This window comes from Chrysochloris asiatica, unplaced genomic scaffold, assembly GCF_000296735.1.
Source record: "Chrysochloris asiatica unplaced genomic scaffold, ChrAsi1.0 scaffold00001, whole genome shotgun sequence".
In the NCBI taxonomy this organism is placed as follows: domain Eukaryota; kingdom Metazoa; phylum Chordata; class Mammalia; order Afrosoricida; family Chrysochloridae; genus Chrysochloris; species Chrysochloris asiatica.
This window is the reverse complement of record NW_006408519.1, coordinates 27,698,344-27,754,149: the sequence shown is the minus strand read 5'-3', so window position 1 is coordinate 27,754,149 and position 55,806 is coordinate 27,698,344. Positions and strand designations below refer to the sequence as shown.

Genomic DNA, 55,806 nt, shown 5'->3' with positions numbered 1-55,806 from the left:
GGTTATTGAAAATACCATGGCTTGGGTCCGGCGCACCTTAGTCCTCAAGGTGACATCTTTGCTCTACAACACTTTAAAAATGTCCTATAGTTGGATTATATTAAAAATATACCAAGCTTATCAAGTGTCTAAATACCTGGATAATAATAAAAATTCCATAGGTGGGCAATGTGAATTCCTCAGTTAAAATCATTGGCTTGATGATGCAAGATTTAAAGAAAAATAAAGTTGTAACAAAGAGTTGCAATAATAAATTATATAATATTACACACTTGTTTAATATTGTTACTGGTGTTGTTGTGAAGTGCCGTTGAGTCAGTTCCAACACTTTGTTGTTGTTGTTGTTGTTGTGATGTGCCATGGAGCCGGTTCTGACTCACAGCGACCCTGTACAGGGTTTCCAAGGCTGCAAATCCTTACGGGAGCAGAAAGCCTCATCTTTCTCCCGTGGAACTGCTGGTAGTTTCAGATTGCTGACCCTGAGGTTAGCAGCCCGATTCGTAACCACTACACTACCAGAAGACACGTAGTGACCCTGCATAGGGCTTCTAAGGAACAACTGGTGAGCTTGAACTGACAACTTTGCTATTCAAACCAACTTTGCAGTCCAGCGCATTAATCCACAGCGCCACACCAGGACTCTGTTTAATATTACGTAATCATAATTGACATGTAAATTTTAGCCCAAAGAAAAATTGGCAATTCTCCTGATTAGACAACATTGTTTCATAAAGTCCATCATGTAATATTTTCTGTATTTTTCTCCTTATAAAACACAAACAGTTCTTTTGTGATTTTCTTCAAAGTTTTAAATTTGTCATGATTTTATTATAATTCACCAAGAATCAATATTTAAGCTATTTAAATAAAAGATCTTAAAAATAAAATCTTTCATTTTTTCAAAACCATGTGGCTTGGTTTTTGACTCAGGAATCTTATTCTAATAAGAGATCAAATCTGTCTGTTGCTTTTTATTTTTCTTAATTTTGAAAAGTAGTTACTTACATAAATATATATTAGTAAGTTGCCATGCAATGGCTTTATTATTGTCATTTTCAATTAATTAAAACATTTCAAAACGTTTTCAGTCAGCTTTAACTTCTAATAGTTAATATGAGTGTTGTTGTTGTCAATGAGGTGCCAATGAGTCAATTTGGAACCATAGCAACTGTATACACAACAAAATGAAACACCGCCCAGTCTTGCCTCATCCTCATGTTGTTATGTTTGAACCCATTGCTTTTGTCACTGGGTGAATCCATTGGATTGAGGGTCTTCTTCTTTGCTGATGCTCCATTTTACCAAACATGATGTTCTTCTCCAAGGACTGGTCCTTCCTGAAAACATTTCCAAAGTATGAGAGATGAAGTCTCGCCTGGCTGGCTTCTAAGGAACCTTTTGACTGTACTTCTTTCAAGGCTGACTTGCTTGTTCTTCTGGCAGTCCAGCATACTTTTAATATTCTTCTTCAACACTGTAATTCAAAGGCATTGATTCTTGCATGGTCTTCCTTATTTACTGTTCAACTTTCACATGCATATGAGGCGACTGAAAATAACCATGACTTAGGTTAAGCACACCTTAGTCCTCAAACTGGTATCTATGAACTTTAATACTTTAAAGAGGTCATGTGCAGCAGATTTACCTAATGCAATAGGTCACTTGATTTCTTGACTGCTGCTTCCATGAGGGTTGAACATCGAATCTTATGAAACACTAAATCCAAGCTCTGAGTACTTTGACTCTAAGATTTATGAACACTTGATTTGTGCAGTGGGAGGGATTTTAGCAACAATTCATCCAAGTAAAAATTCTATGACTGAGGTTCATTGCTCTGCGTTTTAGTGATGAGGGGTACATAGTGAGTCTACCACTTCTATCTCTTATGATTATTAGGGAATGTTGTCTTGTTGAGATGAAAACATAATAGAGAATGGGTTGAATTAGGTATGTATTATGATGTGCAAGGTTGGTGGTTCAAGCTCACCAACAGCTCCTCGGGAACCCTATACGGGGTCGCTATGGGTCGGAACCGACTTGACAGCACTTAACAACAACAACAACATGATGTTGAAGCTTGCAAAAGCATTTGCCATCTTCTAAACCAAACAGCTCATGTATGAAATAAGAAATAAGAAAGCTAACATTTAATTCGATGTAACCGTCCTATGTTATTCAGTTGGGTGGTGGTCTAAGTTTTTTGTGTGTGAAATAATGTCTCATTATCTCTTAAGCTGGTACATTTTTATAGATGGCTGTTGTTGGATACTTACAAGCAGATTTTGACTCATTATGACCCCATATGACAGAATAGAACTGCCCCATAGAGTGTTCGAAGTTCTAGTCTTTATAGGAACAGATCTTCTGGTCTTTTCTCCCAGGAAACCCCTGTGTGAATTTGAATTTCTATCCTTTCTGTTAGCAGCTGAGCACTTCATCATTTTAACACTATGACTCAGAAGAAAAAAAAATGTGAATATTGTGTATATATCCATGGGCACACAGACCAATTCCTTCTATGAGACTCAGTGAGGGGAAGCTGAAGTAGGTTGAGTAAGAGAGCATAGGATGAAGTTGGTATGCTTGGTAAAGCAGAAGGTCAGTGAAAAAGAGGAAGACCCTCAAAAAGATGGATTGACCCAGGGGCTGCAATGATGGGCTCAAGTATAGCAACACTTTTGAGGATGGTGGGGGACTTGGCAGTGTCTCATTCGGTTGTAAACAAGGTCTCTATAAACTGGAACAGACTGGATAGCACCTAACAAAACAAACAACAGGATGATGTGGTGATTAATGCTTAACAAGAATAATACATTAGAGAGCTGTGTACTGATCCTTTTTGGACATCCACAATGGAACAGACAATTTGTTAGGCTCTTACCATAATTTGCCATGTTCAGTCATCACAACAATGGTAGAATAGGCATTTCCCCCCATTTAGTAACTAGGAAATGAAAGTTCAGAGAAGTGAAACCAGCTTCCAGGATCACACAGGATTTGAAATTAAGATGAATGGATGCAATTCTCTGCCTTCCAGAAGCTTTTATCTCTGGCTTTAAATTAAGCTAACTTCTTCTCTGTTCTCCTGAGGGAAAGACTGATAATTGTGCATAGATGTCCATTATATTCATCCATTTTCAGGGAACATTTTGCATTTGCTTTATGGGTTATGAATTGTAAGTACAAAGAGAGAAACAACAAATGCTTTTGTTTTAAATAAAGAAGCCCAATTTCATTAAATGTTCCCCCTTTTTTTTTTTTTTTTGAATTATTAGCATAGTTAAATGCTACCAAGCATAATTGTTGTTGCGTTGTGAAGTGTCCTCCAGTTTTGAATCATAGCAGTCCTGCATAGGGTATCCAAAGAGTGGCTGGTGGGTTTGAACTGCTGACTAGTCCAGTCCAGTGCTTAACATTGGCTCCTGCCAATTGATAGGAGGGGTCTCATATTCATGGAAGGTTAAATGTCCTCCTGAGGGGATAACCCACAATTTCCACCCAATCTCTGTTGTTGCTGTCGTTGTTAAGTACTAGCAAGTCAAATTGCTTCAGATTCATAGTGACCTTATACAGTGTTTCCAAGGAGTAGCTGGTGGGTTTGAACCACTGACCTTATGGGTTAGCAGTTCAGTGCTTATCCTACAGTGCCACACCAGGACTCCACATCAGTTTGTTTTTTCTTGTTGTTAAGTACAGTCGAGTAGGTTCCAACTCATAGCAACTATGTATAGGGGCAGCTAGTGAGTTTGAACCACTGACTTTGTGGTTCAAACCAACCTTGAGGTTGAGTGCTTGTCCTATGGTGTCACATATTAATTTAATCCACTTTAAATATAATGTTGTTGTTGGGTGCCATAGAGTTAATTTTGCTTCCTAGTGACCCCATATGAAAGAGCAGAAATGCCCTATATGCCCTATTCTGAACTGTTAACCACAAGATTGGCAGTTCAAGCTCATCAGCTGCTCTGTGTGAGAAAGATGAAGTTTTCTGCTCCTTAGAAAAGTTACAGCCTTGGAACCCCTAAACATTTAAGGTAGCTATGAGCCAAGAACACCTAACAACAGTCTATACAGAAGTGGATTGAGGGTCTTACTCTCACAAAGTTTCTGGATGGGTTAGAACCACCAGTCTTTCACTTAGGAGCATAGTACTTAACCATTGCTCCACCAGAGAAACAAATGGTAAATACTATATTTTAAGTTACCATTTGCATAAAAATCTACCTTAAAAATAAAATAAAAAACAAAAAATGGATAGCAATGATGTTTGTGCAACATAGGAAGTTGTATGTTAAAATGGCAAATGTTTTTTTGTAAATAGTACTACAATTTCAAAAAAAGATAAAGAGAAAATGGAAAACCGAAGAAAAATGGAATCAACAGATAAATAAAGCTAAAATAAAAATCATGAATTTGTGTTTGATTAAGTGGGACAAAATCGAGCTCTGACGTGTAAGGCTGTCCCACCAGAGCTAGCTAAAACAGAACTAGTGAAAGCTTGTTGGGGAAAAGGAGTAAGAGGGTCTTCCAGCAGTGAGGGACAGAACCTGGCCAGGGTAGCTTCCCAGAGGTGTAAAAGCTGTCTGTCTGTCAGTCTCAGTCTCTCTGTCTCTGTCTCCTGGGGGCTGGAGGAGAGTTGTCAGGATGAGGTGTGGGTGGAAGGTAGAAGGAGTAGAAATGTATGAATGTAGATACTTACCAGGTCAGCCCCTGGGGCTGGAGTACCACCTGGTATTGCAATAAAATACTTGGCACTGAAGAATCAGCACTGAACTGCAACCCACAAGGTCGGCAGTTCAATCCCACCGGCCGCTCCTCTGAAACCCTATACAGGGTCCCTGTGAGTCGGAACTGACTCCTCCTTGGCACTTAACAACAACAGTGAAGTCTTGGTGTGGTGCTGTAGGATAAGCCCCAGACCACAAGGTTGGAGGTTCAAACTCATTAGCTGCTCCTCGGAAACCCTATATGTGGTCGCTATGAATTGGGTTGCTATGAGTCAGAAAGACTAGACTACACTTAACAACAACAACAAATCACATCCCTGGAGTCGTGGTGTGGTGCTCTATACACCCTGTAAGACTTGCTCAGTGTTCTCACATTTATTGCTTAATTTATGTTATAGGGGCAAGACCCCGTTTTCAAGGCCTGGTGAATCCAAAAGTAGTCATCACCTCAGAGGAACCTTGGAAGGGAAAGAGAGGGAAAAAAGTAAAAAGATCCATTTTACCCTCTAAGAATTTCAGCGGAACCTCCAAAAACCAAGCCAGCGAAAGTGTAAACTCACTCTCATTTTTTCCTAAACAGTGCCACCTACTGACTATTTTAAGTCATCAGGAGGTTGGAAAGCAAGCACCAAAAAGAAAGAAAAAAATAAAAATAAATCAATGGAGAACATTAACTCTTTCCAGCTTTGGGTCATTGGAAGATGAGAAAAGACCATCGAAGCAAAGCTAAGTATTTGGAGTCATCTTCATAGAAGACTTGCAAAAGGCAAAAACCATTTCCTTAGAAATGGATGTATCTCTTTTTTGAAACGTGCTATTTCAAGTTCTCCATACCTTGAGCCTTATTTTATTTTCAAGGCATGGTATTCACGTATTTTCAGTTTAGGAGACCAATTTGAACACAAAAAAATGCAATTACTTTTCTACCTTTTCAGCCCACCCAAAATGGAGATTTCAGTGTAAAGGATTTCAGTGTAAAGTGGTGCTTGACTTCAGCTCAGAATCTTCTGATTTGAAAGGAAGAAAGGGTTAACAAGAGGTAAACTAGTCACAGTCTTTAAGTTGTTGTTGTTATGTGCCATGGAGTCAGTTTCTGACTCATAGTGACCCTGTACAGGGTTTCCCAGGCTGTAAATCTTTACGGGGGCAGAAAGCCTCATCCCTGGTAATTTGGGGGAAACCTTCACTGATGGATTACCCAATAAGCAAAGTAAGCATGGATCTACTTGTGTTTACTAATCTGAAGTGAACAATTTCTTATGTATTCAGAAGATAAAAGATTCTGTTTGTAGGTAGGGTTGGCATCTCTCTCTACCAACCCCTTAGGACCTTCCTATGCAATCAAAGCCTTTTTCAAATTTACAGTCCCTGACAAGGACTGAGTACCCAAGGAAGCCAGGTAAACTTGTTTACGTATCTACAGCGAATAGTTTCACAGGGGAGGTAGTGACAAGCGAGAAACCTTTCATTACAGATTAGTAAGTAAGCACAAGCAAACCTGTGCTTACTTTTTTATTGGTTCATCCGTCCGTTTTCAGGCACACAAAAGCACACACAAACAGACACACACACCCCTCCCCTCTATTCCTTCCCCCGAGCCATCATTTGGCCCGAATAGCACCATGTGGCTATAAAACAAGTTATTAAGCACGACAGAGAGTTTATCGCGATGATGTGGTTCCTGTAATTTAGGAGTACAGGGATTTCTAGAATGCGTGGTTTCCAGATTCACTGCTGGAAAACAGGGAACCAATTGGTGGCCAGCCTGTATGCACAGCCTTTTTCTGCACATTAGCCATCAAGTTAATTGAATTCATTGGAGTTTCGAACCGGTCGCTAGTTTAGGAAGGACTTTGAATGGAATATCTCTTTCCCCTCCCCGCCTCCTCCTCGCCCCGCTCCTAAAGCCCTCCCCTCCCAACTTCCCAGTCCGCACCTCCCTTCTCCACTCCCCTCACTCCCACTCCCTCCTCCGCCCTATTAAAACACCCACCAGCCCCTTAAGTTGGAGGAGGCAGAAAGGCAACAACAGCGGGGAAGGAGAAGTCAAAAAGTCTGGAAAAAATTACCCAGTCCTGGCGGCGAGCAGCCCATTGAACCAGGGACTTGAACCAGCCCCAGCCAAAGACTTTCTCCTGATGCTGCCTGGGTTCTGCTAAGTCTTCACCCGGCTTTTTTGTGATATCAGGGGGGAAAAAACACAAAACAACACTTTTCTGATATCGGGGGAGAGGGACTGGAGAGGAAGGAAAAGAAAAAGAAAAAAAAAAAAAAGAAGAAAGAAAGAAAAGCAAGAAAGAAGAAAAAGGAGAAAGAAAAAGAAAAAGGCTCAAGTGCAACAGATATAGTAAAGAAAATTCAGTGAAGTTTTCCTGAAAAGTGGGGAGAACCAAATACTGAAGTCTCACCTATACATTTTTAAATGTTGTTTTTAAATTTTTTATTCTTTTTGGCCGGTCGTCTCAAATTCATCTGACCTTATTACCTCAATTTTGGAAACTGCTCTCCACCGACCCTCCGAGACCACACAGATAGACTGAGGACGACTTTATGACCAAAAGCTGAACAAGGTACGTTACCCTGGCGCGCTTTAGGAACTGTTGCGGGTCCTCAAATTAGGTCAGGAAGAGGGAAGAAATTATATACATGTTTCTTTTGTTGTTATTTTAAGTCTTATTTTGATAGAAAAAGTTGGAGGTGTGAAAATTTACAATAGACTGAAAACCAGGGGACTGTTTAGTTTACTCTCAGACTTAACAGAACATCTCTGTCTTTCGCCATCCCTGCAGCGCTCCCCTGAAATCCCCAGCCTCTGGGCACAATCACAGGTAACCTCCCAGCCCGGGATGTACTTTTCCATTCCGCAGGGGCTTCGCAGTTTGGAAGCAAGAATTTCTACTGTGTAAGGAAAATACATTCCGCACAGCCACCCGTCCCCTTACCTCTCCATCCCTTCCCCTTTCCCCACACACTATGTGGGGAGGGCAACTCCGGTACAGTCCAGCGTCTTGTATTTTCAAGGATGAAGCCCGCCTCTTATTTGGAATGCGAAGGGTTAAGCGATTCCGCCTCCCCACTCGGACTTTCGGGGACCCTAGGGAAGGAAAGCCCTTGCCACCTCCCCGCTGCTACCGGCCGCGAACAGCCACTCCCCCTCTTTTCCGGGCCTCCCCAGGTTTGCTTCGCCGGCTCCCATTAGAATGTCAGCTGGGTCTCAGGGCTCTGTTGGCTCGAGAAGGCTGACTGGGGCCTGGGGTCCCTGACGCACCAGCAGTCGTAGCGTGAGGAAGGCGCGCATCCCTCCTGGGGACCGCGCGCCCTGCGCGCACGCAGCTGCAACGTTCCGGGAGCCAATTCCAACGTGGCACGGGGCACGCCGGCGCTGTTTTCTGCCGCTGCAGCATGGGGCACCTCAGCGTGGGGGTTCGGGGGGACAGCCCAGTGCTCAGCTCCAGGATGGAGCGGGGCAGGGGAAGGCGCGGGAACTGAGTGGCCGTGGGCGGCTAGCCAAAGGCGGGTTGGGATGGATAATCAACACCTTGGGCGGAATTCATTACGTGGGTTCCCGCCCAGTGGGAACCAGGGCTCCGAAATCTGTCCCAGTGAGCTAGAGGGCGGGTCTGAAAGGAGGGTCTGTGTAAGGGCGAGAATGGGGAGAAAAGGCTTTTTCCTCTGGCCAAGGAAATGAGGCCGAGGGGAAAAGGCGCTGAAAGGATAATTAAGGTTGGAAAGAGGGGTTGAGAACGGAGAGGCGGTACCTGGAGAGGAGGGCTTACAAGACCCAGGTCCTATTACACAGCCTAAGGTGCCAGCTTCCCCTAGCGCCTCTCTCTCCAGCCCCCAAATGTCTGGCTGCAGTCTTTGGATTGGAGATTACCGCTCGCTCATGGGGCGAGCCAGCTGCGACAGACTCCGCCCTGTCCAGCTCCCCACCCTTTGGGGCGGTTGCTGCCAAACGCGTCTCCGAAGCAGTTGCCCAGAAACGCTACACTCCTCTAACGCTTGTGGCTGGACTGGGATTGCCTTTGACGTCACGCCGGGAGGGGGGTGTGATGCAATAGATTGGGAAGCGCTGATTGGCCACAAAGGGCTTCCCCAACTGGCGCTCGGAGTATATATAGCTTTCAGCTCTTAAACAGGAGGGACACTGCAGATAGGCTTTCCTAAAGAAGGGAGGCTGCTGACAGTAGCAGAACCACTTCGCTTCCCATTGAAGAGTTCAAGGCCTGTTCTCAGATTTCTCACTGGGGTGAAGGCAGATGATAAAGTTCCCTTGGAGGTGTTAAACCTGGTTATAGGAGACCTGGTGGTATCAAACATTCTGCTAAACCCACCAGCTGCTCTGTATGAGAAAGGTGTAGCAAGCACAATTTTGGACATCCCTCAGAGCCTCCTACTCTGTCCTCCTCCAGAGTCGCCATGAGTCCAACTCTACCAGATTGTAAGGGATAAACCGGCTTATCATCTTTCTTAAAGAGCATTTTAAGAATAAAGCTTTTGAAGGCTAATTTATATTCAAATGTATGCCAATGATGCTGATTTAAAATTAAATAATATTCTATAGAGAATGGACTAGGACAATTATATATGAGCCTTAAACAATTGTATAGGTCTATCAATTTTAAATTGTACAAATTGAGTTAAAAAGAACTAAAATTCTCAATTTGTTCTCATTTTATTCCAATATGCGTAAGTTGACATTCCGTTTGGTAGTATTTACCCTCGGAAACCCTGTACAGGGTCGCTATGGGTCGGACCCGACTCGATGGCACTTAACAACAACAACAACAACTATATTTTTCTAAAGGTTTAACAAGCTCAGACATATAGAAGAGAGGTATTACTTTTCCTGTATCCTTCAGATGCTTCCAAAGGTTTTGCTAGATTTATTTTTTTCCACTCTTCTTTCACATTTTCTGTAATTTTTTTAGAATTTTAAAATAAAATAAAACAAAACCCCACTGCCTTCAAGTTGATTCCAATTCACGGTGACCCTAAAGCATAGACAAGAAGTGTTTCATAGGGTCTCAAAGAACCTGCGGTGGATTCCAGGAACGAACCTCACACAGCAGCTCAGTTAACCCACTACACTACATGTGTGTTTGTGATTGCTGGAGCAAAAATTAATGACTTCAGTATCCCAGGGGGACATTTTAATCCTAGAATCGAACATTATATTGAGAATACCACCCATCTGTGGTGCTGGGAGTCCTGGTGTGGCGCTGTGGGTTAATGCGCTGGACTGCAAAGTCAGCATGAACTGCAAGGTTGGCAGTTCAAGCTCACCAGCTGCTCCTTGGAAACCCTATACAAGGTCACTATGGGTCAGAACTAACTCAACAGGACATAATAGCAGTAACACTTATTAATATACGACTTCTCAATGCCATCGAGTTGATTCCAACTCATAGTGCATTTCTGAGATTAAAGCTTTTTAAAAGCAGACAGACAGCCTCATCTTTCTCCCATGGAGCCACCGGTAGGTTTGAACTGCCAACCTTGTGGTAAACTGTCCAATGCTTATCCTACAGGACCACCAGAGTATGTAGACAACTGTAGTTGTATTGACATGTATGTCACCTCACATGCTTGTCTTGTAGCTGGAATTGAATCCTTACTTTACCGAAGAAAGGTATGCAACTTCTAACAAATTCAAGGACTTAATGAATCGGCAACTAGCGTCAAATTTGAACGTCCCTCTCCATAAAGCAAAGATGATACTTAGTTACTTATCTTCTTGGAAAACAAGTTTTGTGGAACAAACGAATAAAAGAGCATCATTGGAAAGTAAATTAGCATGGCCAATCACTTCCCTCAGATCTATAAACTATTACCTCACAATATCGAATGCTATACCTTTTCATATGATTTCCTTATCAGCTAAAACTTTTTTAAACAAATTTCTTTTTAATTGTTAAACAGTCTTTATGATTTTCACATATTCGTTTATTGTTTATTATTGACATCGCGGGGAACAACTATGGATCAAAGTGGGCAAAGTTCCATTATACAGTTAAATTTTAAATCTAAGAACAAGTAGTGTTGTTCCATTATTAGCCGCTTGACTCTTGCATTAAGTGGGAGTAATGAGTTCATAGTAATAAAAGAACAGAGCATGAACCCCACTGTCTCATTCTGGATCTTCCTTTTTTGATCCCTGCATACCCAGGCTAGGTGGCAGCTGGCATGACAGCTGAGTGGGAACAGCTCCCTATGGAAAACTCATTTCTATCATTCCAACTTCACTTTAACCGTTTCCTCTCTAGCAGCAATCTGCTTCGAATCTGAACCATCCTACTGCATATGTTGTTAAGTGCCTTAGAGTGTGTTCTGACTCAGCGACCCTGCCTAGGGGTTCTGAGGAGCACCTGGTAGGTTTGAACGGCTGACTTTGTGGCTCAAACTGACCTTGTGGTCTAATGCATTATCCTACAGCACCACACCAGGATGCCTCCTACTGCATATCACCTTAAAAAAATCAAGCTTTAAATGCCATTTATTTGGAATTTGTATGTTACTGTTAAGTGCTATTGAGTTGATTCCAACACAAAGTGATCCTGTACAGTGTTTTCTGAGTCTATAAATCTTTGGGGGAACAGAAAGCCTCATCTTTCTTCCATAGAGCGGCTGTTGTGCTTGAACCACAGACCTTGTGGTTCATTTGTTGTTGTTAGGTGCCATCAAGTCAGTACTGACTCATAGCGGCCCTATGCTCAACAGAATGAAACACTGCCCGATCCTGGGCCAGCCTCACAATTGTTGGCACACTTGAGCCTATTGATGCTGCCACTTTGCCAATCCATCTTACTGGGGGTCTTCCTCTTTTTCTTTGACCCTCCACCTTACCAAACATGATGTCCTTCTCCAGGGACTGGTTCCTCCTGACAATATATCTGAAGTATAAGAGACGAAGTTTGGCCATCCTGGCCTCCAAGGAGCACTCAGGCTGCACTTCTTCCAACACAGATCTATTGGTTCTTTTGGCAGCCCATGGTACTTTCAATATTCTCCTCCAACACCATAACTCAAAAGCATCAGTACTTCTACAGTCTTCCTTATTCACTGTACAGCTTTCGCATGCATATGAGGTTATTGAAAATACCATGGCTTGGGTCAGGTGCACCTTAGTTCTCAAGCTGACATCTTTGCTCTTCAACACTTTACAAAGTTCTTGTACAGCAGATTTGCCTAATGCAATATGTCGTTTGATTTCTTGACTGCTGCTTCCATGAGTGTTGATGGTTGACCCAAGAAGAATGAAGTCCTTGACAACTTCAATCTTTTCTCCGTTGATAAGAATGTTGTTAAGGAGCTCTGGTAGCGTAGTGGTTAAGAATTGGGCTGCAACAGCAGTTTGAAACTACCATCTGTTCCTTGGGAGAAAGATGCAGCTTTCTGCTCCCGTAAAGATTCACAGCCTCGGAAACCTTGTGCAGGGTCGCTATGGGTCAGAACCAACTCGATGGCACTTAACGACAACAAGAATGTTGTTTATTGGTCCAGTGGTGAGGATTTCTTTACATTGAGATGTGATCCAAAAGTATTGTAATCCATAAGTATTTTAAGTCCTCTTCACTTTCAGCAAGCAAGGTTGTACCATTTGTATATCATAGGTTGTTAATCAGTCTTCTTTGTCTGGAAGCTCATCTGAAATGTGTCCACCATGGGCACTGCTGGCATTTAAAATACGCTTGGCAAGTTTCCAGAATTACTGCAACTCACAAGCCGCTATATAGCGTAGTGGTTACAAATCAGACTGCGAACCTCAAGGTCCACAGCCGGATTCGTAACCACTACTCTACCAGAGCTCCTTGATATATATATATAATTTGTTTGTTTTGTTTTACATGTTGTCAACTCAATTGCAATTCATTGTGACCCTGTGTAGAGTTTCCAGGGAGTGGCTGATGGGTTTGAACTGCCAACCTTGTGGTTAGCAGTCCAGTGCTTATCCTACAGAGCCACACCAGGACTCCGTGAATAGAAGGGAGCTTTAAAAAGTTTGTGAAAAAATTCCATTGTCTTCTAATTCCATTTTTCCACGAAGTTTTTGAAGCCCCCTCCAATAGTTGATAGCTCCTGTTGAGTTGATACTGACTCACGGTTACCCATGAATGCACACAACTGCTCCGTAGGACTTTCGAGGCAGTAACCTTTCTGGATGGGTTCAAATAGCCAACCTTTACTGGTAGTCTTGTGCTTAATTGTTTGCATCACCCGGGGACAGCACATATAACTATTTGTATATAACTGTTTATATAAATATGTGGAGTCCTGGTGTGGCACTACAGAAGCACTGGACTGATAACCACAAGATGGGCAGTTCAAACCCACCAGCTCCTCCTTGAAAGTCCTACGCAAGGCCGCTGTAAGTCTGAATGAACTCAAAGGCACTTAATAACAACATATCGGTCCTGGTGTCTTGCTGTAATATTAATTACTGGTATTCTAACTGCAAGGTCGGCAGTTCAAGCTCATCAGCTGCTTCTTGGAAACCCTATACAGGCTCACTATGAGTCAGAACTGACTCGACAGCACTTAACTAGATAGTCAGTATTGCACTGTTAAATATTTTATTAAATCAATAAATTTAAACGAAGTACTACTGAGTTCCTCTTACATTGCATATACATCTGTACTGTGGAATCTTCAGAACTGAGTAAGATGTAGTTTATATGCTCATGGATGCCTTCATACAGAAAGTATGCTCAAAGGAGCCTTTAAGTGATCATACTACAGGCCAAAATTTAATCTGGTCTGTAGAAAAAATAAAATCATAAGTATTGTTTATTGCATACTTAATATGCCATGTTGTTGTTTCTGTTAAGTGCTGTCGAGTCAATTACAACCCATAACGACCCTGTACAGGGTTTCCAAGGAGCAGCTGGAGAGCTTGAACCATCCACCTTACAGTTCAAACGACTTTGTAGTCTGAGGCATTAACCCACAGCGTACACTTTAATGTTGTTGTTGTTAAGTGCCGTCGAGTTGGTTCCAAGTCATCGTGGCCTTATAGAAGGCTTCCAAGGAGTGGCTAGTGGGTTTGAACCACCAACCTTGTGGCTCAAATGACCTTGTGGTCCAGTGCTTATCTTAGAGCTCCCCACCAGGACTGTATTCCTAGCCTGCAAGTAAAATTTTATAAATAAATCTTGTCTCAGAAAGTTTAAACAATGTACTGGAAGTCACAGTGTTGGTGAAGGGTGAGAAGAGCATTTACTCAAAGATGTCTTGAATGCAATGCCTATCAACTGGGTTATACTGTATCTGGATGAGCCAAGTTTTATGGGAGTGCATCTGACTGAGGTTGATTTAGGAACTATTTCAGAAAGTGCTATGTATAACTACATATGGCCATAGCCGGTAGACATAGTACCCAAGAGTCAGTGTAGGTACATATAGAACTAAGATTCCACTGCAAATCTTTTTGCAATTTTATACAATGTGAATTAAATTTAGGATTGTGAAGTTAAGGAACCAAGAGGACAATTAGGAGAATGGGCATCTTAATAGTAATTAATTAATACTGATGCAAAGGAAGAGAAGCCAGAAACCTACAACTAAAGCAAGGTGGGCGGTTTTCAAACCCACCAGCCACTGATCAGAAATCCTAGATAAGGTTTCTATGAGGCAGAACTGATTGACAACACTTAATAACAGCAAACAATAGTCTTAACCAAAGTAGATTGTTGGGGTTTGGTTTTGTTTTCCCTACAGCAGATGAGAGCTTGGTTTCAGGGTCTCTGCTGGGATAGCTTCAGTGGGAATGGAGAAAAAAAAAAAAAAGGTCACAATCGGACCGGGAATCGAAATCGGTGACGTAGAAGACTGTGGAACGGGAATAGGAAGGAGACCTTTAAGCCCTCTTGCTCTGTGTTCCAAAAGGCAATTTGTTCTAATGTGAAGACTACTGGAGATGTCATTTGGGTACTTCTGCCTCCAATTTTTAGTTGGGAACAGAGTGATAGATAAAGTCATATGAATGTGTGTGGCGCTGTAGGATAAGCACTGTACTGCTAACCATAAGGTAAGTGGTTTAACTCCACCAGCTGCTCCTCGGAAACCCTATAGAGGGCCGCTATGAGTCAGAACTGACAGGACAGGACTTAACAGCAATGCAAATGAGGTCATGAGAGAATCGTCTTTGACTTAAAACCAATGGTTTCCAAATGTCAATGTATATTAGAATCACCTGGGGAAACTGACAAAAACAAACAACCAACCCAATACCCTGGTGAACCCCATACCAGTTAACTGAAAATGTCCAGCAAAGTTTGGAAACCACTACTTGAACCTTTTTCTTATCATACCTTCCTACTCTAATATTAGCAATTACATGGCTAATCAATTGCTATCAAGTTGATTCCAATTCATGGCAATCCATGTGTTACAGAGTAGAGCTTCTTTATGGGTTTAACCTTAACACTGCTGGTGTGGTGCTGTAGGAACACCACTGGATTGCTAAATACAACATCAGCGTTTCAAACCCAACAGCCACTCCTAGGAAACCCTATACAGAGTTGCTATGAGTAAGAACCAACTGAATGGCACTCAACAACAACAACACAGGTCTTTGTACCTTAAAACTGCTGGTTAAACATTTAAGATTGAAAAGCTTCTAGGGGACGGGGGCCCCCGTGAGGGCCAGGTGAACCCTGAGCATATTATCACTGCTACTGGATCAAAGAAAGGAGAGGAATCTATGTCCTCTCATTCTGTACTGAGTCTAAATGTGCTTATCCGTTTACTCAAAAGGTAGTTATTGAGTATGAACTCTTCACCAAGGTCTGTTTCTGGCACAGTGATATAGAAGTGGATTGAGTCAGACAAGTTCCTGTGGTCATGAAGCACACTGCTTAGAAAATAAAGCAGGGCAAGGGAAAAGAGGGTTACAGGGAGGAGAGGGCAGGGTGGAGGAGCTACTTTAGACAGGAGGGTAAGCTAAGATCCCTCTGAAGAGGGACCGTTTGATCTCATCTCTGCAGCCTCTCCAAGAGACTGCAGTAATCTGACATTGCTTCACTTTCTCCCAGAGCCCACACTGAAGGGTCACTTTCTGGAAGTGATGGGAGCTCCGTTCTTCCTTTCACCCAACACTTTGTCCTGTGGCTAATACAAGGTCATGAGGGGAGGAAAAGACTGATGTCCAATGACCTTTAGAATCTTCCTTGGAGTATTTGAGCTACTGGAGAGGTTTTATATCTGCTCCTTAGAAATAACAAAGATACTGCAAAATTTGTCATGAGGATTTGAATGTCTTCAGCAAATATTTGATGGCGTTATTCTACTATGTGGTTTCTCCTTCTACTTTTTGTGACTTTGGGCAAGTTGCTTAAACACTCAGTGTCTTCATCACACGTGTATGTCACTATAACAATAACTAGGATAAGCACTGGACTGCTAACTGCAAGGTCAATGGATCAAACCTACCAGCTGTTCCCCAGGAGCCCTATACAGAGTTGCTATGAGTCATAACCAACTCAACAGTACTTAACAACAACAACAACAAAGAAAAAGTCCTTAAGATTCAGTAAGATAATACTATTAACGGGGCCCTGGTGTGGCATTGCTCAGTAGATGCTGGACTGCTAACTACAAGGTTGGTGGTTAGAATCCACCAGTCACCCCTTAGAAACCCTTTACAGGCTCTCTATGAGTCATGATGGAATTGATGGCACTTAACAATGACATTATACAAAATAGAGCCTTGCACACCATAAATCGTAGCTGCCATGATGAGGAGGAGGATAATGATCAATAAAATTCCATTTATTCATTCAATAAATATTTACTGAGTACCAACCATACAGGAGTCCTGATGTAGTGCTATAGGATAAGCAGTGGATTGCTAACCACAAGGCTGACAGCTCAAACCTACCTGTTGCTCCTTAGATTTTACCACCTGCTGCTCCTTGGAATCTTTATACAGGGTTGATACGAGTCAGAACAGATTTGACAGCACTTAACAACAACCGCCACTATAATCCAAGCCATGCTTTATGTTCTTAGGGCATGTCATTGGAAATATATAAAAGGAAATCAATAACTTTGTGGGGCTTACATTGTGGTATATGAAGCCATTTTCTACCACTTGGTCGGCATAGAATTCTCTAGAGTATAGTAGTTAGTGAACAATTAGGATCAAGTCTGATAGCAATTTAAAAATCAATTAGTAGACTAATATGGTTGGTTGGTTATGTGCCGTGGAGTCGGTTCCAACTCATAGCGACCCCGTACAGGGTTTCCAAGGCTGTAAATCTTTAGGGGAGTAGAAAGCCTCATCTTTCTTCCGCGGAACAGCTGGTAGTTTCAAACTGCTGACCTTGATGTTTGCAGCCCGATTTGTAACCACTACACTACCAGAGCTCACAAAAACCATGCAAGTTTTATATTTGAAATGTTTATGAAATATAGATTTCTAAATGATCTCTTCCTGGAGCAGTAAGCTCTATGGTTTAGGATTGCATTAACCTCATTTTCCAATTTAACAACAAAGCCACATGTCTGACAAGGAGAGTGTGCTTAGGAAAACAGAGCATTTGAATTGGGGATTGTCTCAGAAATCCCAGCACATGTGGTACCCATATCTCTGAAATCACCCAGGGGAAATTATAAAGAAACACATCTTGTGTGTCACTCTCTGAGATCAATGTATTCCCTCCACAAAGCTGGCTCTAAAACATGCCTTTTGCCCCTTGACCTGTGCTGAGAGGCTGCGTGTGTCACATGAAGCAACAATGAAGTGTCTTGCAGATATGTAAAGGTTTAATTCTAGTCATGTTGCTGCAGTTTTGCTAGTAACTTTTCCCAGGCCACAAAAGGATGTTATGTAGATGCTTATGACATAAGAGGGTGTTCCCACTTTAGCTGTGGCCAGCAGATGCTATGTGAACACTTGCTGTGTCCATGTGTGCTGATAAAAGCAAGGAAAATGTGAATAATGGGAAAGAAAGACAGGCCGGTGTTTTGTTGGCTGTGGTAACTTTTAAAGACAAGCTAAGCACACACTTAAACTTCTCCCTGGCAAAGTGTTTGAGTCCCCTTGAAATGTTTCACTCTTGTGAGAATGAGTCACATCTTGGAATAGATAGCCCCAAGTCTGGTGCTCCCAGCACCTTTATGTTTTAGTTCATGTCTCCTTGTGGAGTCCCCAACCATCCTGTCAACTGTGTTCATTAACAAGGGATGCCTTTAGCTAAAAACTCAGCATTTCACCATTCTGCAGCCACCTGGATTTTCCTTCTGTGGTATGATTACTCTCATCAAACTCACATGGCATCCTATGAAACCATACCTAGGTGGTAGAAGTAGATTCTCACCTTTGTATCTTGTTTTGTTTTTGCTTCCTAGTTAGCAGGTAGGTCCCCAGGTGGCACAGTTTGCACTCAACTTCTAACCCTATGGGTTGACAGATCAAACCCACCTAGTCATACCAAGGAAAATAAACCAGGCAAACTGCTTCCATAGAGATCATAAGAACCCCCTATGAGGTGGTTTTGTTTTGTTTCAGTTAGCAGATGCTTTAAATTACATTGAGATTTTGGATTTTTAGAGCACTTTTACAAACACTATTTTATATCGTGGCTTTGATAAGTATTATTATCTCCAGTAAGCAAAGCGAAATGATGATTGTAAGCTAGAACTCTGTCTTTAGACTGCTTCACGTTACCTAAGTTGTACTAATGGTGGTGGTTGTTGGTAAGAGCTGTCGATTTGCTTCTGACTCATACTGACCCTACATAGAGTTTTCGGGGAGCAGCTAGGTGGTGGGTTTGAACTGCCAACCTTGCATTAGTCCACACCAGGATGCATTCATTAGGGTGAACTAAAACTCAAAATGCATGGTGGGTACACAGAAAAATCATACAAACAAATGAAAACTCAGAAGATTATTTCTTGCCAACAAGGAGTCTCTAGGACAGGAGTTTCTAAATGGTGGGTGGTCCCCTGCCATGTGACAATTCAGCGACTTAAGACAATGAAGCTCCTTCTGCATTGGGGCCAGGACCTTTTGCTGTGCATTGGGAAAGAGAGATTGGAGAAAGCCTACTGTCTGTTTAAAATTACTATTGGAAGTTGCACATCTCAGAATTCCAACGATTGGAACTCTGTGCTCAGGAAGGATGGGTGAGCAGCTACTTAATATTTCTGCAGAGTATACTGGATCCCCACTCAGGACTACGTGCCATGTACAGCTGCAGGGCATAGCATGTGAATGTCAGTAACCACCATGACCATTGTAGGTGAGCATTTTATTTTAATATGAATGAGAAATATATAAAGAACATAAATATTTTTTAAATGTAAAGAGCATATCAAGTGATTTTACAGAGATCTTTACAGAGATTTATTTGGTGTTCATAAATTATTTAGATTAAATAAAAAGATAAAGTACTAGTTAAATGTAAGTACAAACAAATTTGAAGTTGGGGTGAACGATTGAACTTGAGGACACTACATTACACCATATGGGTCCCTGTGTCCATTCTTGGCAGAGGAAGGAAATCAGCTTGAGGGAAAAATAAATGCCCAACATTAAAGATGGCTTAGAAAATACAGAGAAGTTGTCCTTCTATCCCTGAGTTATTAAAAACCTTATTCAAGAGATACACAAGCTTTAGAAAGGAGTACAACATTGGCTGTAATTGTTATTAAGTGGCTTTGAGTAAGCTCTGACTCATAGCAACCCTGTATAGGGTTTCTGAGGAGCTGCTGGTGAATTTGAACCCTCCGACCTTACAGTTCAAACTGACCTTGCGGTCCAGTGCACTTTTCCACCATGTCACATATATAAGTTTCTTTCTTTTCTTTTTTAAAAAACAATGGTTCCCCTTCTAACTTGTGGATTGAGTGAAGCAAACCATTCACTTTGCGTTCAGTAAATCATACACTGTATTTCATCTCAATGATTGCAATCCCCTCCATGTAACATCACAATCCTATCTCTTCTCTGTGGTTCTTATTTCCCTGACTCCTTTCTCCACCATGCTGAACTGTGTCCCATAGGTAAATGCTGCTCTTTTGATCTTTAATGGTTGGCCATCTAAGGTCTGTGTGCCTCACTAGTGTTTGGGTCTCCTATGTGGCGTTGTGGGTTAATGCACTGGACTGCAAGGTCAGTTTGTACCTCAAGGTCTGTGCATTCAAGCTCACCAGCCACTCTTTGGAAACCCTATACAGGGTCCCTATGAGTCGGAACCAACTAGATAGCACTTAACTAATAACAGTAATGTACCTATCTATTGGTTGGCTGAATGTTTCATGTTTAATGAGCTACAGCTTCCACGAAGGTGGGAAACTCTACTGTTGAAATTAAGAATGAGATTATTTATTAGTTATGTCTAAAAACTATTATTATGCACAAACTCTGCTTCAGAAGGTGTGCTAAGCCACAGGGCAAGAAGGTCAGAGAGATGAATCAGAGAAGGCTTTTGTTTTAATTCCTCAGGATCTTACAGTCTGGTGGTTTATGATGGTGAATGGGGGAGACAGACATCGGGACAAAGTTGAATTCAGAATTATAAGGGCTTCAGTAGGTATCTGGACAGACAAGATGCCTAGGAATTAGAGTATTTTTAATGCCAGAAAAGACTTTGGAAACAATTGAGTCTAAGTACTCTTACTTACCTACTTAAAAATTGAGACTCCCCCCACCAAGAGCGACTCCCCCAAGGTCACACAGCTAGTTAGTGAAAGAGATGAGAATGGGATTACCAGTATCCTGATCTCCATGGCAAGGGTCAGACTTGAAATGTGGAAGTCCTGGTTTGTGCTGTGGGTTCATGTGCTGGACTGCAAAGTCTTTTGAACTGCAAGGTCTGTGCTCCTTGGAAACCCTATGGGACAGAACTCTCTCGACAGCACTTAACAACAACAACAACAATGTTAGAGATGAGATGAAATTATGAATGAGAAATTTATCAAAGCCTTCTGTAGTCAGTACTGGTAGTGAAAAAGGCAATGCGGGGGTGAAGTGGGGGGAGATGCAGGGAGAGAGATTGCCCTAGGTGTTAGGACCCCACTATGACCACATCTGCAAACTTCAGGCTTAGACAAGTGATCTAAGGCATTGAGAATCTTAAAGCCATGAATTTGAATTTCCCATGATATGTGGCACTATCGTACCATCTGAATTTTGAAACAGTCCTTATGTCTGTTTTGCAGATGAGCAAACTGAGGTACAGAAAAGGCACACCATTAGCTCAATAAGAAACGCAGGGTTAGAACTCCTGGATGCTTCTAGTCTAACATCCTCTTCATGATAGCATGTTTATAGCAGGCGCGGGGCACAGGAATGGTTAATCAAGCCTGTTGCTTTATTCTATTGCAGATGCATTGTGAGAGATTTCTATGCATCCTGAGAATAATTGGAACCACACTTTTCGGAGTCTCTCTTCTCCTTGGACTCACAGCTGCTTATGTTGTTGGCTACCAGTTTATCCATACGGATAATTACTATTTCTCCTTTGGACTCTATGGTGCCTTTTTAGCATCACACCTCATCATCCAAAGCCTATTTGCCTTTTTGGAGCATCGAAAAATGAAAAGGTCCCTAGAAACCCCAATTAAGTTGAACAAAACAGTTGCTCTCTGCATTGCTGCCTATCAGGAAGATCCCACCTACTTAAGGAAATGTTTGCAATCTGTGAAAAGGATCACCTACCCTGGAATTAAAGTCGTCATGGTCATAGATGGCAACTCAGATGACGACCTTTACATGATGGATATCTTCAGTGAAGTCATGGGCAGGGACAAGTCCACCACTTACATCTGGAAAAACAACTTCCACGAAAAGGGTCCCGGGGAGACGGAGCAGTCGCACAAAGAGAGTTCGATATATGTTACCCAGTTGGTCTTGTCCAACAAAAGTATCTGCATCATGCAAAAGTGGGGTGGAAAGAGGGAAGTCATGTACACAGCCTTCAGAGCCCTGGGACGAAGTGTGGATTATGTGCAGGTATGTTTCTAGGTGCCTGCCAGTGCAAACATACAGTGAAATAAAGCGGCTTTTGTATCTCTCCGGTCATATGCTATAGCCCATCCTTGTCCCTTCTGAACACAGTACTTCTTTCAGTTCATTTGAAAACAGCAGGACTGTTGAAATCACATTTTGAAAGAGTGAGAGAGAGAGAGAGAGAGAGAGTAAAAAACTTAACGGAACTGTTAAGGCTATCTCTGAAAATGCTTAAATTTGTGCAGTGCTATTTGTTAGAAATCAAGATTATTTTGAACATGACACCCTTTCTTCCCTCTTCTCCCCCTTCCTTACCTTCTCTGCTTGTCCCATTCTGCCAAGTCAAATCCAACGTCATTTTCCACACTCTTAAAATCTCCAACCTGGTAAGAAAATGTCTGCCTGTGCAGAAGAGTCTTTAGGAAATCTGCAGACTGAGGGGGAGGCTTAGAAATTTGTTTTTTGTTTGTTTGGTTTGTTTACTAAGAAATGAGCAACATAGGAGTGGTGAGAACAATTTTTATTTCAAATGGTAAAAAAAAAAATTCAAAATTGAGAGAGAAAAAGGGTGAAGGGAAAATGAAAAAAATAAAATAAAATAAAATTCTGAGAGCAGTTAGAGTAATGTTTACTTCACTCCCCAAACAGCATTACCTCACTTGCTGCAATCTGACCTTGGGAAGCATTTGGGGTGATGTTTGTGTGCATCCTCCTTACTTCCCTGCTCACTCTCAGCTCTCCTTCTCTTGGTTCTCCTGGCCGCTTTCTTCCTTAGGACGTTAGTAGTGTCCCTGTGAGTGACCTGGTTTCTGTGGATTCTTCAATTAGATTTGGGGCATGCTTATGTCAAGAAGGGAGGGATGTCCTGATTTGACAAGATCCACTGGGGTGATCTGCTTCTTAAAGTGAAATCCTCCTTCCCACCAGCCTTATCATATTTTAAAAGGACCTTCATTATTGTTATTGTTAAGTGTCCTTGAGTCATTTCTGACTCGTTGTTGTGTGTCATGGAGTCGGTTCTGACTCATAGTGACCCTGTACAGAGTTTCCGAGGCTATAAATCTTTATGGGAGCAGAAAGCCTCATCTTTCTCCTAAGGAACAGCTGGTAGTTTCGAACTGCTGACCTTGAGATTAGCAGTCCGAGTTGAAAACCACTGTGCTACGAGAGCTCCTTTTCTGACTGTATAGGGTTTCTGAGGAGTGGCTGATGGTTTGTGAACCTCCACCTTGCGGTTGAGATTGACTTTGTTGTCCAGTGCCTATCCTACAGTGTCACACCATGGTTTTTACTACCCCTCAAAGGTCCCTGGGTGGTGTAAACTTTGATGAAGGAAGAACCCACCTTTAGTTGCCTCAGGGGGACACACCTGGTCACCTGCTTCTGAAAATCCTTGAAAACCCTGTGGAGCAGTTCTGTTCTGTACATAAGGGCTGGCTTAAACCAAAATCTACTCAAAGACAAGTAACAATAACAAACTACCCTACAATTATATCTACAGGGTCTTTCATTGGAATGAGGTGGGAATAGGCTCCGGCTTGGAGTCAATGGACTAGCCTCTAGTTCTAGGCAATCCTAGTTGTTTGAACTTGATCCAAGACCACCTCCCTGAGCCTCAGTTTTCTGGGTTTGTTGTTGTTGTTAAGTACCATGGAGTAGGTTCCGACTCATAGTGACCCTGCACAGGGTTTCCGAGGCTGTAAATCTTTGTGGGAGCAGAATGCTTCATCTTTCACCCGCGGAAACGTTGACAGTTTTCTGGGTAGTAAACGAATTTCATAGGAATTTTGAGATGACCACATCAAATAATGTATTTTTAAAGAACTCTAGTAGCATAGTGGTTATGAGTCAGGCTGCTAACCTCAAGGTCAGCAGTTCAAAACTACCAGCCATTCCACAGGAGAAACATGAGGCTTTCTGCTCCCATAACAAAAAACCGTATATAGGGTGGCTGTGAGTTGGAACTGACTCCACAGCACAAAACCATGCCCCCCACAAACTAAAGATGTTATGGTAATATTAATATGGTTATGATTTTACTTTTAATATTACTATTATTTATTATTTATTAGTGTTCCTAGTGGTCTCATGGCTAGGATTCAGCACTTTCACTGCCATAGCCCAGGTTTGATTCTCCTGGGAAGAAATATTTGTAGTACTGGTGTGGCACTGCACGTTAGTGAGCTGGACTGCAAAGCCATTTGATCCACAAGGTCAGTAGTTCAAGCTCACCAGCCACTCCTCGGAAACCCTATACAGGGTCGCTATGGGTTGGAACCAACTCAACGGCACTTAGAACAACAACAGCGACAACAATAAATTATTATATTATGGAGTCTCTGGATGATGCAAAAGATTAAGACACTTAGCTAAAAATTGAGAGGTTGGAGGTTCAAGTCTCCAAAGTTGTCTCTGAAGACCTGGTAATCTATTTCTAAAAAAAAAAAATCAGCCATTGAAAACCCTAAGGAATACAGTTCTACTCTGACAGACCTGGGGGTCTTCAGAATGGGAATTGAGTTGACAGCAAGTGATTACTGCTTTTTCTTTTTAATCAACTAGTTTTTATTGGAAAATTACAGTACCTGTTAATTGTCATCACAGGTTTAATTTTCGTTGCTATTTGCAGAGTTTGGAGGCAACACTGAGTATTAATCTCATTTCTTGGAAGTTGGTCGAGTTTCTCTCATCTTTCAAAATTAAGGTTTTTCAGGTATCTCAACACGTTCAGTTTTCATAGTAAAACTTTAGGCACAGATGAAGGATGACATGACATTTTAAAGAAAGGGTGATTGAGAAACACAGGATTTGAAGAGTGACATTCAGGGCCTACAGTGAGAATACATCTATTTGAGTAATTTACCTTTAATTCTAGTTATAACAACAGCTAGATTGGTCATCTCTAATTAAGGTATTTTCAGTAATCTCATATGCGTGCGAAAGCTGGACAGTGAATAAGGAAGATCGTAGAAGAATTGATGCTTCTGAGTTATGGTGTTGGAGGAGAATATTGAAAGTGCCATGGACTGCCAAAAGAACCATAGATCCGTTTTGGAAGAAGTGCAGCCAGAGTGCTTCTTGGAGGCCAAGATGGCCAAACTTCACCTCTCATACGCTGGACATATTGTCAGGAGGGATCAATCATTGAAGAAAGACATCATGTTTGGTAAGGTGGAGGGTCATAGACAAAGAGGAAGACCCCCAGTGAGATGGATTGGCCAGGTGGCAGCATCAATGGACTCAAGTGTGGCAACAGTAGTGAGGTTGGCCCAGGATCGGGCAGTGTTTCGTTCTGCTTTGCCTAAGGTCGCTGTGGGTCAGTACCGACATGATGGCACCTAACAACAACAACAACAATTAAGGCCCCATTATGAATTGTTGTTGTTACTGTTTTTGAACCTGTCATTGAAAAAACCCTTTCTCCCATCAGTCTTGTTTTGAATTTTGTTTGTATCCTTGACAACTGTCGGGGGTGGGGGTGGGGGGAATGAAAATATGAAATGCCAGAGTAGATTTCCGGCACAGTTAAGCAGTATTATGAACTTCCCTTTCTTCAGGGTGAAGCTTCTGAATAGATTGATTTGAGTAACGACTGTTAGCAAGGTCCTGACATCTCCAGGGACTCTCAGCAAATTCCAAACAAGAATACAGACGTTTCATAGTCCTCATGCCAGTTAGTTTCATTCTGATGTCTGCCCCTCATCAAACCCCTGGATATTTAGTCATTGTTGACCTACAGACATGGCAGTTTTATAAGGTTCCACCAAATGCATTCTCATCTTCTATTCTGACAGAATAGAAGTTGCAGAGCAGAAGCCACATAAAGACAAGAGGGAGAGAAAGTCCAGGGTGTTGACGACTAAGCATATAAACGATCAAACTTGGAGTACACATTGGTTAGAGGAGGGAGGAAGCAAAGTTCAAGTGTAATACACTGGAAAAATGGGGGCTGGGACAAGTTAATGGAATGTCTTGCTAACCTGGCTGGAGAATACTGCTTAACTGTGCAGAGAGATAGCCAAAAAAGATTGATTTCAAGTTGCAGCTGGGTTGTTGGAGCTGATCATGACTCCAGTTGATGTTGAATAGATGGCTTGCTTATTGTTCTCATCATCTATTATTTCATACTTCAACACTCTCCCATGGCCCTAGCCAAACTCCTTCTTCTTTAACTACAAACGCATGACCTTGCCTCCTTCTGAAAATGAACTTAGAATTACTGATTCTGCCCTGATCTTTACTCTCTGCTGCTTGGTTTTAGGATTACCCAGCCTCACATTCTATCTCAAGGGTAACCTTTCTACCTTCGTGCCATGACCCTTTGGGTCTGCTCTCTGTCTTTTTTAGAGTAAGTTTTTATCAATTGCTACCTCCCGTTTAGTGTCTCTTACCCTTCCTGTGTAGTCTTTCCTTATGGCTACTCTCTCAGCCTTTTTGCTATTCTGTTAATTAATGCTCACATGGCATACTGAGGGAGAACTCTATTCTAGGAGAAAATCAGTGTGGTAGCAAATTTATTTGATGATGCTGGAGGTCAATTTCAGAGATATATAAGAGAAGAAAACTGCCAAAGCGAGAAAAGACCAGAAACTGAATGAAGAAAAAGGGGACAACGAGGAAGATTTTGTTAATTCTAAACAAAAGCATTTTCTGGAGAGACTTTCCCCACTCACCCTCCTGAAGGGAGACCGATTCTGACCTTTCTGCATGAGGTAGGGGAAAAGTCTTGCTTGTTGCTATTGGGTACCATCGAGTCACTACCGACCCATAGCGGCCCGGTGAACAACAGAGTGAAACACTGCCCGATCCTGGGCCAACCTCACAATTGTTGCTATGCCTGACCCCATGGCTGCTGCCACTGTGTCAATCCAATTTGTTAAGGGTCTTCCTCTTTTTCTCCAATCCTCCACTTTACCAAACATGATTTCCTTCTGCCGTGACTTGACTGGACACTTTTACTAATATGTCAGAAGTACGAGAGATGAAGTCTAACTATCCTTACTGCCCAGAGGCACTCTGGCTGCACTTCTTCCAACACAGATTTGTCTGTTCTTTTGGCAGCCCATGGCACTTTCAATATTCTCCTCCAACACCATAACTCACAAGCATCAATTCTTCTATGGTCTTCCTTATACACTGTCCATATTTCACATGCATAAGAGGCTGTTGAAAAAAAACATCGTTTGGGTCAGGTGCACCTTAGTCCTCAAACTGACATCTTTTGCTTTTTAACATTTTTTTAAAGAGGTCTTGTGCAGCAGATTTGCCTAATGCAATATGTCATATGATTTCTTAACCGCTGCTTCCATGAGTGTTGATGGTTGATCTAAGCAAAATGAAGTCCTTGACAACTTCAATCTTCTCTCTATTTATATGGATGTTGCTTATTGGTCCAGTGATAAAAGCCTTGCTTACCTCTTCAAAATAATATTTATACGTGTAATTCACATTTCTTGTTAGCAAAGTAACATGTTTATGTTGTTGTTGCTAAGCACTGTTGGTTGAGTCGATAACTTCCCATAGCAACCCTGTATAGGGTTTCCGAGGAGCAGCTGGTGAGCTTGAACTGCCGACATTGCAGTTCAAATGGCTTTGCAGTCTGACACATTAGCCCACAGCACCACATCAGGACTCCATAAAACATGTGTGTAGTTGTCCATAGAATCCTGATTGGTACAAAGAGAATAAACACATTCAACTGGTAGTCCAAAGGTTGGAGATTTGACTCCACTCACATGCACCTAGGAATAAAGGTCTGGCAATCTTAAAAATTTGGCCATTGAAAACCATGTGAAGCACAATTCTACTCTGCTTCTCATGCAGTTGCCATGATTCAGAATTGATTCTGACAATGTTGGGCTCTAGTAGCTCATTTAGAAACTATAGAACAACAAAATTAAAATCATCTGAAAAAATAAATGTCTTTATAGATTGTCAAGTTTAATATTTTTTAAGCATAAACCCTTTTAAAAATAATTTGGAGATATTGTTATGGTGACATATTTTGTATTATGTTATTAAGAGCATGGTGGTTCTGTAGGATGAGCACTAGACTGTGAGCTTCAAGGTCACTAGTTCAAGCTCACCACCTGCTCTGAGGGAGAAGGATGAGGCTGAGGCTTTCTGCCTCCTGGAAAAGATTTACAGCCTCAGAAATCCTATACAGGGACCCTGTGAATCAACACCTTCTTGACAGCACTTAGCAACAACAAATCATCTTATTTGTCTTATTTTTTTAACTTAATATCAGAAGACTTTCAAAAGATACTTTGTTATCTAGATTGTATATTTGTTTTATTCATATTTCTTATCACTGACTATGGATATAACGTTTTAAGTGGTCGCCAGTATATGAGACAAATCAAGAAGCAATGTGTGCATTAGGGATTTCACAGTAGAAAATATGCAATAAGTATGAACATCTCCTCAAAGAGAAGATTGTAGGAGGTGACAGTACAATTACTTAATTTGGTAGCATCTTAAGCATATGAAATTCTTCCAGTGAGAAAAACAAAATTGGATATGCCATTTGACTGATTTCTGTTCTGTATTGGTCCATTCTTTGTGGTACCGTGAGTGTATACTCCTTCCTTCTTCATTCAGTAGATTGCCTTAGAATTCTTCAGTATTGGAGCCCAAAACTTTTCCTTCAGTACTTTCAGCTTGAGAAATGCTGAGTGTCTTCTTCTTCTTCTTTTTTTTTTTTTAAATTGCAGAGTTTTACACATTCCATTATAATACTTAACTTTGTTTTTCCAAGTTGCCCTATGAAATTTTCTGTTCAGTTCTTTTATTTCATCATTTCTTTCAGTTGCTTTAGCTTCTCTGCATTCAGGAATAAATTTGAGTCTCTTCTCATATCCATTCTGATCTTTTGTTTATTTCTTGTCTTTGTAATGACCTTTTGTTTTGTTTTGTTTTCATATACAAAGTTCTTGATGTCATTCCAAAACTCCTCTTGTCTTCAGTTATTAGTGTCTAATGCTTCAAATCTGTACTTGAGATGGTCTCTAAATTCAGGTGGGATATACTCAAGGTCATATTTTGACTCTCATGAACTTTAGTTTTCTTCTGCTTCAGCCTTAACTTGCTTATAAGCAATTAATGCTGTTAAAAGTATGACATGTTCTGTAGTCGGCCCCTGCCCTTGTTTTGATTGATGATACTGAGTGTCTTCATTGTCTCTTCCCACAGATAGTCAATTTGATTCCTGTGTTTTCCATCTGGTATTTGCAATGAATAGGTCATTTGTCTTGCAAAATTTTCTACCAGACTTTCTCCAACATCATTATCATTTCTATCACCAAGATGATATTTTCCAACTACTGAACCTTCCTCTTTGTTTCCAACTTTCACATTCATATATATATATATGGAGCTCTGATAGCGTAGTGGTTACAAGTCAGGCTGCTAACCTCAAAATCAGCAGTTCGAAACTACCAGCCATTCCGCGTGAGAAAGATGAGACTTTCTGCTCCCGTAAAGTTCTACAGCCTCAGAAACCCTATACAGAGTCACTACGAGTCGGAACCGACTCCACAGCATACTGCCACCACCACCTCCATTTATTTTTTTTTTTAAAATGCTATTATATAGGGTCACTATGAGCCAGAATAAAGTTTGAATGAAATTGTCCCATAGGGTTTTTGAGGCTGTAAATCTCTGAAGGAGCAGACTGAGACTGCCCGATCTTTCTCCTGAGGAGTGGCTAGTGGGTTCGAACAACTGAGATTTCAGTCAGCAACCCAATGCCTGAGGCATTGCACTACCAGGGCTCCTTTGTATATAACTCAAAACTAACCCACTGATGTCAAGTTGATTCTGACTCGTAGTCACCCCATAGACAAAGTAGAATGGCTACAAAGGGCTGCTGAGGCTGTAAATTTGTGTGGGAGCACACTGTCTTCATCTGTCTTTCCTGGGATAGTTGATTTCCTTTCTGTGTTGTTGCTAAGTGTTGTTGAGTCCATTCCAACTCATAGTGATCCTGTATAGGGTTTTTGAGGAGCAGTTGGTGGGTTTGAACCTTATGGGGTTCTAACTTACGCTGCGGAGAGAGGCCAGTGTCGTTTTTATCAATTCAGAGAAAGAAAAACTGTAGGCAGGTAGTTGTTCTTCAGTTGTGACAAAGATGTAGTAGCAGATGATTCATAAAACTTCCCTTAATAAAGGAATACCGAGCCAAATCCACTGCTGTTGAATTGGTTCTTAATCATTGTGACCCTGCCAGACGTAGTAGAAATACTCCTGATGGTTTCTGAGACTTGAGTCTTTATGGGAGCACACAGCCTCTTCTTTTTCCCTTGAAGTGACTAGTAGGTTTGAATCTCTGACCTTTTGGTTAGCAGTCAATTGCTTATTCTATAGCACCAGTCCAGGACCTTTAAAAGCCCAAATCAAATCCACTGTTGTCAAGTGAATTCGAACTCACAGTGACCTATAGGACAGAGTAGAACCTGTCTCATATGGTTTCCATCATCTTTACGGAAGCTGACCCAACTTTCTCTCAGGGAACAGTTGGTGAGTTCTACTGGCTGACTTGGTTTAACATCTGAGCTCTTTAAGCATTGTACCACCAGGATTTCTTATCGGAAATCCAAACAACTGAACTTTTCTGAAGAGTGCTGTTAAAAATATTACATGTTTCTCTGTATCCCTCATTTTGGAAGGTACGATTAAGCATATTTAACTGGGAATGGAGAATCCGAATTCTAACTTCAATTCCGTTGCTTGCTTACTATGGGCCTCAACCAATTGAACAGGTAGAACAGAGATTTATAAAAAGTCCCTCCCAATTCAGCACTATCATTGTTTGAATTCCTCTGATGTCTAGATTTCCAAGAACATTCTAAGTCTCTGTTAGTTTGGGATCAAAACAAAGAAAAACGGGTATCAGAATTTTCTATCCATTTTGTGTTCTTCTCACTTTGATTTGTAATCTGCCCCCTCCTGCAAGGCTGGACTCTATTTAAACCACAACTACTGGTTTTTGTCATCTTTTTTCTTTAAAATGAGAACCTCAGCCATTTGGAATAAGAGTGTTTCATGGTACACGTCTTAGAGGTGACACCTTTTGTTGTTGTTGTAACATTTGTTGTTGTTAAGTGCCGTTGAGTGGGTTATGAGTTAGAGCAACCCTATGTACAACAGAACAAAACATCACCTGGTCCTGTAACTAGTCTCACAATCGCTGTTACACTTGAGCCAGTTGTTGCTGCCACTGGACCACTGCATCTCATTGGGGTCTCCCTCTTCTCCTCTGTCCCCCTCCACTTTACCAAGCATGATGTCCTTCTCCAGGGACTGATCGCTCCTGAGAATATGCCTGAAGTATGAGAGACAAGGTCTGGCCAGCTTGACCTCTGGTTGTACATTTTCCAACACAGATTTGTTTGTTCTTCCGTAGTCCATGGAACCTTTAATTTTCTTCTCTGACACCATAATTCAAATGCATCAACTCTTCTACTTATTCATTGTCCAAACATTTGGTTCCCCACTTTTCTAGCTGCTCTGTTGCCTTTGCATCGCACTTTCTGAAACTTTTATGTTTGTCTTCTGAAAGAGGAAAAAGTTTTAAGCAAATGACTCTTGTTTTTTTATTCTAAGTTGACCCAAGGCAGAAATAATCTTTTAGTTATTTAGATAATGCATTCTATCCAAAAAGTCTTCTATTTTAATTCTTTTATAAAAGAGCCACCAAGAATCTCTATACTGTTTGGGTGCCTATTGTAGAAGCCTGGAAGCTCCTCATTGGCTCAGTTAGAGATCATGTCTGCAGTAAACTAAATTACTGTAAGAGAGGGTCGCCCTCCCCAGTGCCCACTCTGCTCCCAAACTGAAAGCTGATTTGTCTTTTCCTTTGAGGGCATTTTCTTTCTTTATTTCTTCCAACAGGAATGATCTTATGAACTTCAATGAGTCTAGATTCCAAAAGCAATAAACTCCAAAGATTTTGTGACTTTGTTATCCTACCTTCAGTCACAAATGTCACGTAATCACAGACTGATAAACTTAATGTGTTATTATTACTAGGTGTTGTTAGGTACTGACTCATAGAGACCTTATGCACACTGAATGAAACACTGCCCTGTACTGCACCAACCTCACAACCATTGTTCTGCTTGAGCCCATGTTATTGCCACTATGCCGATCCATTTGTTAGGGATCCTCCGCTAACTAACCCTCCACTTTACCACTTTAATGTCCTTCTCCAGGGACAGGCCCCTCCTGATAATATGTCTAAGTATCAGAGACAAAGTCTGGCCATCCTGGCTTCCAAGGAGCACTCTGGCTGTACTTCTTCCAACAAAGATATGTTTGTTCTTTTGGTAAGCCATGGTACTTTCAATATTCTCCTCCAACACCATAACTCGAATGCATCAGTTTTTCTAGTCTGCCTTATTCATTGTCCAACTTTCACATGCATATGAGGTTAATGAAAATACCATGACTTGGGTCAGGTGCACCTTAATCCTCAAACTGACATCTTTGCTCTTCAACACTTTAAAACGGTCTTGTGCAGCAGATTTGTCTAAGGCAGTATGTCGTTATGTCGCTATGTATAGATCCATATGTTAAGAATACAAATGCATAGGAAATCAAGATTCTTTTATGTGAACATCATGTTAATATTGATAAAGTCCACAAGTTTGTTGTAATATAGATTAATGTTACATTATGAACTTTTGAATGACTATGAGAAATTTTAAATTGTATGCAATGTTCTATTGTTATGGCGGCTAGTTCATATTTTACGTTTTCCCCATCTGTTGCATGTGCACAATGCCACACAAATCAGCAGGCACATTGACTGTTTTTCTTCTGACTACACAATTCTAATTTCTGTTGCTCTTTAAGTGCCATTGAGTCGATTCCAACCCATAACAACCCTGTATAGGGGTTTTGCGGAGCAGCTGGTAAGGTTGAACCGCTCACCTTGCGGTTCAAACTGACTTTGCAGTCCAGCACATTAACCCACAGCCCGACACCAGGACTCCAAACAGTTCTTAGGGTGCCCTTTAGGATGGAGTAGCACTGACCTTTAGGGTTTTCAAGGCTGTAAATCTTCATAAACAATTTCTTCCAGGATTCTATCTGAAAAAAAATTTAATTGGCATATTCATTCATGTCCTTTCAAAACTAAAGATTATATTCTGGTCTTAATCACATTAAACAGGTCCAATATATTAATAAACAGATGCCAAGTCACATTTGGGTACAACAGATCTGTGCAAGTTTCTATAGACCCAGGTCTACCCTTTGCTATATGATGAGCTGTCACACATTGTATACTAATTACACAACGTAGGCTATACGTGAAGCATAATCATGCCCAAATCTGTAATAACTATATTCTTTCCCCTGGCGAATAACCCAACCTCAGGACATTTACATTGCTTACTCTGGAGTTCAGCTGGTTTAATTTCAATGTGTTGAATACCTTTGTACCTGGTACTGGACTAGGCTTTGCTTTTCTGATCTTTGGGTTAAGTCAGAGCTTATTTCCAGTAATAAGAGGAAGAACCCTCTCTGCTTTTGGATTAATGTCCTATGGTTGTATCTCTGGTTTTGGTTTATCACTTCTTAGTATATATGACTTCCATGTACTGAGAAACTTGGCACTTCAGGATAATGCAATGGACAGCAAGGTCGTGAACCGCAAGATCAGTGGTTCAAACTCACTCAGCAGCTCCTCCAAAACCCTATACAGGGTTGCTATGTGTTAGAACCGACTCAACGGCACTTAACAACAACAACAGCTACTATTAAGTATAACAAATGACTGGTAACCACAAAGTCAACAGTTCAAACCTACCAGCTGCTTTTGGAAACCCTATACAGCATTGCTTTGAGTTGGAACCAACTCGTTGACACACACAACATAGTTATTACAAACTTAAGATGTAAAAATGATTATCTATGTGTCAGATAAGGGATGGAGGCTTAGCAAGGTGAAGATATGGTAAGGAGTCCAGAGTTCAGAAGGTAGTTCAAGTTTACTTGTGGTAAATGGTAGATTGTAATTAAGACTTTGCATAGTATCTACCCCCCAGGTCCCCACCCCAGTAGCATTTATCCTGACACTACACTGTTAGGAGTTTAGAGAGACTGGCATAATCTTGTGTTGACTGTTGTTATTAAGTGCAGCTGGGTCGGTTCTTACTCATCCCTGCATAAAATTTCCATGGAGCAGCTGATGGGTTTGAACTGCTGACCTTGTGATTCACAGTCTAGTGCTGATCCTACAGTCCTTGTGTTGACTAGTACATAACTATTTGTGAACATTTTAGTTCTGAGCCCTACTCCCTTTTCATTAGAGAAATGGGAGGAGGACTTCCATTTACTACGTGGTTAAGTTGTGGTAGGCCATCTGGTTAGTAGGTCATGACCAAGGATAAATTTCACTCACTCTAGAAATAGTTTCACTGAGTCAAGGTTGTTAAGATGAAAGGTCAAGGTTATGACAGAGTTGAGCCTTATAAGCAGGACAGAGTGAAGACTCTAGCAATCAAAAGCGTCTTGATTTATTTTCCACTTGTTTCCTCACTGAAGACCACCAGTGTAATGAAAATTTCCTCTTGCTATGCTACCTCCCAATTCCTTTTGACATAGGATATGTACATGTGTGTATGTCCACCAGTCAGTGTGAAAAGAAAGATGTTTTGAAAACGGAAACATAGAGAACTTTGGCTTTTGGAATTGGATCTTAGAAATTGAAAGGCACAAGCTAAAAGAAATAATATATCTGGAGGAATTGTTATTTAGATTGTGGTGAGGTAGAGTAACTTTAAGCCAATGAGATAAATCGGTGTGATTCTCTTGATATGTGATCAACTGCTGTATTGCTTCTATTGAGACACTTTCTTGATTTTTATAATCTTTTTTTGTGTCAGATTAGTTAGGAGTGCTCTGGTAGCATAGTGGTTATGAGTCGAGCTGCTAGTTTCATGGTAAGCAGTTCAAACCTACCAGCAGTTCCACAGGAGAAAGATGAAGCTTTCTGCTCCTGTAAATATTTACACTTTCAGAAACCCTATACAAGGTCATTATGAGTTGGAACCACAGCACATAAACCATAACCAATAAACCATAACAAATTTAAGGTTTGTTAGCCACAGCAACATCTGATATTAGTGGCTTCCATCTCTATGTTATTGTTGTTATGGGGTTGTCAAGCCAATTCCGACCCATAGCGACCCTGATGGGGTTTCCAAGGAGCAGCTGGTGAGCTTGAACCACTGATTTTGCAGTTCAAATGACTTTGCAGTCTGACCCATTAGCCCAGAGTGCCATACCATCTCTATAGTCCTTTATAATTCACAAAATAGCTATTATATGCAGTATTCCATGACGACAGTGGCATCCTGGTATGGATAATGCACTGGACCTCAAGGTCAGTTTGAACTGCAAGGTTGGTGGTTCAAACTCACCAGCTGCTCCTTGGAAACCCTATAAGGGTCGCTGTAAGTCACAACTGACTCAGTGGCACTTAACAAGTGATTTGTTAAATATCATAACATCATTGTTGTTCTCATTGTGAAATGCCGTCAAGTCTATTCCAGCTCATAGCCACCCTGTATGGGGTTTCTGAGGAGCAGTTAGTGGGTTTGAACTGCTGACCTTGCAGTTAACCCGGTGCTCATTCTACATGAATCAAGAATTTGATTTAGGCTTCTTGAGTCTAAGGAAACTTGTTCTTTTAATAGATACATTTAAGCTAAAGGAAAAATAACAGTTCGTTAATATTTTGTGCTTATTATGCAGTGATTACTATTTATAACACATGAACATGAGGTAATCTTTAAAAAAAACAAAACACACTAGCAGAATTAAAATTGGTACTGAAAACCTATTTAATTTTAATTTTATTTTTTATGAAAACAGAACCCTCTCCCATCAACCAGGGGGTCAACAAAGTTTGCAAAGGAACAGATGGTTCCTATTTACAAAACATTAGGGTTTGTGGGCCTTATAAGAACTACTCCACTCCACTGTTGGAGCATGAAAGCAGCCAGAGACAACATATAGATGAAAGTGTAGATGGGTTTCAACAAAACTTTATTTAAGGACTCTAAACTTTGAATGTTATGTAACATTCACATGTAGCACAGCATTATTTTTTGATGATTTTCAGCCATTTAGAAATGTATAAAAATATTCATGGTCTATCTACACACAGGTGGCAGGCTGGACTTGCTTGCAGACTGTCCTTTGCTGACCCTGCCTTAGCAGTGCACACCCCTCACCCTGTCCTGCCCTCTAGTCGAATTCCTGAGTAGAATCATGAATGCGGAATGTGGTCTTCTGATACACTTTAGCTGCTGAAGCTGTGGTTCACACTAAGATAGATGATTCCTTATATAAAGTCTTTCACTTATTATTTATTCAAAACTTGGCAACTTTGTTTTCATTTCCACATCTCCAAGTGAGAAATCCTAGGGCTGATGAGCCTGTGGTTTAAACTAGTTACAAAGAAGACACTCAGAGTAGCCCGAAAGTCGTTTTGATTGGTTCTCTAATTATTTCCTGTGAGCAAATCATGCTCTAGTTTTCCCCTAGGGGAGGGTAAACTCAGTAGAACTGGTGCTATGTCTCCCAAAGATTCTAGCCCAGAGCCAAAAAAGCCAACGTTCATGAAATTATATTGTTGTTCGTAAGTGCCATCGAGTGGGTTCTGACTTACAGAGTCAGAAATCCTGTATAGGATTTCCAGCTAGTGAGCTTGAACAGCTCACCTTGTGGTTCAAACCAACATTGCAGTCCAGCGCATTAACCCGTTGCACCACACTTGCTGTTAATTAAAAACCCTGAGTCTACTGATATTAAGGAGTCCTGGTGTGGCGCTGTGGGCTAATGTGTCAGACTACAAAGTCATTTGAACTGCAAGGTCAGTGGTTCAAGCTCACCAGCTGCTCCTTGGAAACCCTATACAGGGTCACTATGGGTTGGAATCGACTCAGCGGCACTTAACAACTGATAATAAGAAAGGATGGCGTTACGCTCTATATACTCTAATAAGTAAATGCTATAGTGTTCATGTCTCAGAAACCCTAGGCAGCAGTTCTACTCTGTCCTATGTTGTGGTGCTGTGGGATCAGCACTGGACTGAGAACCACAAGGTTGGCAGTTCAAACCCACCAGCTACTTCTCGAAAACCCTATTCAGGGTTACTACGAGTCAGAACCAACTCAGCACGTAACAACAACAACCACATGAATCAAAATCCCCTCAGTGGCAGGTGAGATCTTATGTCCCAAACACATGCTTTTACAGACTATGATAGACAATGGCTTTATCACCTAACAGTTTCCAGAAATTGTATCTTTCAAGATCCCAAGTCCCATGATAACAAATGCATTTCCACAAGCTTTCCCTTCTGCCACTGCTAAAGCCACCTTGAGAACAGTCTCTCTCAGAGAACTTCTGGCACTTTGCTATTGGAAACTGGGAGGAGCAGGCACAAACTTAAATGCTCAGGACCTCAGATGTGTGGTTCAGGTTTAGTCATTTCAAAGAGGCAGTTCCCCTGGCTTGCTGTGCTTGCAGACAGCAGAGTTATTTAAACATTAATTCCAGATTGCTCCCTTCCTGTTGTCTTTAGTCTTATTTTAGGTTTTTGGTTATACCTTTCCCAACTTAAGTCAAGAGAGGTGGGTGTGGCCATTAACTCTGAAGGTGGTTTGGATTTGTGACTTCACCCTTCTGTGCCCTCATTACAGAGTCCTACCCAGCTTGTAGCCATATACAAACCGGCGATAGACCCACCATGGGAAAAGCAGAGCATCCCTTCTGGAAGAATTTTCTAGGTTTCTCTGGCTTGGGACACTTGTGTACATGCCCAAGACTTAGCGGAGTCCAATAAGGAGCTTTTGTGGTATAATGGTTAAGTGTTGACCAAAAAAAAAGGTTTGTAGTTTGAACCCATTCAGTGGCTCTAGTGTGTCACTTAGGGTCACTATGAGTCAAAGTTGGCTTGATGACACATAACAGCAGCTACATTTTCTACTAGAAAAAAAAAATGCTTAGCTTTTGCCTATTATCAATTTTTTCTTTCTAAAATAAATGAGACCATGGTAGACTACAAAGAAATGCTAAAAGCTAATTAAACATATGTGTGTGTGCTTCTAAATGAGCAGAATAAAATCAAATGTTCAGAAATTAACCCCCAATTTCTATAATTAGATAAATCTGAAGGATTGGGAAATTCACTTTCTAAGATACTTTTTATCCTCCTAAGTCCAATAATGCATTTACATTGCTCTTTTCATTAACATTTTTTCATAAATATATACTTTTTTAAGAACAAAAAATGTAACTATTAGTTTAAAAAACTGATGCTTTTTTAAGAAATGTTGAGTTTCCTTAGCTAATAATGTGATGTTGTTGTTAAGTGACATCAAGTCACTTCCAACGCGTAGTGACCCTGTATAGAGTTTTCGAGGAGCAGCTGGTGGGTTTGAACTGCTTATGGTCATCAGTCCAGTGCTTATCCTAGAGTTCCACACTCAGATGCCATAATAATGTGCTAGGCTCATGCTATATACATATAGAGCCCCTGTCAACTCTGTGAATTATGATTCCACAAATGGTTTTCCTTTAACTTAAAAGTGGTGTGTCAAATCCTAACTATTATTATAAGGTGTTTCATAAAGAGTGGCTTAGATAACTGCTTAGACAACATTTGTTAGAAATAAGTAGGGTAAATCTTGATTATATCAGAGTGGTGGTGGTTATGTGGCGTGGAGTCGGTTCTGACTCATAGTGACCTAGGATAGGGTTTCCGGATGTCCTGATTTATGGTGCTGTGGGCTAATGTGATAGACTGTAAAGTTGGTTTGAACCACAAAATTGGTGGTTCAAGCTCACCACTTAACAACAACAAATAGAGTTTCTGAAGTTATAAATCTTTACAGGAGCAGAAAGTCTCATCTTTCTCCCATGGAACTACTGGTAGTTTTGAACAGCTGACTATGAGATTAGCAGCCTGACATGTAACCACTATGCCACCAGAGCTCCTTTTATCAGTGTTGGTGTTGTGAAGTGCCGTGGAGTTAGTTCCAACTCATAGCAACCCTGTCTGTATAGGGTTTCCAAGGAGCATCTGGTGAGTTTGAACTGCTGACCTTGTGGTTCTAACTGACTTGTGGTCAAGTGCTTTATTCCACAGTGCCACACCAGGACTCCTATATCAGATTAGCCAAACTAAATGGAAGAATTGTAGCTAACTACCTCCCAAGTCTCTTCCAATCATGTCACTCATTGTCTAGGTGGGCATGTCAAACTGGTTCATAACTTGACAATTCCAGTCAATTTTCAACTGTTGCTTGGAGGATTCTCAGGCTTCACTGCATTTAGTAGAAAATAATTCAATGTCTGATGAAGGTACAAGTGTGGGTAGCTTAGCTTCTCTGTCTCCGAAGAGTAGGCATCTGTCATACAGTTTGAAGAGCAAAAGTCAAGATCTACAGGGGGAGGCTGGTTCCTCCTTGATGCTCTTTTGAGACTAAGACTGGGGAACAAAATTGTTATTGTTGTTAGATGCCCACTCACAGCATCCCAACTCAACAGAACAAAACACTACCCACTTCTGCTGCATCCTCCTAATTGTTATGTTTGAACCCATTGTTATTGCCACTGTATCAATCCATCTTGATGAGGGTCTTCCTCTCTTTCAATGACCTTCCACTTTAACAAACATGATGTCCTTCTCCAGGGACTGGTCCTTCCTGACATGTCCAAAATATAAAAGATGAAATCTCGCCAGCCTCACTTCTAAGGAGCATTCTGGCTGTCCTCCTTCAAAGATAGATTTGTTTATTCTTCAGGGCAGTCCATGGTACTTTTACTCTTCTTTGCAAACACCATAACTCAAATGCATTAGTTCTTCTATAGTCTTCCTTATTCAAGGGAAGAGAATTAGGAAGCCCATTTCACAGATGTAAGTCACATTCTCCTTATCAGCTTCCTCAATAGAATGGTGATACTTTGGTTCCACAAATGACTTACTTAGTTTTATTTTTCAACTGGTTCAGAAATAAGGCTGAGAAGTACCTATTGCCTCTTTAGCCCCACCACCCTGAAACTCTAAAATGTTTGTGGTTTACCAGAAATCCCTGTCTTCCCTGTCAGTAGAATGGCTGTCCTTGCTTCTGATAAAGGATGAATTCTAGTAACCACTTTGAAGTTGGTTTGATTTCAGAAAACTTTTTTTTTTTTTTTAAACTCATATGAGAAATGTTTCTAAGAACAGTGATTGGTACATCTAGAATGGCATAAGGTACTTTAGATCTGCTTTTCAACCCAATTACCTACAGGAATTCTTTACTACTCTAGAATAAGAGAGTGTTCTGAAGGTTATTCTAGTTTTCTTCAAGGTGTAATATCACCTGCTAAGTAAAGGATATGAGGATGTCTTGCTGCTGACTACACAACCATTATTAGAAACCTTGTTCTTCCTTCTTTTATTCACCATATTAAAAGAAAAGAAAAAAAACTGTGAAACATACTTTACTTTCAATATTGTTATAAAATCCCCCCATTATCTATCAGACCTGAAGGGCAAGTTGCCTAAAAGCTTTATTTAAGACAATGGAATGGGCAAATGGAAAGAAAAATGGCAGACATTGAGAGTAACCAATCATCTCAATTTGCCGAGGACGGGGGTGTTTCTCGGGATGTAAGTCTTTTCAATGCTAAAATTGGGACTGTCCCTGGAAAACTAGGGCATGCTGCTCACCCTATGTGGAATACTTAGGATGTCATTCAACTGCTCTATCCAACAATACCACTAATATTGAACTGGGTCACTTGGTCACTGAGGTATCGGGACAGTATGATTGAGGGTATAATATATAGGCCCAATTTGGGCAATAGAGTGAACACTCATAGTTCTTCCTTTTAATTCATTTTTTACTTTCTTCTTTGCAGGTCTGTGATTCAGATACCATGTTGGACCCTGCCTCATCTGTCGAGATGGTTAAAGTTTTAGAAGAAGACCCCATGGTTGGAGGAGTTGGAGGAGATGTCCAGGTGCATATGTCTTCACTTTTTACATCAGCTACATTAAGAAACATGAATTCTTATTCATGGATTCATTGAGCACATACACAGTACGCACCCAGTCTCAGTCAATCATTGTGTTTGGTTCTATAGATGCATTAGAATGGACCTTATCCACTGCACCGCTGCTCCTTCTGACTGAAATGAAATTCTGTCCTGGCTTGTTGCTGTTGTTGTTAAGGGACATCAAGTTGGTTCCCACTCATAGTGACCATGCATAGGTTTCCCGAGGACTGGTGTGGCTGGTGGGTTTGAACTGCCAACCTTATGGTTAGCAGTCTAGTGCTTTTCCTACAGCACCATACTAGGACTCCTTTCTTGCTTACCCCTAGAATAAAATATATGTCTATAGCAACTGATAACTTATAAACATAAATATGACTTCTGCCATATCTCCGAGCAATAATTTAGTATTCTGTTGAAAATTAAAAAATATATTTAATTATGTTGTTGTTGTTAAGTGCCATCAAGTCGGTTCTGACCCATAGCAACCCTGTACAGGGTTTCCGAGGCTATAAATCTTTATGGGAGCAGAAAGCCTCATCTTTCCTGCCATGGAGTGGCTGGTAGTTTCAAACTGCTGACTGTAAGGTTCACAGCCCAATTCATAACCACTGCACTACCAGAGCTCCTTATATTTAATTATAGTGGATTCTATATCCTTTACTCCTATGTACGCAGGGACTTGAAGAGTTTGGAAAAATTAATTTCTTCCATGAACACTTGGAAGTCCCCTTTTACTTAAAAAGTGGCAGATATATAATTGATTAAAAGCCCAAATCAGAAAACAAATGAAGAAAAGATAAACAGCATGATAAAATTTGTTTTCTGATTTGTGAGAAAAACAAAGAAACCTCTCCATATTGGAATCCCTGATATGACCGCTAGGTCATTTGAACCATAAGGACAGTAGTTCAAACTCACCAGCTACACTTCAGAAACTCTATACAGATTACAATGAGTCAGAACTGACTCAACTGCACTTAAAAACAACAGCAACAACATGACTCATAATTTTCTTTCAGTGGAGAAACAAAGAAAAAATTCTTATTAATTAAAGTAATTTGAACTTTGTTGTTGTTATGAAGTACTATGGAGTTAGTCCCAACTCATAGCGACCCTGTATAGGGTTTCTGAGGAGCGGCTGGTGAGTTTGAACTGCTGACCTTGCAGTTCAAACTGACTTTCTGGTTAAGTGTTTATCCTACAGCGCCATGCTAGGACTACTTTGGAGCATGCAAAAATAAATAGATTAAAAGGTGTGAAGTGAGTCCCCTGCATACATAAAATTACAATTTAGCTAAAGGAGAAAAGTCCATGGGAAAGTTAATCTGAAATTGTAGGTGTTTTGTTAGTGTATGTGCATAGTGATAGTGAAGTCAAATAGAACATGCTAAAGAGGGAAGAAAAATAATCCAGCTATGTAAAGAACAAAGACATGCAAAAAGCCACCTAAAAAGTGAACAAAATGAGGAAGAGGGAAGAAGTCAAGAAATATTGCAAAGATAAAGTTGATGGATTATTAATAGCCTTCTATAGGAGCCACAGCAAACCCTCTGATCACTGGTATTGCAGGAAAGTGTAGAAGAAAAAAGGAAACTAATTAAGAACTGGATGAGTTGGAATATAAGCAGTACAGAAGACTAAAACCCCAAACCAGGCCCAAACCACTGAGTTGATTCCTACCCCTAGCAAGCCTATAGGACTGACTGGAACAGCACCAGACTGCGAACCATAAGATCGGCAGTTCACATCCTCCAGCCGCTCCTCAGAAACCTTATACAGGGGTCGCTATGAGTCAGAATCAGTGTGACAGCACTTAACAACAACAACATGGGGTTTCTGAGACTAAATCTTGGCAGAAGCATACTGTATCATCTGGTTCTTGCAGAATGACTGGTGGGTTCGAACCATCAACCTTTTGGTTAGCAGCCCATTGTTACCAGACCTCCTTTTCGAACAGGAGACAAAAACAAAAACAAAAAGTCCTCTAGGAAAGAGTATTTAGGGACAAGGATTTGGAATCTGAGCACTAAAGTCTTAAAAGGCCTCATTATTATAATAGAATAAAGGAGTAAGAAACACAGAGCAAAAAAGAGAATCAAAAGTGATGAAGGGTCTCTATGAAATGCACACACACAAGAAATTATCAAGTGAATCTAACAATGCAGAATTAGTGAAAACAGAAGTCCACCACATCAAAAGTAGCAAGGAAACCCCAAGAGAAGAGTAAACAACAAAACTCAGTCTAAATAATAATCTCAGGATGGTACCGATTTTGCTTTTATTTTGAGGGGAAAGCTGACCACTGATTTTTTTGGTTTTTCTTTTGTGTGTTTCTCATTTTGCAGATTTTAAACAAGTATGATTCTTGGATTTCCTTCCTCAGTAGTGTGAGATATTGGATGGCTTTCAACATAGAGAGAGCTTGCCAGTCTTACTTTGGGTGTGTCCAGTGCATCAGTGGACCTCTGGGAATGTACAGAAACTCCTTGCTCAATGACTTTGTAGAAGACTGGTACAATCAGGAATTTATGGGCAATAAATGTAGTTTTGGTGATGACCGACATCTCACGAACCGGGTGCTGAGTCTGGGTTATGCAACAAAATACACAGCTCGATCCAAGTGCCTTACTGAAACCCCTATAGAATATCTCAGGTGGTTAAATCAGCAGACCCGTTGGAGCAAGTCCTATTTCCGGGAGTGGCTGTACAATGCAATGTGGTTTCACAAACATCACTTGTGGATGACTTACGAAGCGGTTATCACTGGATTCTTTCCTTTCTTTCTCATTGCCACAGTCATCCAGCTCTTCTACCGGGGGAAAATTTGGAACATCCTCCTCTTCTTGTTAACTGTTCAGTTAGTCGGTCTCATAAAATCCTCGTTCGCCAGCTGCCTTAGAGGAAACATCGTCATGGTCTTCATGTCGCTCTACTCAGTGTTGTACATGTCAAGTTTACTTCCTGCCAAGATGTTTGCGATTGCAACCATAAATAAAGCTGGGTGGGGCACATCTGGAAGGAAAACCATCGTGGTGAATTTCATAGGACTCATTCCAGTAACAATTTGGTTTCTAATCCTCCTGGGTGGGGTGATTTTCACCATTTATAAGGAATCTAAAAAGCCATTTTCAGATTCCAAACAGACCATTCTAATTGTTGGAGCCTTACTCTATGCATGCTATTGGGTCATGCTTCTGATGCTCTATGTGGTTCTCATCAGTAAATGTGGCAGGCGGAAGAAGGGGCAACACTTTGACATGGTGCTTGATGTATGATCTTACAATGTTTGGCATTTGCAGTCACACACACAGACACACATAACAGCTTGGTTCCTTTAGGAACTGTACAGTATTGTGACATCAAATAATGCCACCAAAGGAGATATATCACTGCTGCTGGGACTTGAACACAAACATTTCTATGGGTTTATGTTGATTCTGCCAAAGTAAAATGATACATCAAACAAGAAGAAACTCAGATTTAGCCTTTTATTCCTATGAACATGGGATGGCTTCTTTGTTTATGCACTTTTTTGTTAGTGTACAGCTGTCTGACAATGGTTTGCCCTATATACCTCACTAGCTATGCTTTACGTGGGTTATCGTGGAAGAAAAAGATTTTTAGAAACTCAAGGAAAAGTTCTTTCAGCCTATACAACCTAACTTATGGACTGTTTTGATAGCTAATTTTTTTTTAAAGGAATGATTTTACGTCTAATTCTACCAAATGAAATGCCAAAGGAAATTTTTTTATGGCTGTTGCCTGTGCTGTATTTTTATATAATTGTGCTGTGTCTTAAAAGTTTTGTATGCCAATTTTTAAAACAAATTTTGCATCTTCTATATTTTACTTTTCTGCCAAAACGATCTTGTTCTTCCTCTTTTTTTTTTTAATAAAATAGGTTTTGAAAAAATTCATACTTAAAAAAAGTCCTGCCCAAAATGTGAAGCTTGGTTGAATCATGTTGTTCATGATAGAAAGAATAAAATGTTTCTCTCTCTCTCTACCTTGTAAAATTGAATAGTTTATTTCTGTGAAAAGTATTTAAACTTTGAATACTTTAACTCTTTTTAATTTTTTTTTTTTTAGAAAAGGCCAGTATAGCTGTTACACTTTAGGAGTAGAAGTACATTCTTATGTGTGTACAAAAAGAAAAAAAAATGGAAAATCAAGGCCAAAAGGGTAGAAAAGTGCAATTTTTTCACAATATAAAAGGAATGCTAATTCTTGAAAACAAACACCAAGAATCCAGCACTGGACTAAAACATGAACACAAATGATAAGTAATCTTTAGACATTCTGGCAGTGTTAGCCCAGGCCAAGTAAAATGGGAAGTAGGAGAGAAAAACATTATCTCTATAATTTGGGCAAACAAAGCCTTTCTATCACAGGCTTTGTTTTGTGGTCTGAATTCTCCAAATGCTGTCCAGATACTGAACATATTTTACCTGTCTTTTTTCAACTTGCCAGTACAGTTTACATGTTAGATACGAGGTTTACATGAAGAAGTTGGATAATTCATAATAACTAGAAAATGAATATGTTGAATTTATTTTCAAGGGAGGATTTCTCCTGAATTAAACAGATAATTGCTTCATCTCTCCTGTTCTTGGCCTACGTAAATATGTTTACATAGTAGAAATAATATCAAGGTTTAGTAACTCTGTTAAGAATTAGCGCATAATAAACAATCCATAAGCCAAACACTCTGAACTTGATTGATTTAGTCATTGCAGGGTTCCAATTACCCACCTGGACTTTTGACACATCAATCCTGCCTTGTAGCTGGTGTTCTATAGGCCCTGCTAAAAACAAAACAACAACAAACAACAACAAAAAACACAATTAGAGGACATGAATAACTGCATAAAAAGTATATGTGGAAGCAGAGAGGAAAAGGTGTGTACAACAATGTGTTCCTAGCCTTCCTGCTTCCTTTCTGTACAGCTATATCCATGTTACACAACAATCTTGCCTAAGAAAAAGCTGCACACTCTACCTTTGGAGTAACTACAAAAATGTACATAACGTGAAAGTCAGCCTCTCACTGATTGGAGGGCTTGTGGGATACAAACACACCATGCCAATAAATGAGACTAAAACTTGAGTTTGCCTTTTTAACTATTTATGTTCTAAGTTAAGCTTTGATAACATTCAAATGTCAAATTATCTCATTCTTATAAAAGGTTGAATTAATTGCCTGTATTTATTTTAGCAATTATTCAATGTATTTCCAGCATAGGATGTATAGTATAATTGATTCATTTGTAAATAAAATATTTTTGATAAGATCATTGCCTTTTTTTCTAAGGGAAGGGGGAATTTAAAACAAAATTGTTTTCCTGACTAATGGTATTGATCTAAGAACAGGCTGTTTTTTTTTGGAATCATGATTGATCAAAGATAAGATAACTTATTTAATGTTACTTAAGGTAGAAATCTCTAAACTGGGTATATTTTGGAAATGTGGAAAACCCAAGAGAGAGAGACTGACCCAATTAATGTTACTTTCTTTTCATTTGTCTCTGAGCTTCCATTGCCTTTGGAAGCAGTCCACAGTCAGAAAAGTTATTTTATTGTAGTAATTGTTTTATAGCAGAAAACAGATTTGCCAAAAAAAAAAATTAAATAAATTTGTTTATTATGGCATTATTTACATATAACAAGAACCAAATAAATATCCAGTAATGAGGTAATGGCATACCCAGTAATGGGATGTTATTGTTGTTATGTGCCGTGGAGTCGGTTCTGACTAATAGTGACCCTGTACAGGGTTTCCGAGGCTGTAAATCTTTGTTGTTGTTAAGTGCCATCAAGTCGGTTCCAACCCATAGCGACCCTGAACAGGGTTTCTGAGGCTGTAAAACTTTACAGGAGCAGAAAGCCTCATCTTTCTCCAGCAGAACAGCTGGTAGTTTCGAACTGCTGACCTTGTGGTTCACAGCCTGATTCGTAACCACTATGCTACCAGAGCTCCTTAATGGGATAGTAGCCATTAAACACAAGGATCTCAGAGACTATGAGAGGACACTGGTAAACTGGTACATTAACAATATATACCTAATCATTTGTGTACAGCAACGTCCCAATTTTGTAAGACAAAACAAAGTGTTTAAATGTGGTTTTCTCTAATACTGGGAATATGAATGATTTATATACTGTATACATTTTTGTGTTTTGAAATACCATAAATGTATATTGCTTTTATGATGAGAAAAAGAACAATAAATATTGATTTTTTTTTTTTTTTAATATATAAAGTGGGTTGGGACATCTAGTAGCATTTTCTGATTTTCGGAGCTTTCATGTCACTTGCTCCATTTTACTACTTATTCCTCCAGTTATTTTTACTTTCTAGTTTTCAATTCCACTTTTTAATGTTGATAGATCTAAGAATCCTTTCATACTCTGGCACAGTTATATCACAATAAACGAAAGCCACTGAATGTTATTGCCATGGCGAACTGCAGAAGCATGAATGATTCTAGTCCCAATAATACATTTCACTTGGAATATTAGAGGTTGGCAACCTTTTTCAGTAAAAAGTCTCTATTTTAGGGTCTGCTGGCCAGAGAAACTTTATCATGATTACTCACAGATAGTATGTAAATGAATGTGTGTAGCTATGTTTCAATAAACCTTTATGGGCATGCAAATTAAAATTTCATATAATTTTCACATATTACAAGGTATTATTACTCTTTTGATATTTTTTAATCATTTAAAATGCAAAATTCATTTTTAGTTCACAGACATTAGTAAAACAGGAAACAAGTCAGATTTGACTTCTGCCCTTTAGGAATCCATTTCCTTATTTGTAACATTAAATATTTATACCTCAAAAAATTTTAGACAGTTTCTGACAGAAGTATGTTTTATAGATCAGCTTTTTGAGTTCATATTAGTTCAGTGGTACCATTGTTGTTAAGTGCCATCGAGTTGGTTCCGAACCATAGCGACCGTGAATAGGGTTTCCAGGGAGTGGCTGGTGAGCTTGAACCACTGATCTGACCTTGCAATTCAAGCCCGCTTTACATTCCAGCACACGTCAATTGTGGAACTATGGTGAATAAACCACTATGTCACCATGAATGAATGTGCATTTCTAACAAACTCGGCTCATATTGCTGATACTGCTTTCTTCCAACAACATACGTGTTGAGGAGCACCGACGTGAGGGCTGAATTTGTTATCAGATGCGTGGGCTTAAATTCACTTTGGTGGTGGTGGGAGTGGTGGTTATGTGCCATGGTGTTGGTTCCAATTCACAGTGACCCCGCATAGGGTTTCTGAGACTGTAAATCTTATGGGAGCAGAAAGCCTCATCTTTCTCCTGCTGAACGACTGGGAGTTTCAAACCACTGCTTACTGCTCCTTTAGACTGAGCATAATTTCTAAAATAGCTGTCAATTAATACATTTATATTCTCCTGTTGAACTTTTCTACTTTTAATATTAGTTTAACAGAATAATATAAATTACTGATTTATAGGGAGCATGGCAGTTCTGTAAAGTAAGCACTGGACTGCTAGTGACAATACAAGCAGCCCCATGGGAGAAAGATGCGACTTTCTGTTCCTGCAAAGATTACAGTCTCAGAAACTCTATATAGGATCTCAATGAGTCAGAACAGATTTGACAAGGCACTTAACATTCTCCTATTAAACATTTCTATTTTTACTATAAATTGTGGATATTGCCTCTGGTGGCACAAGGTTAAGAGCTCAACTTCTAAGCCAAAAGGTTGGTGGTTCAAACCTATGGAGCAGCTCTGTGAGAGAAAGACCGGGAGCTCTGTTGCACTAAAGATTACAATGAAGAAAACTCAGCAGGGGCCGTTCTACTCTGCCACGTGGGATCACTGAGAATCCAAAGACACGTGACTGCACTCAACAATAACCACATGGATATAGGAAAGTATGTTTTTAAATTAACTTTAATCAACATCTGTTATGGGAGTCCTTGTGTGGCACTATAAGATAAGCACTGGACCACAATGCCATTTGAACCACAAAGTCAGTGGTTCAAACCCAACAGGCACTCCTCAGAAATCCTATACAGGGTCTCTATGAGTCAGAAGTGACTGGACAACTCTTAACAAAAAAGAAACCATCTGTTATGTACAAGAAGTGGAGAGGTGTGTGTTTTCTTTATTCTCAAAGTTTATAATTGAGTAAGAGTATATGATAATGACAAAAAGATTTAATACAAAGAGAGGCTGGCAGGTTGTGTGCCTTCATGTCAGTTCTGACTCATAGTGACCCTGAATAGAGTTTCCAAGGCTGTAAATCTTTACAGGCATGAAAGCCTCAGCTTTCTCCTGCAGGGACCTGCTGATCTTGCAGTTTTCAGCCCATCATATAACTCAGTACCCCACCAGGGCTCCTTATAAGGAATGACATGGGGATATAAACAAGAAGGAATTAATTCATAGAAATAATGCTGTAAAGGTAGACTTGGATGATTCTTTGAGGATTGGCAAACTCAACATGAAGCTGAGAACTTCACAGATGGAAGGATGAAATTACAGGTAAATTGAGAGAGGTGTGATTTTATGACATGGTCCTTTAAACAGAAGTAATGAGATTAGTTAAGGTGTAGATTTTCTTTGACCAAGAGTTGGGACTTAAATCGACAAAGAAAACATAATAGTGGATCATGGAAGATCATGATCTAACTGGGAGAAATATTGGAATGATGTATTGAAATCAAATTTGACAGATAAAAGTACATGTGAATATTTAAAAATAAGCATTATTGTTATAAATGGAACTACTTTTTGATGGTTTGAGTTTGAATACCTCACATACTCATGTTTAGAACTATGACTTGGTTGGAGTGTGCTTGTAATAAACTGGTATTGTTCTCCCAGGAGTTTGACTACACTCATCACATTCCCTCCAAGCCTGCCACTCATGCCTCATTCTCAGTTAAAGAACGGCATTACCTTCAGGCAGTCATCCAGGTACTACTTACTTTTGTCTCCAACCACTTGACCCCATCTTTGCTGTGTAGCTGAACTTCCTCTCTCAACCTGCTACAGATCTGCTTTTATCTTTTGAATTCTGAAGATATCCCCCCCTAACTCCCCTTCACACTCCATTTTATTTTATTCTATGAATTCTCTACATTTATATCAAAATTGGCATCCTTTTATGGTACAGTAGGATAAGCAATGGACTGCTAAACACAAGGTTGGTGGTTCAACCCATTAGCTACTCCTGGGAAATCCTATACAGGGTCGCAATGAGGTGGAACTGACTCGACAGTACTTAACAACAACTACATGTCCAATTTATCCTTCTAAGACTTAACACTTAATACAAGTTTAACTTCACCCCAATGTCAATAAGATAAAAGCATGGAATCTTCAAGAAAGCCTTCACGGAACATGCCTATTAGTTGATGGCCTATCTTGAAGACTTTAACTTTTATTATTTTCCATAGTCCGAATAAACTTGATTTCTTTGCCCCCGTTTGAGCATACTTTTCCCTTCTCTGTTGTCTGTGTTTGCACTGTGCTCACTCACTCCTGAGTCTATTTGTCAGATCCATGTCCGTCCTTTAATGAAGACATCATTTTTTTGCCCTCTCTTTCATGAGTCTTTCCCCAAATTAAATGTAAAGAGATCTCTCATCCCCTTTTCACTCTCATAATATTTTCTCTTCTATCTGCCATGTGATTCCAGATTTCATCTTGTTTTGTGTTATGCATATCGATGAAGATGATAATGCCCCACTAGATTAAAAGACTTTTGTGGCTAAGACTATGACTTTAACGTCTTTGAATGCTCTGTAGTGACTTACTGGATGAATAAGCAAAGGCAAAATGAAGAAACAGGGAATGAATGAAGGAGGGAAGGAGAACTCAAGTAAAGAATCTTTTAGGAAAGTTGGTAGCATTCTAGAACTTCTGCTGCAGAATAAACTTCAGGGTCTGAGGGCTACACATTATTTATGCCTTAAACAGTGATTTGATGCCTTTGTTACCTGAACAAAAAGTTACAATGGTTGTTGTAGGATATGCAGAGGACTGCTAACTGCAAGGTTGGTGGTTCAAACCCACCAGCCACTCCTGGTAAACCCTATACAGGGTCACTATGAGTCAGAACCAACTCAGTTTAGCATGTTTCTCATAAATTGTTTTATTGTTGTTAATTATCTTTGGGTCATTTCTGACTTCATGTGTGCAGAACTTAATGTTTCCATAGGGTTTTCAATACTGTGACCTTTTGCAAGCAGACCTCCAGAATTGTTTTTCAAGGTACCTCTGGAAAAGTTTGAACTGTCAACCTTTTAGAAAGTGATAGAGCGCTGAACCATGTGTACCATCTATGGGTTGCTATGAGTCGGAATATAAATTTATGGACTGAGTAAAGGAGTGAAGGAATGAAGCTCCCAATAGAAGTTGGGAAGCAATCATAGAATCAAAGTTTTAAAACGTTAAAATTCTATTATTTGTAAGTAACTTCTGATTAGGTTTGTAGCTAAGAGTCCTGGTGTAGAACTGAAGGATAAACAGTGGACCACAAGGTCAGTTTAAATTGCAAGGTGATGGTTCAAACCCACTAGCTACTTCTAGGAAACTCTATACAGGGTCACTATGAGTTGGAACTGACTCAATGACACTTAATGACAAGGATTGTAACTTATGTTATAAAGAAAAGCCAGTGCGGATTTCATCAATTTAAGAAAAGGAACTGTAGTTAAAAAGATGGAGTGAAAGGTAATTCACTAAATTTCCTATAATGAAGAGGTACCAAACCAAACCTACTGCTTTGGAGTTGATTCCAACTCATAGCAACCCTACACAACAGTGTAGAACGGCTCCACAGGGTTTCCAAGACTCTCGATCTTAAATCCAAAATCTTTGTTATTGGCTATGAGCGGGTTGCTAATCTCATGATCAGCAGTTTGAAACTACCAGTGGTTCTGTGGGAGAAAGATGAGACAGACTTTGTGCTCCTGTAAAGATTCACAGCCTCACAAACCCTATACAGGGTTGCTATGAGTTGGAACTGACTCAATGGCGCTTTACAAAACACGATGTTATGTTACCATCATCTTGCTCTAGACTCTGAGGTTTTCAACACCTCATATTTATTGTTAGTTGTGGTGTCGAGTTGATTCCAACTCAGTAACTCTGTGTAGGGTTTCCAAGGAGCAGCTGAGAGGTTTAAACCACCAACCTTGTGATTAGAAATCCAGTGCTTACCCTACAGCACCACACCAGGACTCCAAATCTTTGTGGGAGCAGAGACCCTCGTTTTAGTACCTCTTAAATAGTAGATGCTCAAAACATGCAGATTAGATGTATTCCTATGGAATATACTATTTCCAGGACAAGTCTGTTCTTACAAATACATTCCCTTTGTATGACTTCCCTGATGCGCTCATGTGGGTTTCAGCATTTACAAAATGCCTACTATATGCCCAGCCTTTGTATATATTAATATAGTAAGTGCCTGCTATACCAGTGTTCTAAGATGTTGAAAGATCATCTATAAAATAAGAGGGTTCTATCTGAGACATGTATGGGAAACCCTGAGCACATCAAGTTTCTTCACAGCAGAAATTCTCAGAAGTCTTCAGTGTGCTGATGAACTGTATGAATCTGTGAGAGCGCCTATCACCTACAGAAATCTACACTCTTTACTGAGAACGTTACCATTTCCTTGAGGGATGTTTTAAAAAAATTGGGATTAACATTTCTATGCTGCAGAATATAGTTTAAGCAACACTGACATAGAACTCCTGACATCCAAAGTTGGATTTGTTTCCAGTCAAGATCTAAAAACAACATCCAGGCTTTAACCTCCTTATTACTTGAGTAATCAGTTCCAGGTGTGGAGACCTGAGAGCGAGAGAGGACCCTTCCGATTCAGTTGGTTCCGACTCTGAACTACAGAAACTCTCAAAAGGGTTCACTGTGCTGTTAGAGAACTGTTCACACAGTTACTTAGACAAAACCAAGTGACTTGCTCTGCTGTGAAGGCCAACTCCTATCAGGAGTTGAATCCTGATAGGTTGGGAAAATGTACAATTAATTTAATCTTTGGAGCAACTTTGCCAAGTATGAGCACAGTGACTGGAAAGACGTATAATAAAATAAGGGAGAAGTTGTCTTTTCTTTTGTATCTTGGATTGAGTTGATTGTTGAGTCACAGAATCAAGTGCAGTTGTTTTGTAAACTGGGTCAGGATAGGGTATAACGCAACTCATGTGCTCATTCTGAGAAAGAACAGAGGCTCTGCCTGCCAGATCAGTAAACAGCATGCTTCCTCCTCTCCGGACAACAGGTAAGCAGTCCCTTCAATTAAAAAAAAAAAACAACAGTGAGATTTCCAGGAAATAAAAATTCTACAAGAAGGATCTTTGGGAGTCATTGTTGAATGACCATTTTCATGTGGACTCCTGGTGTGGCTCTGTAGGATCAGCACTGGACTATGAATCACAAGGTGGGCAGTTCAAACCCATCAGCTGCCTCTCAGAAACCGTATACAGGGTGACTATGAGTCAGAACCGACTCAATTGCACTTAACAGCAACAGCAAGTAGAAGAATTGGAAGCATTGTGGTGTGTAGGATAAGCACTAGACTGCTAACCACAAGGTCAGCAGTTTGAACCCACAAGCCACTCCAGAGAACAAAGATGAAGCATTCTGCTCCCATAAAGATTGACAGACCCGGAAACCCCACACAGGGTCTCTACAAGTCGGAATTGGCTTGATGGCATCTAATAACGACAGCCAGGAAGGAGTTGGCCTTCACTGCGGAGAGGAAAGTTTGCTGCCTCAAACTTTGTTGAAAGGAGGCGAGGTCCAGAGAAAGAGTAGGTGTGGAGAAGCTTAAACTTCACAACTGCTAGCAAACCAAAGTGCTAGCCTCTGAGTCGGCTTGACCCAGATAAATGTATCCTGCAGAAGGCCTTCAATGTGCAGTTCCTGGGGTTGCTGCTTTACAGTGGTGGTTGTTGTTAGCTACCGTGAAGTTGAATACAGTCTCATAGCGACCCCATGTGACACAGTATAACTACCCCACAGTTTTCTGGCCTGCAATCTTTCTCCCTCAGAGTCACTGGGTAAGTTTGATCAGCCAGCAGCTGAGTGCCTACACATTGTGCACCAGGCTTCCTTTCTCTACAATGGAACCTAACATATTGGGCCTACAATTAAGTGGATTTGCCTCAGAAGGCCTTTCGTTTGCTTACAACACTCTTTTCCATGAATTTAGCATGCTTGGCTTCTTCTTGACATTTAGGTCACCTCCTCAGAGAGACTTTCCCTAACCACCCCAAGCTAGAATGACATCATTTCCCCTAGTCACTTTCTGTTACATTATCTTGCTTTTGTTTTGTCCAAAGCATTGATCATTATTGGAAAGTATGATTTTTAGTCTTTATTTACTTGATTGTTATCCCAGCACTGAGAGTATAAAGTCCAGAAAACAGGGGCCTCATCTGTGTATCAGATCCCAGAACACTGCCCAGTGAATGATCTAAGTTGTGTGTCTCAGAATTGAAACACAAACCTGGTCAAAATTGACATCAAGTGTTTACAGACTGATTTTTCATTCTTAAAAAAAGAAGAAAAAAAAAATCTTTTCCCTCTGTTCTGCTCATTCTCACAAATCAAATACTCATCCCTGTAAATGATATCCCCCAAAGACTTCACGAATCTCCATTCACTTGGCCATGGATTAACTGTGGAGTTAGAGCACTTCTTCCTCTCTCCCTTCCTTCTCTTGCCCTTGTGTATCCTTCCTTCTTTGTCTGTCTTTTCATCTGTCTTTCTTGTTTTGGTTAATACTATATGAATGTGCACTTTAGCACACTGGCCAGATTTTTATTAATTTTTTTAAAACTCTCTATGATAACTATTAACATTTTTCACATGTGAGTATCTGGAGACGAGGGGAAAGGAAGAGAAGTACAGTAAGCCTGTTTGTACTGAAGACCACATAGCTTGCCCAATTTTCAGCCCCACCCAGGAGAAGTCCCACCAAGGATAGCCAAGAATCTTGACATGGGATGGTGAGTAGGGGTCAACATTGAAGTAGATTTTTTGGCAGAATAAATACAGCCAGGAATTATGGAGTACAAAGAAGGCTGGAGACTCCTTGGTCTTCCAGGAATATATTACTAAGGATGCTTATTTGCTGTGACCCCACTAGATGGCCTTCTTCCAAATTGTTGAGAATATCACTTCTGGGCCTACAAAGCTGATATCTCACTGAATAGATAGAAGCCCAACCTGGACAAGGTCCAATTAAATTAAGAAAGCGTCTCGATACACATGATATTTTCTGGAAAGGGGACGATCCAATTAAGCCATAGATATTTTCTATCTTTTTTTTTTTTTTTTTCACATAATTGAGTCATTTCCTTCATAAACAAGATAACACTCAATAGCACTATGACTGAGTGATAATCGGCATATATGTGTTTATATGTCCCTTCAGAGCTTATCCAACCAAGCTGAACTTCTGGAGCAAGACAATTATTCTGAAATCTCTCGGTCAAAACCTCATCCTTTTTTTTTTTTTTTTCCTTTTCTTTTACCAAGATCAAGGAAAACATTTGGACTAATGATTGTACCTGTTGTTGTTAGGCACCATCAAGTCAGTATCAACTCATAGCGACCTTATGCACAACAGAACGAAACACGCCCGGTCCTAGCCCAACCTCACAATTACTGCCATGCTTGAGCCCATTGATGCTGCCACGTTGCCAATCCATCTCGTTGGGGGTCTTCCTCTTTTTCTCTGAACCTACACCTTAACAAGCATGATATCCTTCTCCAGCGATTGTTCCTTCGTAACAATATGTCTGAAGTAGGAGAGACGAAGTTTGGCCATCCTGGCCTCCAAAGAGCACTCTTGCTACACTTCTTCCAACACAGATCTGTTGGTTCTTTTGGCAGCCCATGGCACTTTCAATATTCTCCTCCAACATCATAACTCAAAAGCAACAATTCTTCTACAGTCTTCCTTATTCACTGTCCAGCTTTCGCATGCATATGAGGTTATTGAAAATACCATGGCTTGGGTCAGGCGCACCTTAG

The 55,806-nt window shown here is 40.4% G+C and overlaps 1 protein-coding gene across 2 annotated transcripts; it reads left to right on the top strand.

Moving 5' to 3' along the window:
• Positions 1 to 6,769: 6,769 nt before the first annotated feature.
• Positions 6,770 to 45,124, top strand: LOC102813576 (hyaluronan synthase 2-like). Of its 2 annotated transcripts, none has more exons than XM_006830680.1 (4): positions 6,770 to 7,297; positions 21,058 to 21,684; positions 40,609 to 40,710; positions 43,092 to 45,124. In XM_006830680.1, exons 2-4 carry the CDS (start codon positions 21,058 to 21,060, stop codon positions 44,019 to 44,021), a joined length of 1,659 nt encoding a protein of 552 aa, XP_006830743.1. In that variant the 5' UTR covers positions 6,770 to 7,297; the 3' UTR covers positions 44,022 to 45,124. The 2 variants fall into 2 exon arrangements, with proteins under 2 accessions (XP_006830743.1, XP_006830744.1); XM_006830681.1 differs by lacking the exon at positions 6,770 to 7,297 and having other exon boundaries at positions 43,092 to 43,239; positions 44,028 to 44,113.
• Positions 45,125 to 55,806: the final 10,682 nt, after the last annotated feature.

What these genes read in the sequence shown, in the direction of transcription:
- LOC102813576 (XM_006830680.1), top strand. Translation starts at nt 21,058, where the DNA reads ATGCATTGTGAGAGATTTCTATGCATCCTGAGAATAATTGGAACCACA. An exon ending in GAAGTGTGGATTATGTGCAG is followed by an intron (nt 21,685 to 40,608) that starts GTATGTTTCTAG and finishes TCTTCTTTGCAG; the next exon opens with GTCTGTGATTCAGATACCAT. An exon ending in GAGTTGGAGGAGATGTCCAG is followed by an intron (nt 40,711 to 43,091) that starts GTGCATATGTCT and finishes CTCATTTTGCAG; the next exon opens with ATTTTAAACAAGTATGATTC.